Below are 61,137 nucleotides of genomic sequence, written 5' to 3'. Positions count from 1 at the left end.
TTGTTAAAGTATTTTATGATTATTTTTTTCATTTAGATTTTAACGAATTTATGCTCTAAGAATTTTATGGATTTATAAGATTTAAAAGATTCTATAAATTTTTAGACAACCATTCAAAACTAAAATATCAATAAAATTTAGAAAAATCACATGGTTAGGATAAAATATAATTAATAAAAAAATTTAATATTATAATTAAATGGTTTTAAATCTATATACTCTCCTACTAGTTTTTTTATATATTAACATTCTCTTAGTTTGAAAGTTTAAATTGATATAAATGTTTCTCTTAATTTGAAAGTTTAAATTGATATAAATGTTTGGAGAGTTCAAGCGAAATTATTTAATAGACACATTAAAAAACACAATCTAATGATACTTCTTAAATTTTTTTTTATTATGAAATAATTCAAACCTATATCTATTATTAAAGTAATATTTATACGTATTATAATTATTATTTACTATGAAGTGTAATTATATTATTATTAACAATATTAATAATATATGTTTGAATTGAGTATTATTCTAACAAAAACATAAGTTTATAATCTATATTAATCTTATAAATATAATTAATATTTTTTAAAGAATATTCACTAAATAATTAAACTTTTTATTTAAATTTTTGGAATGTTTTGTAAGTGAATAATAAGATAAAATATAATGTGATGTAAATTATAATAAAATCCTATGTAAAATTCATAATACTTTTTTTTAAAGAAAAAGTATTAAAAAGCTGGTATATCTAATTCATGAACTTGAGATGTCCATAATTTTAAATTTGAAAAATAGGTAAATTTATGTGTATATCAGTTTAATTTAATAACTTTTAAAATATTGAAGTATTTAATATATTTCATATTTTATAATTAATATGTAAATGAGATTAATAGAATAGAACAAATATAATGAACTAATCCAACAGTTAAAAAAATATTAAAATAATGTATAACTAACTACATAAAAATAAAAAATATATAGCAAGGATCAAAATGGTATGAGAGTTAATTGTTAGAATGAAAATGGTAAACTCAAAGAATTTATTAAAATTTCAAAGTTAATATCTCACATTTATTATATTATTAACATTTTCTTACCCGTTTTCATTCAAATATATTAATTTATTTGTCAAAATATTACTAGTTATTTATTTGAACACAATTAAAGTACTTTGTGGCAAAATAAATGTTTGCACTATGTGTATATATTGATTAGATTCAAAATAATGTAATTTAAATAATTATATATTAAAGTTTTAAAGTCAATATATCATATTATTATAATACAAATACTTTATTAAAATATATTCACTTTATTTTTTAAATATATATATATATATATATATATATATATATATATATATGTATGTATATATATATATATATGTATGTATATATATATATATATATATATATATATGTATGTATGGATGTATGTAAGGTATACGTTTATATATTATTTTATACTCCTATGAGCAATTAAATGAGAAGTTACAAATTGACAAACGGTTCAAACTAAGGTGCATTTTTGTCTTCTTCCATAAGAAAATCTTTGGTTCCAGAGAGATGAACCAGAGTTATGCCATGAAGAGTTAAAAGACATACATTGTGACCAAACTCATGAGGCATCAAACCCATTGAACATCAAGGAGGAAGGAAAAGTTGTTAATGGAGATGAAGAAAGTGATCTAAATACTAAAAGGCCTCATCCTGTAATAAATTGTGTTATGTTGGATTGTGAAAATGAAATTAGGCACGAGTTAAGATGGCTCAAAGCAAAGTACCAGATCCAGTTAAGGGAGCTTAGAGATCAACAACTAGGGGTTAAACCAAAATTTACTTGCATGTCTCCTGATACGAAAAAATTAAATTATGGGAAATATGGAATTAGCTCAATCCAGATTGAAGATACAAAAGCATAAACCACAATTAAGATCTATAATTTTTGGGAAGCATTTTCCTCTTGTAACATAACACAATTTGATCTCAACCGCTTCGTCGTTGGTCCTCTTCGCTTCACCTTTCCCCTATGGTTGTTGGTGCTTTCGATCTCTTCGTCGCCGTTCGCGAGGTTCGTGACGGAGCGCGCCTTTGAAGTTCTTGAAGATTCCTTCGGAGTCCGCCAGCTCCATGGCGGCATGCTCGGGCGGCGCGTATGCGAGTCGTGGCCATGAAAGGCAGCATGTTGGTCGCTGATCTCTGCCAGACGGATGCTCGGATGGTGTTGTCGCTTTGGAGCTAACGCCGGATGGGCGGATGGATGGAAGAGGTTTGTGATCTTTGAGAAGAGTTTTGTGATACGGCGGCACGATGGGAAGAGTGGAAAAAGGAGGGCGAGAAGCTGGCCGTGAAGAAGAGTGGAAGATGGAGGGAGAGAAGCTAGGCGTGAAGATGCAAGGAAAGAGATGGAGGAAGAGGCAGGGTCAGCGTCAGAAAAGAAGAAAAGAAAAAATTACCTGGCACACCACCGTTAGCCACCTCACCTTCTTTTTAATGCTGTTAGTTTTGGAGGACCAAAAATTAAGATTTTCGAGGACTAAAATGTACCTTACTTTGAAAGAGGAACTTAAAAACAAATTCGTTTGATAGTTTGGGACTAAAAATATATTTAACCCTATAATATATATATATATATATATATATATATATATATATATATATATATATATATATATATATATATAAGGGGTTTGTTAACGCGCGTAGACTTGTTTTTTCACTTGGTACATTTTAGCAATGTGTACTGGGTTTTAGTAGACAAAAAGACCCTTATATATCATGAATTCTAACTTTTAAGGTTAAGGGTATTTTAATAGTTTTCATTCTCAAAACTAAAAAAAAAAAAAACCCTAAACCCTTACTCATCTCCGTCATTCCTCTCAACCCTTTCTCTCTCATCTTTAACCTTTTTTCTCTCTGTCATCCCTACTGTAGCCCCAATTGAAAAAATCATAAACACTTGCCATTAAACAATTTGCCTTTGTAAAGAGTTGAGTCATTGACATATTCACCTTCAGGCAAAGGTTCATTCAAGATCTCTTCAATTTTTACCATCTTCACTAACCTCTCTAATTTCATCATCTGCATATGTTGAATCATCATCTCTAAAAAAACTCTCTAGGCCAATTACCAATTCCTTCGGATGTCATTATGCTTGTGAAAATTAGATAAAATTATATACGACAAAAATTATAAAATGAAAACTCATTATAAAATCATTTTTTGTAAGAAATTGTTTAGCAACGAGTGTTTCTGATTTTTTCTAGGCCAATTACCAATTCCTTTGATGTCATTATGTTTGTGAAAATTAGATAAAATTAGATAAGACAAAAATTATAAAATGAAAACTCATTATAATATCATTTTTTGTAAGATTGTTTAATAGTCAATGTTTATGATTTTTTTCAGTTGGGTTACCATAGGATGATAGAAAAAATGTTGGAGTGAGAGAGATGAAACAGAAAGGGTTGAGAGGAACGAGGGAGGTGAGTAAGGGTTTGGGTTTTTTTTTTGTTTTGAGAATGAAAATTATTAAAATATCCTTAACCTTAAACTTAGAATCCATTATTTATAAGGATATTTTTGTCTACTAAAATTCGATACACATTGCTAAAATGTACCAAGTAAAAAACAGGCGTACGCGCGTTACCAAATCCCTGTATATAAAAGATATACATTTATATATTATTTTATACTCCTATGAGCAATTAAATGAGAAGTTAATATATTTTTTTAATATATTTTGAATTTTAAAAGTCTTAATGATTATTTTAATTTTCTTAACTAAAATGTTAAATAGATTAACATACCCTTTACTTGTTAAGTCACATGATAGTACTGTGAAAGGACATTATTTGAAAAAGCTTCACTCATAAATTTATTAAAAATAAAAATTTTATGAAGAATTCATTAAATATTAAAAATATTTTAACATTCATGGTAAGTCTACTTTATTTATGCACAAAATTTTCGCCATAAAAGGTACATGTAATTTTAAGAAAATTGTATACCTTTAAACATTTATAACGTCTAAAAAGTTTTTTTAAAAAAAGGTGTTAAAGTGTATTAAAAAGAGTGTGATGTGAGATTTGAAAAATGAATATTATGTGGTGAGTTTGAAAGAAAAAAGGTGATAATAGTGTGAAAGAACTTTCACCGAAATTAAAAGAGCACGGTTTCCACGAGCACAAAACGGAACTCATTAGATTCATTGAAGATTTGATTTACGATGAAAGAGATTTTGTTAAGTTGTACAGAAGGTTACGCGTACTTTTCCAAAACCAAAATAATAAAACTCTATTATCACGCCAGGTGTCCTAGATTTCATACTTCAAATTTTGTTTTTTTTTATACTTTAAGAAACTTTTTAGTTTTTTTATTATATTATCTATAATTTATATTCTAGGAGGAATTTTACATATTTCTTTTCCAATTTTATTTTTTATATGATTTATTTTTAAATATAATTATTTTTTAATTGACTTTTTTTTAATTTCACTAATAGTTAAACTAAAATAACTATTTATAAAATTCTTAAAAAATTAAAAACCACCTAAAATAAAATTATAAAAATTATTTAAATTTACTTTCATAATTATAATAATAATAATTTTATTATCATAAAAAAATAAACTCACAAAAATGTATTTGTAGCATTCCATCTTAATAACATAATATCATTAAAATAAGACATTTCATAATAATAATATCCAAAGTCAAATTAACAAAGTATAAAGTAAATTAATACCGTTTTTCTAAATATAAAATTATAATAATATAGCATTTAACAACTCAAACTGTTGATTCTTTATCCTTCATATGTGTCTCTAAACTTGTATTTGCACTTACTCACATCATAATCGTGATCATTGCAAAAAAAAGAAAAAATAAAATGCAACAATCGACAAAATACAACAACCAAGAAGTACAAGTGCAAGGGTAACCAAAAAGAAAAAAACAAAATACAACAACCAACAAAACACACACACACATACATATATTCGCAACATACTACTCATTTAATTACTAAATTAGATAATGCATTGAAAACGAATAACTTGTGGTGGTTTTCACGGTTTTACAAAGTCATTGTCAATGGTTTCACCCTACCACACAAAAGGTTAATCTCTTTCGTATCTTAGACTAAGGTAAAACTTCTAAACTAGTTACATCATTAGGCTAACAATTAATATCATAAAAACTGGAAAAATAACCAAACACAAATTTCACATATATTTTCAATAGTCTCAATAAATAAATCAATTGATCATGCTTGATACATTCACACACATGACGTACATTCTACAATTTCAATTGAGTTTATAAACATTCAAAAACACATATTAGAAATCATACAAAAAAATGTTTCTTTTAGAAATAACTAGTTATCATCCCTAAAAGCAAAAAAAAAACTTCCTCAATTATATTGCACAACAACTTAAGTACACATTTTACAAATTATTTAGGACTTTAGAAATAAAACTACAACTTCCGGTGAGATAATGATTCATTGTCAAATTGGTGTCCAATGGTAAAAGGGTGTCGCCCAATGCTAGAAAATGACACCTATTAGTAGAGTTACAAAAGTTTGATGTTATGGGTTTCTGAAACCCAATGCCTAGTGGTGGCTAATGACACGCAATGATAACGTTAAAAACAACTCCAAAACATTATTTTCATACCCAAAATCTTACATGCAATGTCTCAAACTCATTCATTTCAAACTCCACAAACCAAATATGCATTTATAGAACTCAAACATGAAATCAAGACTCATAAATCCAAACAATCACAACACACCATGCTAACTTTTGGAGATGAGACAACTCCTTGTTGGGGGTTGTGTGCTCATAGGAATCCTGTTGGCCTGTTGAATAATCTCTTTTCTTACACTCAAGACTAGGGGATTTTGTATCGGTGGGAGCCTTGCTAACAATATTTTCACTTACACTAAAAATTTTGAGTTTTGTGCATATAGAAATATTTTCAATCCATTTGTATTATTTTGTGGTATTAGGTCCAATGTCGATTAGGTCAATGTTTTAGAATAATGTCTTTTTCTAATCTTATACTTTGTTAAGCTAAATCTAAGGGGTTGTGTTATCATGTTAGTAACCTTTGACTACTGACATGACGGATGAGAGACATTTAGAGGGTACGAGGTTTTTTTATAATAAAGGAGGGAAGGAATTTAGTTAGAAGGCGATGACAATAAAAGGACCCTTGAAAATAAGGAAAGGAAAAAAAAGGACAAAATGTTGGTTCTTGATAGAGACTATCATCTCTTTGGGCCAAAACAACTTTGGCATTGGTTAACTCAAACATTTCCTGATGCCCAAATTTTTATTTTTCCAATTCATGGTATCATAGAGAGAATTGGGTGATGTTATAAAGCGTTCATGCTCTCTATTATCGTGTGTCGTCGATCCTCGCCCTCTCGCTCTTAATCCTCTCTTTTGGTTCGTATTTATCATCCTTAAAACTAACCACAAATTCTCATTTACATTCACATTCACATTCAGATCCACGATCATTAGTTTTCAAAGAAGAAATGTGAGGCGATAGATAATCAAAACTTAATGTGTTGAAATCCAAGCTCTCCTTCTCATGATTTGAATGCCTCAACAACAACATGCTAGAATCTCTTAATGTCCCTAAATTATCCAAAAACAAATTTTCGTTACTTAATGTTTTGAAACATATGTTCTAGACAATGAGATTTGTGCCTTTTAAGGGTAGCCAATAACTTAATGGTTGAGAAAATAGGTCAACAAAAAAACTTCAGATATTAAAATTATAACCACATGATTTAGTAATAATGAAAGTGTGCAGTTCTATAAAGAATATGATGTTGTATTTGTTAAGGGTTTGTTGGTATTTCCATGTGGAAGGGGTACCACACTTGAGTTTTTTAAAAGGTTATACCATTCGCTAGGTTATGTTTTTTGTTGGGAATTTCAAATAGGTCTCTTGCTTTTTTTTTCATCTTAATTGGATGCTACAATTAAAGTCTTGCCGTTAAATTGATGGAACACCATTTTTTTTTTCATCTTAATTGGATGCTACAATTAGAGCCTTGTTCTTAAATTGATGGAACACCATTTGACTGAGGTATATGTGGCATGGTGATGTTAGTCTTTTAAATGACGTGGAGTTTATTATTTATTCTAGGTGATTCTTATGTGTATTTATTTTTTTAATTTAAAGAATTTGGCAAAAAGTGAATTAGACTAAATAATTTCTTCGAATTATGGATTAGGTAAAAAAACTCGAGTTTAGGGTTTATAAACTCATAATTCTTTTGAAAGTCAAAGTTCTTTATTTTAATTAGGATTCATTGGCAAAAAGTTAGGAATCAATAAGAGAAACATGTAAAAGTTTTTCTTCAATCACAAAACAAAGAAGAAACACCAAAAATCCCTCATTGCAAAAATAAGATTCATGAGCAAAAATCCAAATTGAAAACAAAAACCCTAAATCAAAATATCACAAAAAACCCAAATGCAGGAACCTTAACTCTAAATTGCAAAACCAAATCTGTAGAGAAAAATCAAGAACACAATAAACGAAACCCTAAAATTCCTAAGACAAAACCCTAGTGTGAAACGCGAAACGAAAACCGCATCCCTTTCCACTACCGTCGTGGTTTGCTTTGAAAGAGGAAGCTTTCCTGATCTCCACCACCACAAGGACACCAACGAAATTAGTTCCTCACACCATTGAAATGCCAAAAACAAAACCTTCCCCACAAAAGAATAACTAGAAACAGAAAAGAGAAAAGGATTTTTCTCTCCCTGCGATGCAAACATCAGCTAGCTTGATAATAAAACTCTATTACCACGCCAGGTGTCCTAGATTTCATACTTCAAATTATTATTTTTTATATTTTAAGAAAATTTTTAATATTTTTATTATATTATCTATAATTTATAATCTAGGAGGATATTTTACATATTTTTTTCCAATTTTATTTTTTATATGATTTATTTTTATAGGAGGATATTTTTCCACTTCAGACTCCTCTCTAAGGCCCTGTAAAACCAAGATACAATACTCCCCAAACTCCTCTCTAAAGCCTTGTAAAACTAAAATACAATACTCCCCAAAAAGTAACCCTAAGCTCTCTCTAATTCAGAAAAAAGAATGCACTCTCTCCCCTCCCTAAGCTCTAACCTTTAAGGAGACAAGAACACTTGTTTGATAATGGAGAGACATTTAAGACAGGGTATTGGTGTTAATAGGATTTTTTTTTTTATAATGAAGACTGAGAGGAATCCAAGAGGTTGGAAGGCAATAATAAAAGGACCCTCAGAAGCAAGGAAAAAACGAAATGATTTATTATCTCTTTTACTAGAACAATTTTCACTTAACTTATTGTGAAGTTATAAGAATCTTGTCAATTCCCTTTATAGTCTTTTCATTTATCCTCAAGACTTTAAAGACTATGTCATGGCAAGGTGCATCAATAGTCTCATGGCATATGCTAGGTGAGCTAACTCACAATGGACTTGTAATTATTACGTTGTTATACTCTTAAGTAGAAATACATATCTTTGACTATCAACAGTCATTCTTAGCCTAACTGAGCTCTTGATCCAATAATTGGTATAAGAACTTAAATTATTAATTCAATTCCTAATCACCCGAAAAATATTATTATAAGTTACATTCATAACTATATAGATTAGTAAATAAAATTACAAGTATTACATTTACATACTATTTTTAATTAAATAATCTAATTAACAAGGTAATTAATAGAAGATGATTAAGAATTATAGACCCTAATTTTGACGTAATGATAACTTTAAAAGAAGACGGATTTTCAACCTAAACAAGTAAGATACTAATACTAAGTTTTTAACTAAAGAGTTTACTTCAACTCTTTGCTAATTAATTATATTAAAAAAAAAGTTTGAAATTTATAACTTTTATACGAAAAAAAAAGTGTTTGAAACTCAAAATTTTGTTAATAAAAGAAACATACAAAATCATTGATATAGAACACAGAAAGCCTGGTGTAGTGAAAGGAACAAATCACAGGGTCAAACTCCTTTGAATAAGCTTCGTAGGACTCACAAGGGTTAGTTTGAAAAACTAGAGCAATGTATAAATACCATTTGTTGTAGAATTAAAAAAAAAACAATTAAAATAGTAGAAAATAATTTTCTACAAAATCGGTGCTTCTAAAACGTCATTTTCCCTTTTGAAGAAAGCCCTTTCCCAGAAAACCACTACTGAATTTGTTCCTTTCTATTAGTATCTTGAGGACTTTGTTATTATAAAGTGTGAACAGGGAGACATACCATACATTCATCTTTAGCCGTTTTGAAGAAAGGTGTGTTTCTCCAAAACTAATTAATGAATGAAAAATTGCAGTTGTTAGAGGGTCTTCAAAACTAAAAAGAAGAAAAGAAAAACTGAGAATTAATGTTAGTTGAGAAGTTATAAATCTCTCCATGTAGTATCTCTCATCCTTTACCTTTTACTTCTAAACATATATATATTTATTGTTTCATTAATGATTGATCGTAACTTGCTTCTTCAATTGATATTTACCGTGTTAGAACACTATTTTTACTTGCATATATATCATTCACATTATGTCTATGTTACCTACGACTTCCAGTTTTTTTTTTAAGGTAACAACGACTTTTTCTAAAACGCGTTCACCTACACGTAATCAATGGGTTAAACATAGAACAAAGCTAATGTTAATTAGTATTTCAATGTCGATGGAGCTAGGTTAATTACAACTGCCAACATGTTTTTTTTTATTGTACATGTCAATAAAAAATCTAATGAAGATGATGAAAAAAGTGATGACCTAATTGTAAACAGTATATACTAAAAGATTTTGAAAAGAGAGGCCTTTGAAAAGCACCATAGACAGGTTGAAGAGAAAAGAAGGAATGAATTGATGAGGGTGAGTCAAGAATGAACCGACAAATTTGAAAAAGGTGACACGTAACTTTGATGGAGTTCGTTTTTACACTGCCAAAATGATAGAATCTAGAAAGTTTGGTGATGCAATGTCTCGTCAAAATGTCTAATGCTATTATTAGTGCAATGGATAAATTTATGGAAACGTTATTATCTTGAAATGATTATCTTCAAAAGAGTAATTAATTAGTAAAATAAAATTATTATGAAATTATAGTCTGTGTGAAATCTAGACAGAGATGTTGAAGCTGAAAAATAGTATTGCAACCGTGGTGCTAAGAATACTATTAGGGATGGGGGAGCACAACCACCTTCCTCTTTAGTTCTTCAAACAGTTTCACATTCTTCAATCCAAGCATAGATTTGGGCTCCTTTTATTTGGGCTCCTTTTATTTGGGCTCCTTTTAGAAGCTTGAAAAGGGATTTTTCCTTTTGCACTAGACATAGCAGGAAGCGAGAGAGTGGAACAATCACGATAATGTGATCCATTACTTAATATACCAAATATTATGTAAATATAAGGTATTAAAGAATATCATGACAATCAAACTTTCAAGATTTAATCATTGTTAATATATGAATATTATTAAAAAATATATTTCATAATATTATTAAGAAATTGTCTCAAACATCAATTTGTTTACTTGTTCCTTGCAAAATGGGACCTTTAAATAACTTTAAGGTTGAACTATTATTACAATAAATAAGAGTAGACCCTTTTTTTTTTCAAATAGACTACCTTTAGAAGCTTTCTCAGTCAAATGGTTGACAAACATATGTTGATACAACTACAAACTTTACTTATATTGTTGATAGAGTAATAATTGGTTACTTTTAAAACTAAGAAACAATTTTTGATCCCATCTTGAAAATATAACCATATGTATTTTTCCTATCATCTTGGTCACTAGTAAGTGACTATATATCCTATGGTCAATTAAATCCAACTTTTCTCCTTTTTATTTTGTATAATATTTCATACTCACTTGTACCTTGCAAATATTTAAGAATTATTTTTGCTGGCTTAGAGATGCAACTCATTTAGGTGTTCCATGAATCTATAAATTGGACTCACATCATATATTATATTTGACCTTATAGTGAGATATATGAAGCTTCCCACATTTTGCTTGTACATAGTGTAGTCAACATTTTTTCCATGATCTTATTTTACTAACTTCAAAGTTCTATTTGTTGACGTGCAAATTGAAATATGGATTGCAGTTCCACATTTGAAACCTAGTTAGAATCTCTCACATATACTACTTTTTAAGAATAAAAATACTTTTATCTGATAGGATAACTTCTACACTAAGGAAATAATACATTATTTCAAGATTAAACATGTCAAATTCAGTCATCATTAACCTTTTAAACTTATCAAAATAGTATAATCATTTTTAGTAAATAATAAGTTGTCAACATAAAAAAAAATCAGCAAAAAATGTATACTTATAAGGACAATTTTTCGAAAACCTTCTTTGAGAAAATAAAATTTTGTACATGTATACCTAGTTTGTACGAATTGCTCAAATCTATATAAAGTCATTTTTTGTTTATTTACATACTTTATGATCTTACGTGATTTTGACATAACAAGGAGATTTTTAACAAATTCCTATTCATTCAAATCTTTATGTAAAAATGTTAATTTGAGATGTAACTAAAAAGTTGGTCAATAATTTTATGCAAGCAATGTAAATACTTATCGAATTGTTCATGCCTATCAATTAGAGCTAATACCTCTTTGTAATCGATATTGAACTCTTGATTGTATGCTTTTCCTACCAAGTGTGCTTTTCATTTGACAACTTTTTCATTGTCCTTTAATTTATCTTGTGTGCCTACATTACTTCAACTATCTCTTGTTCCCTAGAAGATTAATCAACCCCTAAGTGTTGTTTCCTTCAATTGCAACAATTTCACTATCTGTCGTTTTCCTTCATTTTGATTTTTTAACCACCTCTTCTAAAACAACATGATCTGAATGTACAAAAAATAAAAAACTACATGATTGGATCTACAAATTAATCAATCTCGAGCACTTCATAGTCCTTCATCCATGTAGGTTTCTTCCTTATATATGTGTTGGATGTTGGTTTTGTTGCAATTTTCGATGCATTTTAAAGTGATGCAACTTTAGGTTTTTTTGAACATTTGCTTCCTTATGAGGTGGCTGCAAATTATTCTCAACTTGGAACTCTAAATCCTTTCCATCAAAGTTTGTTGTAATAATATGTTGAATTCTACTCATATCTCAATCCCAAAAATTTCTTCATAAAAATTTACATCACAATTGACAATAATATTCTTTGAGCTAAGATTATATAATTTAAAGGCTTTAGCTTAATCACTAACACTAAGTAAGAGCTAATTTTATCCTTTGTCGTCCAATATTTTTCAATTATAGTAAGGAACATGGACATCAGTAGTATCCTTCCACTTCATACCTCTTCTAGTGTCATATTCTATACAATAAAAAATTTAACTCCTATTAAAATTTTGAATGCTCTAGTTGAATTCTCATGGCTAAAACTTATTTGAAACTTTACCCTTATTCCAATATACTTCTCACCATGTTAAAGATGGTTAAATTCTTTCATCCAAATATGCACTTTGTTATGGTATATAGGTTGTCGTCAATTAACTTATAATACTTTGCATTTTACAAAAAAATTATGAATTCAAGCAAGTTATATTATGGTATATTGGGCGACAACACTTGTATTGGTTGCCTTGCTTATTTATCAACTATTGTTTTATAGCTTTTAAAAGTTGATAAATCTCTAGAATTGCTTCAAGAAGTAAATCCAAGTTTTTCTACTTAAGTCAATAATGAAGGTGAGATGATATTGTTTACCTGGAATTCATTGTCTTGCAAATATCAAAGTGCATAATCTCCCATAGTTTTCTTAATCTTTTATATTTTTCTTTTAGAAATGGTTTTGGGTGTTTCTTGCTAAGAACACATTTCGTACACATATATTTAGGACTAGAGAAATATGAAAGGCCAACTGCCATATATTTCTTTTGAATTGTTTGTAAAACTCAAAGACTAAGATGACCATAATGAGAGTGTCTCAATTGCACTTGATTGATTGAACTTGTTTCATAACATGATTAAATGGAGTGATTAAGGTAAAGAAGAAACATTTAGTTTGTTGTCCTAGCCACTTGAGTGATCAATCTCAACTTTCATTTAGAATTTGGCATAGGCCATTTTTAATTATGAAGAGTGTTTGACATGAAAAACTATATAATTATAACTAAAAATAATTTTCTTATATTTATAGATTTAAACACGATTAAGCAATGTTTGTATTGAATTAGTTGGTGATAATATTTAAATGTTTTAGAAGTTTATTTAGTAATATTGAGTAGCTGATAACATGGTGAGTTTGTCATTATTTTGAAATTAAAGCGGAGTGAAAATGCATAAAAGTACAATGTGAAAAAAATTAAGCATCGTTCTAGCAGGTAATATATCTAATAGTTTTATGTATAATACTATCACTAATTTTGTTTAGTTAAATTTTTTTTATATCATACTTGACTTGCGAAAGTTTTTTCTTCTATTCAAGTCACTTGAAGACCTCTTATGTCTAGTTGGATCAAAGTCAATATAGATGAAGTTGTTAGAGGTTGTCCTGATGTTGCTACTTGTAGTGGGATTTTAAAATGCAATAGATGAGAGTATATTGATAACTTTTCTCCTTTCTTGAGAATTATATTTATGTTGAAATAATGTGTGTTATTCATGCTATTGAATATGCTTGGAATGATAGTTTTAGAAAGCTTTGACTTGAATGTGATTTTACTTTGGTTTATCAAACTTTTTCTTCACCTGTCGTAGTTCCTTGAATTCTTGTAGGATCTTCGTTGTGATAATAAGAACATTTCTTTGGGTTATTTTGCATTGAATAATTAATTTTGTTGCGAATACAATTAGTAGTTGATCTTTCTAATTGTTTATGCCACATTTGGGGATCAGGGATGAAATTTTGTCTTGTATAAGTAGACAAATAATCTTCATTTCAAATAGGATGAAATAAAACTTCATAAACTTTGTAAATGTTGAGTAGTGAAGGTTGTAGATTTGTGTCAACAAATTCCATTAGTTATAAATGGCAACGAAAACAAACAACTATGATATGAGGATAGTGTAGGTGAAGAGCTTGAAACTCACCACGATCACACCACCAATCATTTAATTTAACTATGTATGATATTGGTTGTCAAGTAAGTTAGCAAATAGATATCTCCTAGCATCACAAACTCACAATTCTCACTATTATACATTTTGACATGACATATGGTTGATAGTTTTCATTCTTTTTTAGTAAGGCACTAATGTCTTTATGCTACTAACGACTATCTCATATCATACGGTCTATCATGAATCCTTGTTAAACAAACCTTGATTTTATTTTTTAAATATTATCTTAATAAGATCATAAATATGTAAGACAACAAAGATGAAGACAAGATGATTCAGCTCCTCCCACAACTACTAAACATGAACCGCAAAAAACACAAAAAAAAAAACATGTCCTTTGATAGATTAATTTTTCACCCTTATGTAACAATGTTCATATTTAATTTTAATTCTTAAATTTTTTTTATATATTTAAAAATATAAATTGATTTGTTTCCACTATCCTACAATTAATCAAATAAAAACAAAATATATGAATACATAAAACTAAAGAATTTAACTTCCATGTTAATCCTAAAAAAAGTTTTTTTTATCCTAACAAAGGTTAAATATGTAAGTAAATTTGTGTTTAACTAATACGACTTCAATACTATTAGAAAAGTAATGTGAGACAGTTGATATCAACACTACTACGACTTCAATACTATTTAGAAAATTTTCCTTTTTTCTCTCTAGTACCAATATGTTTAGTGCATATTTAGCCTTCGGTCGATATCTGCATTAAATATTTGAAATTTCATACAATTAACAACCAATAACAACATTTAACTTTCTCGAAAAAATAAAACTATGTATACCAACTTCCCCTGGTTCATATGACACTACAATATACCAACATACAATCCTATAACTTAATAAACAAATAAATAAATAAATAAAAATACAGTGCAATGTTGTATAGCCAGGGAAAAATAATCTGAACCATGATAAACTCAAGGGAGATGTTAAGTGAAATAAAATTGAAAAAGATCACTCCCCAATAAAAAAAAAAGATCAAAAAGTATGTCACATCTTTCCCAGCCAAAAGATTGACATTTTTTCATATATATCAGTCTGATGAGCAAGAAATATTATACAGATATCATTCATTTCTGTTACAATCATAAATAACTACATGAGAATCCTACCATGAGCTTTCAAGTCAGATCATATATCCTACTTTCCAGTTATATGAGATTTGATGTGTCATATTCGTGGGATGATATTTCAGTCTTTGTTAGTGTTAAATTTTGTAGAAACGCATGATAAGTTCTTTTTAGATTTTCATAGTATGTGCGCTCTGATTTTATCCTCTCACATTGATTTTTCTCATATATATATATATATATATATATATATATATATATATATATATATATATATATATATATTTGAGATACCCGTGAAATTATTGATGTTGATTTAGGTGCCATACTAGTCGAGATTTGATAGTTGGTAATGTGGGCTTGGAAATAGGAGAAAGGGCCCAAGACACGGAGAGTGTATAGTAAGAGAAACAAGGGTGAGAAGAGAAGGTTTAGTTGGGAAAACTGCATATGTTTTGCAAAAGAAATATGAGAGGGAAATTATGCATAAATTATTTGTCTATAGCTCGCAATAATATTCTCATGAATTTGATCTTAGTTCAATCCCACTCCTGATTTTGTCAATTCAGATGACCATTAAAACATGTAATTCTGGCTCCACCGAAAGTCATTCTCTGGCCACCATCTGTTGCTATTGTCCAGTAAGACCATCAGGAAAGTTTCTTAGTCCAATAACAGTTCATCCATCGCAGTACGTAATGCTTCATAGAATTTGAGTTCATTCTTATTAGCTCGTAAGTTTCAATATTGTCAAAGTTTTATGAAGTCATATTTCTAGTTAATTGGAGACTAAATTACCCCCGTTAAGGCCGCAATTAAGGCATCTACAAAGAAACAACAACAACAAAGGCGGGCTAACAGGAATTTTCTCCCTTTTAAAATTTTTATTTCAAAATATCAATTGTCTTAGCATTGAAGAAAGAAGTTCATAGGATATACTCACTCGAGTTATTAAATCAAAGGAAATCAACTGGTTCAGTCGGAAATGGGTTTGATGATCAATCCTAGGGTACAGTTAAGTTGGTTTTAATTTTAACAACCCGTGTCCTTGCAGTTTTTTGAAAGAACAATAAATCTAACTGCCATTGTAATTAGTATTTAGTATCGCAGTTCCAATTAGCTTAGGTTCATTGTATCTTTCGGAGATTGAAATAGTTTAATTGCCCTTTTTGGGAACTGTACTCTATTAATCATCTTTCGGCATGTATAATGCAACTAAGTGCGTATTTAGCGCTCAACTCAAGAATATTACCTCAAAATCAGGCTTCCATTATTTTATATTTAACTCTTCTATTTTCTTTTTTTCATTGTCCCTAAACAAGAAGAACGACCAAACAAAGCCCAAATAGAGACAAGATTTGAAGGGAAAACGTACATATTATTCTAATCCTTGCAAATAGAATCGTACAAGCAAGTATCAACCTACGAAAATTAGTATGAAGAAGAAAATACAAACGCACTGCTTTGATAAAGGACGGGAGCCTAATAAACTGGTAGTCACGATGTGCATTGAATAAATAACTTTCTGGTCAAGAATTCCAAACATCTCGCAGTACCTGCAACGACATGGGCTGTTACAATTAAAACCAACAAACAAGGCTTTGTAAAGCAGAGACTAGCAATGTTTGAGGATAATAAGCTTAACAAAGATTGGAAGGGTCAATAATAGGAGCCATTCAGAACCAAAGAATCTCAAACTCTTCAAAATACCTCCCAAATCAAATGTTTGCATATCGGTCTTAAAAGGAATAGCTACACTGTAACAAACATCGGTAAATATGGGAAATAACTCGGTCCTTCTGAATGCAGAGCATTTCTCCAAATAATACGTACATCTCAGATTTATGCAGAAACAGGAACAAGTTGAAGAAATATGCTTCAACTTAACGCCTCAAGCTGAACGGTCAGGCCTTTAACCGCATGAATAGTAGCCTTATTTCATATTTTTCTTTTTGGTGTCCTATACGCGTAATTACCATTTTTAAAATTGAAGATCCCAAGCAACGTCAACACAAAAAACAATAAAATTTATGAAAAATCAAACCATGTGAATTCTAGAAAAGCAATTTTGTTATCCTTGTTACTTTAAAATCTTTAGCTGAGAATGATTCTAATTAGCTAGTCTAAGAAAACTGTTAAATTTAACGACAGTTTTCTTCCATTAAGTTTGTATTTTATTCGATTGGATAAGACTTCAAAGCAAAAACTAGCTAATATGGCTAATAGAAAAATATTCCTCAAAATTATTAAGCACAGAAATATAAACAGTTACCGGATGGCGTCTTTTATACAAGGAGATCATCTTCAAGATAATTATACTCAAAAGTGAATTCAGTCTTAATTCTTTGACACCTGAATAACCACATCAAAATACAGACATGTTAGAACAAACACAAGCGTAAAGTCAAACAATGTACAACATTGTTCAAGCATTAAAAGTTTGGCAGCAAATATCAATAATTATGTTTGCACAGCATACCATCCATGTTGCATGTCATCATTTGCAATATGGAAATCAAAGTACACATAAGTTCCCTGTTCATATTCATCAGTAGCAACTTTGGGCTCTTCATGCCGCTGAAACCAAGTGTTATACTTTCTGTGGTATCTCCAAGACTGCTTCTTTAACTCCTTTGCAGCCAAATATTGTTGGTATGTATTCTGTAGAAAAGATACATATAAGCCCACATGGCAGAAAGACCCAATACTTTAATCCCATAAAGTTAAGATACCTGTTGGTAATAAAATGCAAAGAATAGAGTATCAGTGCCAAATGGTTCCAGACCCACTCTCTCCCAAAAGGCAGGATTATTAACAATAGGTGACTGTACTTGAGGATAACTTGGAGGTGTAATTGTCGGATGCTTCTGCATTACCAAACAAAATTCATCAACGAGCATATAAAGAATATCCAATGATGATTGTAACAAGCAATGCATACAGGTGTATAACTCCTGGGCCGTTCAGAGTCTTTGGGTAGGGGAATTTTGAAGTGGGCTGCCTCAAGCATTTGCAAATTATACAACTGATCACGCACTCCACCAGAACTAACACTGGATGCACTAAAACTATCACCAATTGCTCCATGTTCAGCACCATTTCTTCTACCAATGACACCAAGGTTGCCAGTAGGTTGATTGGATTGTAATGGTTGGCCCGGAGACAAATCAATATCTCTGGAAGTGTGAGCAGATTCTTGAAGAGAGGCAGACACTCCTACCTGCAGCATAATCAACAAATAGTCAACCCAGATCATCATCAAATAATAAAATTATTATGCATACACACACACACACACACACACACATATATATATAATACATCAATTAAAATGCATATTTAGCCATCTGCAAATCAGGGAAGTCCTACCATTTCTATTCAGCTCATATCTCATCAGCTTAACTCATAAAAGTACTACAATAGAGCTGGTCAACTGGTTTTCAAATCAGATGGATGCTATCAAAGTAATAAATTTGTTTACATGATCTAACACCTAAATGGGAGAAAAAGAATAAAGAAGTTCCATACATGCATGTGCTCTGTTCCTTCAAAATTCAAAATGCATTTACAAATTTTATATTTTACTTCTGCCTTGGAAGGAAATTAATCAGAACTACAAGTGCAATTTAATGTAGTCATTTCATCAAATTACCTAATCGAAACACTAGGAAGACCAGACCCCAGGTTTCCCCAGCTTATGATCCCAGATTTACTGAAGCAGTATATGATGCATTACAAGCATGGCAAGATTGTAGATGCTTATATATTGGAGTAAGATATATCTTGAATACAAAACATATTAAGAATTACGAGGCATACAGGAGAATCTGCAGCATATGCTGACTTTGAATCATCTTCATTTATGAGATTCTTGCCAATCACAGTGCTAGCAGTAGATTCAGTTGTTGGCTCATCAGGAAAGTTCTGATGTTGCTGCTGTTCTTCACTCTTAGAATTGCCACCGTCTGCATAATACAAATAATATAATAATCTCATAATAACACCAACACTGGTATTAGGTATTCTAAATTAGAATAATTATATTTTTATAATAGATGGGCTTGTATATTGAACTAGATATTGATTCAGTCATTTCAGACTATTTTATATTTGATCCACAGTCCAACTACACAGATATGTTATTCTGAATTTACTTGCTAAACTAACACGTCTCATATTTATTTATTGGAAGCAGGGGCTGACAAAATAGTCTCCTACAATAATATTCATTATGAAGGGAAATATAGCCACATTTTACCACTGTTAAGAAATGAGAATTTAACTCTTACTTAACCTAAAAAAAATGGTTTATAAGATGAAGTTTGTACCATTTATATACTACAATATGACCTTATTTTTAGTCAATATAAGATCTTCCAACACATCACATGCACGGGAAATTAGTCATCTTAAGCATGGAAATAGATATTTGATGGTAGTTTGATAGGAACCTAATGGCGAAAGATATAATAATCTCAACAAATCTCACTAAGATAGAGGTTTTTATATGCTTTGATACCATGATAAGAAAGTAGAATTTAAGTCTAAGTCAACTTTACTATAAAGTTTGTATTCACTTATATACTATAACTTGATTTTATCTCTAATGAGATCTCCAACAATCACCTTTATCATACAAATATTTAGCAGTCATTACTCTTTTAAATCTTCACTGTATCACATGATGGGAAATTCAGAAATCAATAAAATGCGTTCAATATTTATCAGAAAATAACCATAGCTGAATAACATGGTTTGAGAACTATGGGAACCCCGGTATATAATCATATTATTCCAATCACTCATTGGGCCCAGAAAGGAAAGGAGGAGAACGTATTCCAATTTAAAAGGAGAAAATTTATTCGGGAAAACACAATAACATGTGACTTTTTGCTAACAAAACATGCCTGAATCTTTAGAAACACCTGGCATCAGTGACTGTTGACTAGAGGGGGAATGGACAGAATTGGGTGGCTGCTGTAGTGATGCAGAAGAAATACCACTGAGACTAGTGGACTGGACCCCAAGTCCAATACCAGATTGAGAAGAAACAGATGAGCCATGAGAGTTAAACTGCATACATTACACTACGTCATATAAAATACATTTTTCTGATGTAAGAAACTATGTCATACAAGGAGTTATAGGTTATATATTATCATTTAACAGAAAAATAAGTTTTAGTCACATTAAATTATTCATAAATAAAAAAGTACATATGGAAGGAAAATTGACAATGAAAACATAAAGCTTCAAGAAAAACACCATTAACAACACTTTAAAATGAGAACTAACAGTATGCCATATTTACTTACTGATACTTATAACACATATTAAGAAAACAGAAAAAAAAAAAAAAGAACTTTGTATTGAATATCCGAGTTTACAAGTGATGAGCTTCTGTTGACAGCAAATGCATATAGACTACAGAGGCTCATTTAAATGATGAAATCAATTATAACAGCTGACTAACAAGCATCCAGTGACAGCTGTAACTGTAACAAATAAACTGTCAGTGACAACTGACAAACAGAAAACAACAGATCAGACAATAGAACTAATCAGACTACAACTGATCAAACAAGTAATTCACTCACTGCACAATCCTCCTCATGGGCATTATAAGCGATTGATTACTATTTGCAACTTAATCACGAACCAATCTGAAAATTTTCGATTCTACTCGATACTACAAGATGAAGTATCTGGTGATTTTGGATGGTCCATGAATTCATATTCTACCCGAAGTAAAAAACATTCATTCCTTTAATTTCTACTCTTACCAAAGGAAGCACAGAAGGCTTTACTTTTCCTTTACATAAACAGGATTCATATTTAAGTAATACACTCACAATCAGACAAATTATCAGGCAGTAAACAATGACCAACAAAAAGAAACACGAATTTTTTTTCCCTTTCCCCTGTACAACTTTCTCCATCACTTTGTACTGAAACAGATTTAAAAATAAGTGTCCAATTTAGCTTGGAATATTAAGAGGACCAATGCTTATGTAGTAAAGAACCACATTAAAAATCAAGAAAAAAGTAACACTAGAAGAACATGCATGTTTAGGCTGGATAGCTCAATTTTTGTGGACCGTAATGAATCTTCTAAGAAAAAAAAAAAACAAGCAAAGAAAAGACAAATTTGATAAACAAGTACCTGTTGCAAAAGGGGGTTTTGCTGCTGGGCAGAAAACTGCTTATGGTTTCCCCCAACAAGAGAAGGCATATTAAGAAGGGTACTGTGCCCTTGTTGCACTTGCTGATACTTCTGCAAAAACTTTTCCCTTTGATCAGGAGCTATTTCAGTTCTTCCACGAACCTGGCCCTGAAGAAGTATCGATTAAACAAGATCTATTCAATGATAATAATTTTGCATACGCAATAACAGAACCAGGATGATACTTTCATTCAACCTAGCAATAACAACAGCGAGTGAAACATTTGTAGTGGTCTGACCATTACTTGAATCCATCCATGTAGCTATCTAACAGTGGCCCATGTAATAATTTTTCATGTAAATGGATTCACACACATACACATAGCAAAAACACACATATTATATTAGTAGAAGATCATCAGAGGTATTAAATCGTATTAAAGGTCTTAAATGAAATGCAATTATCAAATAAAATAAAATAAATTATGATGACTAGGTATCACAGAACTTTATAAATAAATTGGATTCTAGATGTCAACACACGATAGATTTTAGTTTTGATTTTAATCCAAAAGCTGATATCCTCCCATACTATTTGTGGGATCAAACTAATCAACCGCCATTAGTATAACAATCTAGTTGCAAGTAATGTTTTAATATACATAAATGAATTCCATACCTTGAAACCACATAAAAAATCTCCATGCTTGCAACCAATACAGATGTCTTCAGATTAATTACAATTAAAAACACCAACAGAAAATGCAGTTTTTTTGGAGGGTCTTACTAACCAATAATAGTTCACACTTCAGATCCCACAAAAAATTAACATAGAGGAAAACTACATAGCAAAGCAAAGGAAAATTTAGGACAGAAAAACTTACTGCATCACTCTGATTCTGAAAGGGACTTCCTGGTCTCCATTGCATGCCAGGAACCACAGAAGGGGAAAAAACTCTCCCAGATACAGCTGCAGCAGCATCGTTAACAGCACCAGAGTCAACTGAAACAGTTCCATCATTAGCCTTTGCAGCCTGAGGCAAGATCAATCTATTACTTAGCGGGGATACAAGAGGCTGCACCATCGCACTACTTCCAAGTCTATCATCAGCTGCCAACATATTCCTTTTAGCTATTTCAGAGGCTGAAGGGACTGATCCAAGGGCCCCATTGCTAGGGACCATGTTTGCAGAACCAAGAGGGATGCTGGCTGTTGCTTGATTTGATAGAGAGTTTCTTCCCCTCAAAAGTGTTGCGTCAGAAAGTGATGGAGATGGTCTCCGGCTAGGGAAGCTATTAATGTCTTCTTCCTTTGTAGAGGTAGACTGATTTACAGAAGATGAATTGGTAACATTACTACTCTCCAAGACATTCCGCACAGAATTTGAACTAGGTATGGCTGCAACAGCAGGTGGACTAGACAGGGTATGACTAGAAACATTCACAGAAATCGGAGAAGTGTGGTTGCCAGTAGGAGTTGAAGCAGTAGAACCAATTCCACCACTTTTAGGAGGTGGAGTTTTGGCAACATTGTCAGAATTGCTATCCTGGGATGCTGTGTCGTCAGCTTGCTCCTGGACAGATGTATCCTGATGATTAGAAATAATAGTTTCCTGGATTTGGAATTAACAATAATGTCTATCTATTTAAATGACATCGTATGAGAATGCAGCATTTCTACCTGTTAACTAGCCAAGTAAAATAGTGATTAGTCAGAGATCATGATCCCATTACCTACAATTATTTGTAATAAAGTACTACTAGACGCTTCATCAAAAAATTGCTTAATCTTGGCTATCAAGTTTCAAATGTAAGATTTATATCTAAAATTTGGGTTAAAATAATTACTTTTTGAGTGTTTTCTTCATGTTGAAAGTGTATAAATCCTTTACATTGTGTCCTGAAAGTTGATTATTATTATTATTATTTTGCAACACCATCTTGCAATGCAGCACTGATTCCAATAAGCCTAGGAATTTAATCTTTTTACAAACTGATTGTAGCAAAAAAATTGATTGCTCATATCAGTATTTATCATCACTGCAAACCATCAAATAACAATTGGAGGAGGGGTGTAAAAAACAGCCTCATTTATACAAAAATATCTAACAGGAGCATCCAAGCAGAGAAAAATAAACTAAATAAAAGCAAGAGCCCTGCAGAATATTCTGAAACAACGACATTTCAATTTTCAATAGACTCCTAAGAAATATTTTCATATCATACAAAAAATACATACAGATGTTTGTGATGCAGATGCTGATGCTGATTGTGATGTTGATACTGCTGAAGAATTTTTCACGCCAAGACTAGGTGCCACCTGAAAATATACAAACATTAGGATTCCTGAAAGAATAATTCTAATTATTCTAATATTTTAACATGAGGAAAATTTTAGCATAGAAAATGAATTTCAAAGATGGGAAGCCTAGAACCAATATGCACAACATAAATAACAATAATAAAATGGAATAGAATAATGGCAATTACTGCCCCAGGAACCTAATACTGTTAGGGTTTGGGGAAGGTATGATGTGTGGACTTACTTCCATGTGTAGAACCCACAACATTCATCAAGGCATCAGAAAATGGACAATCTAATACATATAATTCAGAGGGTAAATGCTAACACGCCAAAATTCATTGATATATACCAATCCCATAAAACAAATCTACAACATACACATCCAATTGTATTTGAATGGTATGTTTGCAACCAAGGCAAGAATGATTAAGCAGATACCTTAGAAAGACCAGTGGGAATTGTAACAAGATCTTCTAGGGTCTCCACCTTGTCTAAAGGTAATGAACTGTACAGTTCATCAACATCATTAAACTCATCAAAATCCTCCTGCAGAAGAAAATGAATATTAGAAAGAAAAACACGGAAACCTAGAAATACATAAATTTTGTGCAAAATCAAGCATTAGGAAACGTTTGGGTGGTGAGTTAGAGAATTTTTTATTTTAATAAAAATTATAAAATGTTTATACAGAATTTATATAATAAAAGTATATGGAATTGACGGAAGGTTATGTGACAATCTCTCATTTTGTTAATCTAATCTCTTTTTTTATTTTTTAAACAAGAGGGAATGCTTACGTAAATAATAAAAAAACCACCCCTCTTCCTCCAAACACACCCTTACACTTGTTTGAAACCGAAGATTTTGAAAGGTAAAACCTGGGTGAGAGAGAAATACACTTCCTTAGAAATTGTCCTTGTTCAGAACTGCAGTGATGGAAAGAGAGGCATGCCTCTAATTTCGTCTCTCCATTTTGAGACAAAAATGCAAGAGTTTCTAATAACCAAAAATATGATTACTTGTTTTATTTAATTGTATTTTAAAAAGGTCATTAAACATAATTCTATTTCCTTTCTTCCTCCATTTTATCCAATCAAAAAAGTGAGAGAACTAAGCTTTTCTTCTCTTCATTTTCTTCCCTTATTTCCTATTCCTAGTCCAAAGAGCATAAAAACCTACTCATTATCTCTTCTCATCTACTTCTTCCTATTGCTTCTTAAAACCACACAAATGGGCTTCCCAAGAAGACAATATTGGGAACAGGAAATTTTAGGAAATACGAGCTTCATAAGGTTTGTTTTTCCAAGTATCAGATATTTGGCATATCCACGTTAAATGTGTCTTAGGAAACAGTAGCACCTTACTTGCTCTCTTGTAAATTGATTTAGCATCACTTGTCTTTGTACCACCCTTGAATATAAACTTATGAAGCACTTACACTTCAATATGCTTCATGTATCCATGTCCAATATGTATCCAACACTGATACAATAGCATAATTCACATATATATCAATGAATGAAGCACTAATCTTTTACTTGTTTCACATGTCGCACCCCAATATTTTTGCACTAAGACATGTTGGTGAAGTATCCACGCTTTGAAAGTATTTATAACCAATAAAACTACGAGAAAGATAGAAGTATACGTATATAGAAACATATAAACAGTGTTTCTTCATAAACCAAAGAAGAAACTGTACTCCATGAATTATTTGTAAAAAACACTGAAATTGATAGGTACTCCTATATGTAAATAATAGAAAGTAATTTATGAAGACAGTGATTTATAATTTATTATTTCGGCAATGTTTAAGAAATGTGACTTCTGTTTGGATTTGGACAATAGTAGATATACATTTATTATTTTTTACAAATTTCTACAGATTTTTAAACATGTATCTTGCATGTACCATATCCTATTATTTTTAGAACCGTGTCATTGTATCAGATATGCATAGTATCCAATATACATATCACATTCGTGCATTATATTTTTACAAATAAATAGACCATCATGTTGGGTTACACTTAAGCATGAAGCATGTTAAAAATTCCTCGAGCTCAGAAGGTATAACTGTGTTGTAAGCATATGTGCATAAACATTATCGTAGTCAGTGATGATTGGAAGGAACAAGTCTTGAAACAAATTCTGGCAAAGGAGTTGAGATAAAAACTCCTAAGAGACTAAAGAATTTCCTGGAATTGAGGTGTCTCACTCTGATAAAGTATTTACATATCTCAACAGAAAATGTGTCACAAATTTGCTCAAGAGACAGGTAAGACAGCTCATAAACCTACAAATAACTCCACACAGTCAAACCTCAATCGTGTAATGCAGATGATAGTGTTTGGTGGCTAAGGAGATATTGTAGCGTCTTGTTATTAATCTACATAACTCACAATGTCAGAGAGTGTACTCATTGAAAGTTTGGTAAGTCAATTGGTCCATTGTTTGACACATTCACTTACAAGCCACACAGAATTATACAGTACCTTAAAAGAACCATACGAAGAGGAATTTATATATACAAGGAAAGGGAGTGCAATTCTTAAAGCTTACATTGATGCTGACTATGCAGGGATAGTGACTAAAAGGAGGTCCAGTACTGAACATTGCACTATTTTTGTAGGAAATTTAGTAATTTGAAGGAGTAAAAAATAGAAGGTTTCTTTCCAAGTACCCTTGATGATTGGTATATCCTAAGGTTCAAAGTATAAAAAGTAGTAGTATCTAAATTTCTCTCTTCTAAAGTGATTTAGCATTAACTATCTATAATACTCTTGAATAGACAATTGTGCTGGGTGGAAAAATACACTCTAGCACAATCCTAAGAAAAGTCTCATCCACATTATACACAGGCCTTGAAGAAAGATCAACATTCACACAAGAGTTAAATTTGTAAAGCTGAACAATATCTACAAGACAAACCTGATTACGCTCAACATAGTCATCCAAGAAATCTTTAACATCATTAACCTGCTCAGGACTTAATTCATCATTATCTAGTAGCCTCAAAATGAATTCACATTTTTTTATATGAGCCTTGTGCCGAGTAATTGATGTCTCTAGGTGTGTCTGAAAACAAAAGAAACATGTCAACGGCCATGGGAAAGGCAAACCATCATTTCCACACAAAAATATATCAAATAATTCATACCAATCTGGGTGGCCTGCTCTTTCCCTTCTTAACAGAAAGCCCTTCAAGCTCTGCTTCAAAGTTATCAATCTGTGATTCTAACTCCCCAACCTACTCAATATATAAAATAATAAGAAAATTTGAAAATGATGAGACAGACAAATATGTAAGTCAAATTAATATGAACTCATTTTAATAATATTATATACTATCAAAGAGATATTCCAATGAACATCACGCGGAAAGCAGACACTAGACTAATATAAACACAATTCTAAAAGAAGAAAATCAGAAGAACCTATAATAATTTATAGATATTGCCAATAGTGAAAAGGTCTTAACAGTCAACCAGCATTATATGCATTATCATTGCCAATAAACAGACACTAGACAGAAAGAAAATGATGCTAACAATTTGCCTGAGTAAGCACTTTGGACATGAGCTACAAAAAATATGTATTAGCCATATTGAACACATAAAAAACTTAAAAGCTATTAAAAGGAATTGATTTCATACCACATTGTTTAACCAGTCCCTTGTCTCTGATTTAGCTTTCTCTTTCGGATCCTATGAGATAACAAATTACTCAGCCCAAATTGACATAAGCACAATAATAGAACTCCAAGAAAAAAACCCCAAAAGGAGACAAAATTACAACAAATAAAAAGGTCATATTTCCCAGGACAAAGACTCACAGTCTTAGGCTGCTGACCTAAGCCTTCTTTAGAAAATGCTTTGGTCTTTGTTTCCTTCTCACATATCTTAAATCTTTCCATTTCTCGTTCAATTAGCTTGCGTGCATCCACCAAAGCTTGCTCATATGAGGCACTAACCTATGTCAAGATGTCAAAATAGAAAGCATTGTCAAACTCAAAGCCGTGTGGCTAAATTTCAACATTCAATATTTAAAATGTTATACACCTGGTATCCTCGTCAAACATGTCAAACCAAGGAGCACTACCATCTAACCAGGAACATTCAACATTCAATATTTAAAATGTCAACACAATCCACACAGCCCATATTCAAACTAAAACGACGATTCATGATTTCTGAATCATGGCCATAGATTCTAGCCTCCCTGGAAACTCATTTATTAACAAATGCACATTTCGTTGAACTCATTTCAAGAAAACAATCATTTATCCCGAGAGAGCTTTTGAAAAATGAGCTTTATTAATTAGCTATTCCAAAAACGCTACAACCCAAGGCTAACAGCAAAATGTACAGTGACACTTTACCAACCAGAATTCCAAGTACTGAAAATATATGTTTGAATTAGTGAATTCGAAAAACAGCTTAGAATCTAAATCTTAATCTGAGAGCTTCTTCTCGTGATTTTCCCTAAATGTAAATCAAAAGCATACATAAATTAATATTATCGTCTCGTGTGCCTATATATATATCTAACAAATGAGTCAAATATACACCCACAGTTCACCGTGCTGGATAAATCAATTAATTTAAATAAATAAAAAAAAAATACCTTCTTGTCCTTGATCTCACTGGACTGAATCCACGTCTTGATTTGGTCTCTATACCTCTGTAGCTTCTTAATCTCCTTCTTGAGGTCTGCTTCAAATTTCTCCTTCTGGTTAGCATTGTCCGTGTCGTAAACCTATTCCCAAAGGAAACCCGTCATTTTGTTCAGAAACAGTGTAATTGGAAAAAGGAATAGCAAAAAGAGTGAGAGACGCGAATGAAGCACCTTGTTCCAGATGCTATCAAAGACTTCAACACCTTCCTGAACCTTCTTGAGAACACGATCTATCTCTCCCTGGAGCTTTCGACTCGCACCCATTGATCACGCTTCTCACTCCACCCAATGCCAGAGTGGTGGTCCAATTGCTCTTTGATTCGGGTTTTAGGGTTTTTTCTTCACTCGCTTGCTTTCCTGCTTGCCTGCTCAGAGGACGCGGAGATTCTACCACGGCATCACTCTCTTTGTCGTTTCATATATAACCTCAATTTTATGTTTCGAATTAAAGGAGGTTAATATTATTTTTTTTCAAACAAAGTTTAGTATAATTAAATAAATATTAATCACTAATTTTTTTCATTGATGATCTAGTATTTTTACTATAAAATCTATTAATATTTTACATTTTTACTCCTTTAATTTATTTTTTATTTTTATTGTATCCCGTTAACTTTATAAAAGTTTATTTTGATGCTTTAAACTTGTAAATTGGTTTATCTTGGTGTTTTTCGTAATAGAATTATCAAGTATGGTAGTTGATCGAATGGAAAATATTGATAAGGCATAAAATACTCTTTAGAATTCTATGTGATAGCGTGAATGAAACAACATGGTTTATATTCGAACTCAAGATAAAGAAAAAAAGAAAGTTATTATTAAAAACTTATATTTGCTTGGAACTCTGTGAAAGGGATGGGAGGAGATAAGTGTCACTTCCAATTTTGAATTCAGCAAATTAGAGTTTTTTATATTAAGAGTTATGATATGCCAAGTACGAGAAAAGAACATTTCTACAAATACATTTTTGTCGTTTCCTTTACGAGGTCTTCAAGATAAGTATGTTCAGGGTTCTTTATTTTCTATGTTTCTTGTTTAAAAGTGAACTATTTTTTTTTCTCAAATTTAGTTGTATGATTAAAGTTTAAACCTAATTATACCATCAAGTTATCACAAGGCCTTGCCAAAACCAGAATTTAGAGTATTTTGGAAGGTGTGTAAGCAATAGCTTACACTTATGCTTTATTCACTTGGGAGAGATCTCGAAAGTGAATGAATGGATTTGAGAAGATTTGAGGGTAAATTAATTGTTGTTTATTTAGGTGAATTTGGAGGTAAATGAGAGTAGATTTAGAATTAAAGTTTATGAAAATTAGTGTAGGATTTAATTGATGTGACAAATAAAAAAAATTTATTAAATTGGTAGAAATTAAAGATTATCAAAATGCCCCTAGTTATTAATGTAATATAAAATGATAATTGTTAATGTTTTATTTAATTGTAAAAAAATTTATAAAGAGAAAAAAATTAACATTAATTATTAAAATTAAGTTTTAAAATGTAAAAAATTATAATTTAGTAAAATGAAATTATTTTTAAATTTAATATTTTTTGTAATATAATTTACTACCAAGTATTTGATAATTGTTAACATTATACATAATTGTAAAAATTATTATTATTATTATTATTATTATTATTGACATGTGGGACCCACTTTGATGAGAAAAGAGAGAAAAATGAGGAGAGCTTTTGCATAGTTTATGTTTAAGAGAAAGAGAACCTATTTCTTTCATTTTTCAAGGAAATAGAATGTGCAGATGAACGTGTTTCTTTCACTTTTCAAAGGGAAAACACTTCTTTTAGTAGTGCTTCCATTACAGCAAATGTGCAGGCTTTTAGCGGTGCTTCCATTACAATCCGCACCACCTCCATAAACTCCTTCACATTGAGATAAGTGTCCACCACCTTAACAAAGTGTTCTCCCTATTCAAAGTTGCATCAGATGCACCATAAATCCACCACAAACTACCCGCTGAATGAACTCTCGTTGCCATTAACAACATCTCTCACCACTGCACAAGGTCATCATCAAGCTTTCAAAGCCCATGTAACTCAATCCAAACTTGTGGAATGGGTTAACCCGCTACTGGAACCGAATACGGTCTTCTTAAAATTAAATACGTAACTCTGAAACTGAAGAGGATGTAGTCGAATACACTCTCTCTAGAATTGAATACAAGTGCTTTGTTCTTTGTTGGAATCGAATACACTGCCTGCAGAATTGAATACATTTGCTTTGTATTATGTGACATGGCATGGAACTGAATAAACTTTCCTGGGATTGATTACAGTTGCACTCGAGGTCTGTGCATGAGAAGTAAATACTTCAATGTCAAGTAAATATCTTAATATAGCAGGGTAGTTTCATTATTTCATCGTGAATCAGCGCGAATCCGAGCATTTTGCGAAGATACAAAAACTTCACCCATTCCTCAAGTCCACGCTCTCACTCGCTCTTAAATCAATGCAAACGAACGTCCTAATCTTCGCATATCAGCGTGAATAGGAGCATCCACCCAAACGAACACATGCTTAGTGATGTGTAAAAATAACATCCAACACTAATAATTCATAAAAAGAACAAGAAAATGGTGATTGACAATGGAAGGCCTAATTAAAACTAAACAATTCCTTGGAACTTGTTCAACATAACTTCGGGTGTGTTTTGTTTTAAAGAATTAGTTTGAGGGAGAGTGAGTAGATGAATTTGATAGTAAATTGATTGTTGTTTTTTAGGAGATTTGGAGGTGACTAAAGGTGGATTTAGAAGTAAAGTTTGTAAAAATTGGTGTCGGATTTGACCGATGTGACAAATTAAAAAAATGGTTTAATTAGTAAAAATTAAAGATTATCGAAATACTCCTAGTTATAAAAGTAATATAAAATGATAAAAATTAATGTTATATTTAATAATAAAATGTTTATAAAGAGTAAAAAAATAAAAATTAATTTTTAAAATGTCAAAAAATTGTAATTTAATAAATTAAAATAATTATTTTTAATCACGAGAGAGGATATTGTCTATACGGAACAATTACACGACAGTGATGAAATAGAAAATTTTATGGTAACAAAGTATAACCAGAACAAAATCCATGCTATTTCGCAAAGTAAACCATCAAATTTTAATTCTACTTTGTTGACGTTATATTTTTTACATCATTTTTTAATTATTATAATAATTAAAATACTAATAATGTAATAATATTACTACTCTATTTACAGTAACAACAATGTAATAATAATTTGCTGTCAACATAATAATTTCTTAAGTTTATGATCGAGAAGCATGTGGACCAAAAAAACCAGGTCCAAGTGCTAATGAGGAAAAAGCTACACATAGCAACTCACCTCCTAGTCCCTCTACAATATGCAATTTCCATTCCCTAGCGACTCTTGTTCTTTGGTTCATTCATACATAGCATTCATCCTTTCTATGCTTCACCGCATCACTCATTCCTTTTCTCCATGTCTTCTTCTCCTACCACGTTTCACTCTCAACCTCATCCACATTGCTTCCTCTCATTCCCTCCACAACCACACAAACTGACTCGCTTCCGAATAGAGTCTTTACCTTCTCTAACATTCATACAACCCTGTAACTTTTCACCCTTCTCCTCTCGCTTCCAACGCAATTGCTTCGTTTCCACTATTATATAATTAAAATTATTTACTTATTTATTGTAATTCCCCATTCAAGGTTGATTGGTATCCATGGGGCAAAGAAGCCTTTGTTGAAGCGTGTAGGCACGACATGCCTATCTTCTTATATAGTAATTCTCTCCCTTTGTCTATTATGTTTTTCCTTTTGCCAATTTTGTTTGCGTAATTGACTGTGAAGCTTTGACTATGGTGTTCTTAGCGACAATTATGTTCGAAGTTGGCTACAACACTTGGCACTGGTATATATGTGCACGCGCGTTTTTTGTGATTGTTATAATTGCAAAAAAATCTACACTTTCTCGAGCACAATTTGTATGTTGATGCATCAAATCTTACTTAGAGAGTAAAGCACTTGCGTGCTAATATTGACTCCATCACTCCCACTGCAGTATGGACTCTCGGGCTACTTGATGAACCATGGGAGACTCTATGCATCACGATGACCTTGCTAGGGCGTTGCACCATGGCCTTGTATGTCTTCTATGTGTTGGAACTGAATCCATGAGGAGGGAACCGAATACAACATTTCTTGTATAACTTCTATCCATTGGAACCGAATCCAACACCATCATAACTGAATACACCTATTACTTCTATTACGCACATGAGTGGAACCAAATATAACCAATGTTGGAGCCGAATATATGTGTGTTCACCTCCTTGAAGCCCTCTTCTTCATAATTGGAGATGGAATTATAGAATAATCATAGGGCAAATGAGACTTTATACCTTTCATCCCTTCAAATTTCACCACATTCGCGGGTGATGGAAAAGTTCTTCATCCCGCAATTCCTTATAAATCAGTCGTCGCATTTCCTTTAAAATGAACACAAATTTCACCTCAATTTGTCGCTCTAAAAAATGTTTGAATAGTGAATTATGTTTAGGTAAACACAACCTTCATGTCATCCTCCTCCAACACGGAACTTGTAACGATGACATCATCCCATGCTAACGAGGGCGCTCCAAAACAATAGAGAAATCCATTCCATGAATACTAATAGAAGGGTCATACCTGATTGATGCACACAAATGTTGTAAACATGGATTGCTTGTATAAAAATAGAAATGGAAATCATGGAAAAGAAGATAAAAATATAAAATAGGAAAAGTATAGCAAACAAAATTATGCCCCCTATAATATAAATTCTACATAATAACAAATAAAACTAAATTCTAAAATACCCATGAAATAGTTCATTGTTCACTAAATCAAGTTAAACATTTTCAAAATTGGTAATCTTTATGCTCTCACATGGCTACAAGAAATTTTCTGCAAAGCCAAAGTAACTCTCAAAATATTGAATCTTCTCATGCATGCAGCGAATCGTCGAGGGCTAATTTGGTGCGCTCCCATTTTTTTTCTTGTTTTCTCTTATTTTCACTCTATAGAAGCCTTCCTTCCTCTTTTCCCTTGTAACTCAGACCAATATTTTAGAAATAAAACGTTTCCTTCATTTCTTCGTTTGTTTCTTTTCTTTGCGTTTGTTTTACTCTATTATTGTCATGGATCGTGATGTCAACATCTTCTTCAGTGTTGGTAATGGGCTATGTGAATGCCTGTTGAATTCAAGAAAGGCTTCTAAGATGTCAAAACACTTTACTAAAGTGTTTTGCTAGGCATCTTTGATCTTTCCCTCACTTCCGCTTCTTCTTTTTATTTTATTTTATCTTGTTTTTTCTTTGTTTTGATCTTCTTTCATAATGACTGGAGATTCAAAAGATTTTAAAGATTTCACTAATGAAGTTTTTGTTCATAGTTTTCTATATCTATATCCTAGTGAGAATCCTGCAATTTCCTTAATTTTACCCAGTCTTATGTAAGCAATTACCACTCGTGGAGTAGATTTATGATGATTGCTCTAAGTTCCTAAAACAAGCTAGAATTGTTCTCACCAGTTATATCAATATTATAGTCATATAATAATGTGTGAGGTATGTATATGCACTTGTTGTGTTCATATATATATATATATATATATATATATATATATATATATATATATATGAGATAAATGTACAAGTTCTAAGAAATGATGCAAATTATCTTAAATTAATTCATTTTAAAAGATAACTATACAGTCTCAAAAATAAAAATTTTAAGTTAATAGAAAACTTGACGTGATACTCAACCATAAAAAAATTATTTTCTATTTTATCTCAAATATATTATATCTTCATTTCAGATTTTGATTTTTTTCCTTTTAATTGTTATTTTGTAATCAATTCTCAATTTCAATAAGTTTTAAGTTGTTCTTCCTTTTATTTCTCATTAAATTATAATATCTGTAATCTCAGACATAGATTCAATCTAAATTTAATACTATTATGAGATTTACAACCATTAAAAAATTGTATTAAAAATGAGTGAAAGAGAAAACGATCCACATATACTATGCAATTAATTTTAAAACAAAGCAATACATTTAGGTATACTTGAATTGTACACCATAATAAATTAAGACTTAATTTATTTATTAATCACTACTAATAATATTGATAAGTATTTCAAAATTATGTCCAAATTGATTTAATACTATTAAAATTTACAATCTCTGACCGTTTTTATATTTTATAACTAAAAGTTGCCGCTATAATAGGTTTTAAATTTAAAAATTATTTTGACAAAGAGTAATAAATTTATTTTATTAAATGATTTATTTTTTATTGAAATTTTAAAAAAAATCATTAAATCACAATCATTAATATGAATTGTTTCGACCGAATCTGTGAGAACCCTGTTAAAACACACAAGCTTGTCGCAGACCGGGCGGACGATCACGAACGGTAAAGGCTGGCGGACAAGCAATGAAGCTGCTATGGACCGGGCGGACGCTCGCTCTCCAGCTGAAGCGGATCGAGCGGCTCTATCTCCAGGGGCTCTGGGCGCTGCTGAAAACCGGACGGACGCAGAACAAGTGGCTTTGGCGCTTGGTGGCACTTGGAGCTGACGAGAGCTGGACGGACGCTGCTGAATCCCACGACCTGAAGAAGGCCGGACCAAAACTGGACGGACGACCACCTCTCTGCCGAGGGTTGGACGCGTTGTGCGTGTGGCGGACGGTATGGCGACAGACTGACGCTACTCCGCGCTTCGGATTGGAGGCTGGACGGGTCTCTCCTTCTGTGCTCCCGGTGGTGGTCCTCCTGCTCCAGGACGGGTGGTCGGGTACTTGTCAAAGGCACTCCGACGCTCAAGTCAGTAATATGACAGAGTAGTTTGTGATGCATGTATGTATTGCATAGTAAGGAAAGTTGGTCCAGAACTCATACCTGGAACCTTTATTTATACTGATTGTAATGGGTTTTTACCTTTAGTGGGCCGGATAACGACCCTTTTACATTTAGTGGGCCTGATAACGGTCTAGTTGCGCCTTAGTGGATCATTAGCATTTAACCGTGTAGTTAACCAAGCGCGGGTCGGTTGGAAAGGATGGTCGGCCAGGGATGTCAACCTGGGTGGGCGGCCAGCTGGCTCTGCTGTACTGGACGCTCAGTTTTGATTGCCATCTTGGGCGGACGTTTGGTTCATGAATGGCTGGACGCTCGATCCTGATTGCCATCTTGGGCGGACGTTCGGTCCATTCATGAACCGAACGTTCTTGGAGGGTCACTCGGTTTATGACTGGGGAGTACCGGTCGCTACATGTTAGCCGCTCGCTCGGTCCATGTCAGGAGGACCTGTCGGTACATGAATTAAAAAATTAAAGAATATAATTTAATTATTATTAATAGTGAAATGGAAACGTATTAAAATAAAAAGAAATAGCTGGATTCGACTCATCAGTTGACTATTGATGCACTGATATCATCATCGAGTTAATAAGTAGTTTGATTTTTATAACATTAATTAAAACACAACTAATACTGTCTTGTCACACACACACACACACACATATATATATATATATATATATTAATAAATTATCATTGTAGTTCTTTACCTTTGTTTAGATTCAACTTGATTTCTTATGCCAAATAAAATTTAATTTAGTTGTTTATATTTTAAATGGGTTGAAAATACTCTTGACTAGTTGAGCATTACAAAAGTATAAACATAAAAAGAGACAAACTCGTATACTTCAAAAATTAAAAAAAAAATTAATGAGAAAGGTAGTGGAAGTAATATTATATTGAGAAAAAGGAATTTTTATATTATGAAATGAAATTATTGTATAAAGAAAAGGAAATATAAAAAGGGGTGGAGCAGGACGTAGGCATGTGGATGTTTGTTGTAATTTTCTTTCTTTTTCAGGTTTTACGTCACGGATTCAAATATCAAACAACCATTTTGTTTTCATTTGCCTAAATATTTCCCAACCCACACAAATGAGTTCTGGCACCATGCACAAGTTCACAAATGGCATGCTTCTCTACCTGATGTTCTACTTTTTTTGAAAAAGTTTCTGGAATCTACATTTAGATAAACAATTTGGAATATATATTTGTTTCCAGTGATAAAACTGTGCTAATATAAGCTTCAGAAAATGCTTTCTTTTTGCTGATTTGTATAGGAAGTTTGTTTTTTTCAAATTGTTTTTATAACTTAAAAACTAACTCATGATATTTCTATTTGTTACTTCTGATTTTTTTATAGAAAGGGTCATCCGTTACTATATGTTATAAATAATTCATGTTAACGTATTCTACCCAAACGTAGAAAATGATGATTTTTATGTTATAATTAGTTAAAAATATAAAATGATATTGTATTTATTTAATTTAAATTATACCCTTCTATGCCTAACTCAATTATAGTTACTCCTTGTAAAATTAGTATCCCTTTTCAACTACAAACCAAGGATGAGAACAGAAACAGCCCACCTCATTTCCTTCTGTGGTAAAAGAAACACAACCACAAATTCTCAAATCAAAACGTGATCTCAGTCAGAACACCTCGTATCCCCAACATGCACTTGGCATCACTACTACCTCCTACTTCAGGATCTGGAAAATTATAGAACTAGGGAAATTATTAAATATTACAAGTAGTTTCAGAAAAAAAAAAAACAAACTTTCCATTGATGAATATAATGACATTCCTTTTTACAACAATAGGAAATGATTCCTCCTCACACAGAAAAGGGTAACAACTAATTCCACAACTTCTATCTCGCCTAATCCTAGCAAGGCATGGATCCAAAAAGACATGCCCAATGCATACACTCTCACACTAGACTTTTTCTGCAATGATATCTTCATTCTCACAAATATTGCACCAAAACAAACCTATACACTGTACAAGGGAGATGATGAGTTTGGCTTGCAAACTGACCACATCATCTCCCAGCAGTGGCTAAGGTTTTCTCTCTGGAGACCTCAGAAATGAGAGTCAATGAATGAAGAGATTCTGAACTAAGAACAGGAGTGGAGGCAGTAGCCATGTCTTCATCTGCATGTTCAGGTTGTAAGGGATTTGGTGAGAAGGTGAACGAAAGATCTTTGTTGGCAGCAAGAGCAAGGAGCTCTTTCTCCTCTAACCCTTTGGTTGGGCCCAAGCTGCATCTATCTGAGGAGTGTTTGGCCAATGCATCTTTAAACTTCTTGATCTGCAATTAGATCAAATTCAACGGTGTTACTAAATCATAAATCATTTAACAATGAACAAATAGTTGAATGCCAAAACAGAACAGAAAACATAGCTGTGCCACGCAATTTTAAACACGCATTATATGAATTAACCAAATTAGGCATAATAATATGAAATAAAATTGACATAGCATGTATACTAACCGTGGCATTGGTGCAGCTAAAGCTACATAATCGACCTTCAGCACCTCTATAGAAGCGGAAGAAGGGAAGAACATGGACATTGAGGCTATAACACATGGACTTCTGCTCCTCATAGTTTACCTGAAGGAATTGAACATCAGGATTCATCTCTGCCAGTTGACATATCTGTCATACCATAACCCAAGGAACATCAGAAACAACAACACAAATTAATAGAGTATGAAATAAAACAATGTCATGGGAGTTGATCTTTGAATTGGATCAAGGGGACGAAGAATACCTTAGGGTGAAGGGCTCTACAGCCACCACAACCAGGAGAGAAGAAATCAACCACCACCAACTTGTCCCCTGCGCTTAACAGTGATTCTACAAGATCTTGGGCGGAAGTCACCTCTTTCATGTTGGGCTGAAGCCCCTTTTCCCACCATTTCTGAACTTTACCTATTCTATGGGTCATCTGCAAAATTCCACAAGAAAGGTTCAGAAAACCAATGAGACAAAAATAAAATCTTGCCGAAATAAAAATATATACATAAATAGTTTGAATAGTTCGCAGGAAAATTAACAAGATTTAAAACAGAATGAAAAAGGTTCTTAAGTCCTCAGAAAAAATTGCAAGAGTCATGCAAAATCCCACAAGTTCCAGAAGCCCCCAAGAGAGAAACACAAAATTCTTCCCAAAATAAAATAAAATACAAGCAATTTCGAAACTTTTCAAGAAAATTCACAAAACTTCCTTTTAAAACCCAAAATTTTAAAAATAAACATAACTCTAATGGTCTTCTACAAAATCCCCACAAGAAAATTCTAGAAAACCTGTCTAAAGAACACAAAATCTTCCCACTAGAAACTAAAATACAAGAAGCTAGGAAACAAACATCTCACGCAAATTAACGAAACTCCCGGCAACAAAAAGGATCTAATTACTCGAAAGAAAAAAAGTTAAAATTAAGGGTATAGTTAAACCCACAAGGGGTAGTCAAATAACAAACCTGAGTTGCAGTCGAAGCTCTCAACCGCGAACTGACCCTGTTGGGTATTGCTCTATTTAAGTGAAAGAGAAGCTTTTTACCCTGAAACTCTGAAGAAGAGGACCAAGATCTGAGAATCTGAGACTTTAACTTGAGAGAAGGGAACCTTCCAACGTCAGAAACGAAGCTACAAGAATTGGGAACCATGGATACTCTTCGATGGTGGCGTTGACTACTACCATGCCACGAAGAAACCAGGCTCGCCTTGGTCAAAACTTCAGCCATTAAATTTTCCTTCGCTTCAGAAACCACAACAAACGAACAAACCAGAAAAACCTGCGTTTCTATTTGAGAGAGAAGTAGAAGAAGAAAGAGAAAAACCCTGAAAAAGAAAAGGGTGCCAGAACAGAACTTTATCCACAAGTGATGGCAAATCGACGTGTAAAGTTGCGGGCTTGGAGTGTGAGTAGATAACGTTGAATTGTTGTTTAGTGGACGGCTGCGATGGAGAGACGCGGAGATCAACGGCAGCAGAGTGATCATGGCAGACACGCGGCGAACTGTTGTGGTTGGGTGATTAATCGCCATTGGATAAGGGACTTTCAGGGTATGAGATGGGCCCCCCACGTGCGGTGGATCGTGACGACAGGTGTTTGTGTTGCGTTTTCGTTAGATTTGATGAGTGGTTTTGGATAAAGGGATTTGGCGTTTTTTTCCCTCTTTAACATATATTTATTTTAAAATGATATATATATATATATATATATATATATATATATATATATATATATATATATATTACATTTTTTATTTTAGTTCAAAATTTTCTAGAAAACGAATTCTAATTTCTATTTTTATGTAATAGTGACCAAATTATTAGTTAGAATTTTGTTTGTTAGGAACAAAATTCTGAATTGATTTTTTATTTTTATTTTGAATTTAATTAAAATAAAAGGAGAAAAAAAATAAAAAATAATAAGTTTTTGTAATGAGAAGATACGTATTTATATGTTTGAAATTTTTCTGAAGTTGTTTTTGTAGTTTGGTATAGGTTTCGATTTATTTAAATTTTTAATTTTTCTAACTTTGATTTATTAAATATTAGGATTTGAGAATAAAAATAAGTATAGGAAAATTGTATAAGTATAAATCCATCTAATTAGATAATGATATCACACAAATGATCAACCGGTTGAAAAATGTTTAACTATAGATCCATTTATGTATTGTCTCCAGACTTGGAAATATATTGAATTGTTCGTCCAAATAATAGATATACTTTAATCAACACCTCATGAACAATGGAAAGATATGAAACCTTGGTGTTATGTCAATTCAAAGGGCGGTATAAGATTTAGACCACCAATATTGCAATTTTTTTTGTTTAATTCTATTTTATTTATATATAAATTATGTTATGTGTAATTGGTTGAATTGAATAAACAAATTTTGTATTCAATTATCTATTTTCAATTTCATTATTTCATTTTGAGTCCATTTATGCACTCATATCTCTGCTGCAGCAATGCTGATACATATATCACATTCTCTACTACAAAATAGATATCATTTATGCAATAATGCTCATTGTTTCATCTACATTTTGTACCTTATATGAGTATTGAAAAATGACATTGATATCCATTGCTATATAATGTGAAATCAGTATACATGTTGTGATACATGTCAAAATTGCTCTGATATACTGTATTGATATTGTTACATCGAGCTAATCTTCATTTTGATATTATTCATTTATTGCTTACACACTTTCATAGTGTTTTAACTCTTTTTGATAGAGGAGCATAATATTCTTTAATGATCTGTAAGTGATTTTGATGTTTTTAGCACAAATGTATTCAATTTTACTTGTTTGTTCTATCATATTTTGCTAATGCCAAAAGGGGAAGAGTAAATGAAAAACATTTTTTTGCCATCATCTCAAAAGGAAGAGATTGTTGACAGGGGAAGCTTTGTCTCTTTATATCTTTGTTTTTTATGATGAATGATTAAAAGATTAATAATGGTTTATTGCACAATAAATGACATAATAAATGTTTTATCTTTATCATGGATGTGCTAGATATTTAATTCCATTAATGTTGAATGAATCAAGCTTAAAACAGATTGATAATCTCATTTCTGATATAAATAATCAATTAAGCTAGTCATATAATCGGTTAGATTTTGTCACATCACTTAGAAAGCTAACAGGGACAAACTGCTCTGTTATAATCGATTATATAAATTACATAACCAATTAAAACAGAGAGCAAACCATAATCTATTATATAAGTGAGATAATATATTAAGGATGACAAATGAATGACTAATATTACTGAGTGTGGAAATAATCGATTACATAAGTTTGATAATCGATTAAAACAGAAAGCATAGTATAATCCATTACGTAAATAACATAATATGTTAAGACTGTTAAATGAATCAATAATAGGCTTAAGTGTTTAAATAATCGATTACACACATAGGATAATATGTTAAAACAAAGACGAAAGCATCTATTAAACCACAGAGATCCTACATCCACTTGTTAACCTCAATCGAGAATTAACGCTGCACTAGCAAAAACCAACAAACTATTACAATCAAAAAAAAAAAAATTAACAAGTTGAAGGTTAAAACACCTCTCATGTTACCCTAAGAGATGAAAGTCACTTCTCCTATAACCCACAAGGGATGAACACCTCCTCTGAATGCTTCACGAAGGATGACCACCTCCTTTGAATTTTCACAAAGGATGACCACCTCCTTTGAATTTTCACAAAGGATGAAAGGCTTTACATTCAGTGTCGCAACAGGGATCGCGACGGGACAACGAACCGAAAATCAAAACGGGTTTAAGAAAAAGGTTTTGGAAGTCGCCACCGTAATTTATTATGGAAAAACTATGAAAAACCAAAAAATAAGACATGGTCTGCGAAAACTAGATTTTAAGTTCGGGAATAAGGTGTTAGCACCCTATCGCGCCTGCCCAAAGGCAGTACCTTTAATTAAATGTATAAAGTTGACGTGGTTTTGCAAAATGTTAATTTTCCCTAAACAAAATAATAATATAAAGAAAACTATTAAGAAACAAAAAAATATATTTTTTGTTTTATGAACCCGACAATGATTGACCTTGCTCCTACGTATATGATGGACAATCAGGGATCACGTAGTTCTTTATCTAGAAATAAGTTTGTGAGTTTGTTTAAAAATTATTATAGATTGATTTAGTTTTTTGAAAAGCGAATCTGACAAAAAAATAATACCTTTAGTAAAAACTTCAGAGTACAATAAAAAGAGAAAAAAAAGGTGTAGAGGTGACATACCTTTTTAGCTTTCAGTACTGTTCTATTTCTTCTTTGGTGATTGCCGTTAACAAAACCCTTATGGGTGAGAACCTATTTTTCTCTATACTCTCTTTCTCTTTTTTTATTATTTTTGCCTCTTTCTTCTTCTCTCTTTTTTTCATCTGTTTCTCAAAACATTAATTATCATTATTGTCAGAAAATTTGTCCATTTTTAAAAATCATATTTTCCTCTTTAAAAGCAACTGACGCAACAAATTATATTAATATACTATTTTAATTATTGTTTATAATTATTAGCATAATATTGATTCAAATTATTACCATATTAAACTAACATTTCAAAACTATTGTGTCTGGTATTATAGTTATTATTTTATCCTTTTCACCCACCATTAATTATTATTCTCTTACTTTTTATTTTTATTTATTTACTTATCCGAACGAATTGGGTGTTGACAACTGCCCCTCTTTATTTAGATTTTGCTAGATAACATGAACCTTAGAGTTTTGGTATTAACATAGTAAAACCTAATATAAAAATAAGTCTTCATGAAGATCTTTCTACAATAAGAACACTTGAGACTTGACTTTGAGACATCATCAAAAATTCTGCTCTTTAGATTTATGTTAACAACTCTCATGTTTTGAAGTTTAATTAAATAATATTAAACGAGATAAGAGTCTGAAAATACCAAAGCCCAAAGAGTTGGATAAATAGAAACACAAATGCTAGAAACAAGATTCCCAAATCATCCATCAACATAGAAAAACTTACGGAAAAACATAGGAAAACAAGTATAATAAAAACTTCGAGACGCAATGCTAAACGACCTACAAGTCAAAGCGTCGAAAGAGAGTTATGCTAAACGTGTAAGCTATCTGTACCCAAGGGTATTCATTTAAACTCTTAAGAAGTAAAGGTGTCAAGACAATGTCTCTGACCAAACCCTAAGACTGACAAAAATTAAAAACTAACAAAGAAAGAAACATACTAAAGGCTCAAGCTCTAAAATGCAATATTCTAAAAAGCGTTTACATCAGCCTCGACAATACCATAAGCTAAAATCTTTACTTTGTCCAATGATGAAGTTCCAACTCAACAGTTGGTATCTTAGAAAAAACTTTATTGATAAACACTACCTTAACGATAGAAAATTGAAAAAACACTTTATTGTTCTGAATAAGCATTAAATTTCATTAAATGCTTAACATTCAAAAATAACAAAATTAATAAGAGATAAGACATATCTGTTGCATGCACAATCTACTATATTCTATGCAAATAGCTTACTACACACATCATTACTTTATTTGAAATATATCAAAGTCGACGTTAGAGACAAAAGAGACATTCATGAAATGTTCTCTTCATAAGAAGTGTCTCAAAGAAAGTACAATCTAATTCAAGCAAAGTACTGAAAAAGCATGTCTGCTCTGACAAGTTGACTTTAACCAATGGTTGCTTCACACAAAAGAAAGAGAAGACATAAGATTCAAGACCAAGAGCTCAGTTTAATGAATATCTTTTAAAAGAGCCTTTAAATAGAATATCACTCAAATGAAGAATCAAGAGGATAACACAAGAGGAAAACTTAAAACGAAAATATTCATCCTAGAAAAAGCGTTTTAGAAGAGAAGCACACAAAAACTTAAGCAAAAAAAATATTTGAGCAGAGAAAAAGAATAGTCAAGCAACACTATCTAGATTCACAATCAAATAATCAACATACAACCATATCATTCATAAACTCATCTTCTAACAACAACTGACGAGATACATTTCATCACACAACTCATCATAACTCAATCATGCTCGATCGTGACCCAACAACCAATCGTAACATAAATCATATAAATTCATTTCCCAACAACAATTGGCAAGACACATCACATTAATCGTTCAGTTGTCGACCATAACATCCTCAATCAAGTATACTTAAACACGTGATTTCACATGCGCATATCTCATCTGAGCCAACATTATGCATCCATAAGTTAATAATCCAACATTTTATTACTAACCACCATCTATACATAACCAACACATACATTTCATACCCTATGAAATTCCATCATATATTTTTCAACCATCAAATTCATCAAACAACCAATGGTGGTCGATTATTAATTGTGATAATTGATTATCATGTAATGATAATTGATTATCCTTTCATGGTAATCAATTATTACTCACAAATAATCGATTATCATTTCTAGGAATCCATTATTCCAATAATTTTTAGTAAAAACAGTGTTCAATATCAAACAACCTCAAATCCAATTACTTTCAAAATCACTTTTCAAATAATCACGTGTTAACTTAAGGTTACTATAATTATTCATACAAATATTCTCAAAGATTCCTTTTCATCAAACCATTGAACTAAGTCAAAGATTTCTTACATTTATCACACTCAAAACTCAAATTGAAAACACCCAGCACCTTTTCCAACATTATTCACAATATCATCACTTAGAATCATCAACCTACCCATGTTCATAATCCAACATATTCATGGTTCAACATACTTAATATCCAATATACATAGTCCAAACAACCACTAAGGTCAATCACCTTGCCAACCTCCTTCACCAACTCTTCTCATATTCCTAAATGAATATCTTCAATTAAGCATAATCACAATTATATCATGGATACACCATGTTCATATCATCACAATATAGAAAACAAATAGAACGGTTAGTTCTCTCTACTAACCTCATATAATTACTCCTCTTGCTCAAGGTTAACATCCAATCATATAGATATCACAAATGTAATAGAGGAAGTTAGCCCCTACTTACATCTAACCATACATACAAAATTTGCATTATGTAGATCAATCATCACATATACAAAATCATCAATCCATTTATATAATGATTTCAACTCATCATTTCCATACCATCAATACTAAAATTTTCACATACTAAGTATCATCAATCTAAGTATTACGTCTTATCACAAACACAAAAATAATTAGAAATAGTAGCCCCCTTTACTCATTTCATTCATACTCATCAAGTATTCCTAATCAATCATCCATTCACTAATTCTTTAACTACTCATTTTTTTTGAAGTAGACTTATATGTTCTCACATTCATCACCATAATGGTATGGTTGAATGAAAACATAGACATATTGCCGATTTAGGTGTTACATTTTTTCGTCATGCTTAGCCGCACCCGACTTGTTTATAAGTGCATATTAAATTACCTATTACCCTTTATTCAGGTACCTGTTTGAAGTATTCACTTACTATCTGTGGATACCTGCGAACACAAGTATTTTTATCATCCCTACTCGTGAATGTACCTCTCTTGTTAATCCAAACACACAAAAATTCATTTCTTACTTTACTAGATCTTGCAAATCCTTTAACACTTTGGTTAATCTTAACCTTTAGTTTAGGAACTCAGCACATCTAAGTGCAATGTTAACAAGTCCATAATCTTAAGGTACTAGTAACACATCTGGATTCTAGATTTGAGTGCTAGTTTCCATGTGACTAGAGAACTACAAAATTCAAGCAACTAAGTCTTTTTGGTGGTTCAAATCAAATTTTCATCAAAAATGGTATAAGTTTAAATATTTATTGTGTTAGTTCCTCTTCATTTGTATCATATATTGTTTCACATAGACTTAAAAATTAGTAGTATGTTCCTTATATTAGTAAAAATGTACTTATTATTAGTCAATTTGTCAAACATATCCTTTCGTTGAATTTCATTCTCAGGTGTATTGTTAGTGCTTATGGACTTTAATCTTTTAACAATATCAAGCTTAAAGATCCCTTCTTCATGTCCATATCTTGACCATCCTTTGGTAGTTCAACCACTATTCACTTATTGTTCAATGTTGTTAGAGTTGTTAAACATATAAATTTTAATAAAAGATTTTATTTTGTTTCTTTTGTAGATTCTCTAACATCCCCATCTAGAATTGTAAGCTTGTGGCATACTATATTACGCAATTCAAACATGAAGCTTGTATTCGGTTACTTCAAAATCCATCTAATAAAACTAATTCTCGATTATGTTCTTTAATTTTGATCTTGTTGTGTAGGCTAGTCATGTAGGCCATCTTTTCATGACTTTGATTTTGTCTATTCTCTTTTAAAACTTATGTTCATTAATCTATGAAGATCTTCTCATATTATCATATGATAGTTATAAATATTATTATCTTTTATTGCTGCTTTTTTTCAAGTTTACTTGGACTTTTTCTATCAAATATAAAACTAAGCTATTGCTTGTTTTTCAAACCTTTAAATTTGTGGTTGAGTTGCATCTTAATAAAAAATATTCCGTTTTATTGGAATGGAGAATAATAATCATTCACTAATTCTTTAACTACTTATGTTATTTGTAGTAGACTTATATGTCTTCACTCATCATCAAAATGGTGTGGTTGAATGAAAACATAGACATATTGTTGATTTAAGTGTTACATTGTTGCATCATGCTTTCCTTTCTTTATAATTTTGGGATTTTGTTGTTTCAACTACAATCTATCTCATTAATAGGGTGCTTACAACTTCACTTCAATTTATTATTCCTTATGCTACTTTTTTCCATAAGGATCCTGACTTTTCTTTCATTAAAACTTTTTGTGGTATTTGTTTCCCTTTATTGACAACTTATCATTTAAATTAATTATTGCTATGAGAAATGTCTGTTAGAGTACTCTTTCTCACACAAAGGTTATAACTACTTGCAAAATATACATATCAAAATATATTTGTTTAATAAAAATCGATTTCCTTATGCGGACCTCTTTCCTCATGCTCCTATCAATGTCTTGAATCTTAATTCTTGTATTTTTCACATTCTTGTGGGCTGATGCGTTGACCAAGTCCCATATCTCGCATTGTATTTCTCATAGGCAAACTCAATGTGAAAAACTTTTCTTCTGAAGATTCTGCCTATTGAGTATGAAAGAAGGACAACCTCCATCTGTTGTAGAATAACTATAAATATTATGCTTGCAACTATTTTTTAGTAAACAAAAATCAAACCATTCAGTTCGATAATTTCAATTCTCTGTTTCTTAGACATTACAAAAAGACAATGCGATACATGTATGTATCTCTCCGTATAGGAATGTTGGCATTTGGCATTTGGCAATGGCAAGCTGCAAAACGAAAAGTTTTATAGACCTGATACATACCCACGTTGTCAGAGCCATGCTGTATCATTGTCAACCATAATTGTCCAACTGGATCCGAGTTCCCTATACTGTTGCTCCCAGGCTAAAAATCAACCGAGAAATAATATATGTAATAAACCCTTCATATAGCCAACGTTGGTCTGCATTCACAACCCCTATTGCCAACAATGTGAAGTGATTCACATAGCATCCATAAGCCCAAGGAGAATATACGTGCTAGCATTCATATCACTGTCATTGCTGAATGTTGTAGTCTCAGTGGTTAGTGCAGGGTCCTCTCCCCATGAGTGAATTAAGAATGCATCATTAGTCATCTGTTATACATCAATACATGCACTCAATCAAGTCTTAGCAGCAGCGGGATTCCGACCAAACTGTATAATCATTGGCTTTCCTTTTAATACATATCCATTCACCCGATTCTGCGGAACAGTAATATGAAATATGAACCATTACTAACACAAACAAGAAGATAACTTGATTGAAAACTTCGTATGGGACAGTTACTGAAATTTAACAATATTATTAGCATGTCAAACTCTAAATATTACAGTAAAATCAACAAAAAAAGCTGCAAGAATTTTGTAACAAAAAGACAAAACTGCAATACAAAAGGAAATAAAATATTAAAACAAAATCGTCTTGATAAAAATAATTAAAAACAACACAACCAATCTCCTGTGAAAAACATACCAGAGCAAGATGAGCCAATTCAACAGAGGGGAATGTCAGAAATGCTTGACCCCTCATTCGTCCTTCCTGAAATTGAAAGTTAGGTATCAATTTCAGTCTCAGATATGCTACTACAAGACTTTCATGGATATATAATACAGGTTAGTTGAGTCAGCCTTCAATCATGTAACCCTGAACCGGCATGTTAATCAACTGGACCTTATAAAGATACTGTTTATTTTGGATCTATTTTTGCATAGACTCAACAGAAAAAAGTTGGTTACGGAATGTTAATGTCCTACCTGCATTAGTTTGACTTGAAGACCAGACTTAGCAGCCTCAACACTTTCAAATAAGGACCCTGTAGCAATAAAGGGAAAATAAAAAGTAATCGGTGGAGGTAACATCCATTCAATATTACAAAAATTTCAAAATATTTCATTTTGTTATTTTTATTATATCATGTTTCGTTTTTGGAATGTAAAACATTGAAATTGCATGTGATAAGTATAAAACAAGACCTGTATCCACTAGAAGTCTTGATAGCTTACCAAATATATAATAGAAATCATCAACAATCACATCTTTTGCCAAATTCTTAACATACAACACAGGAGCAGGATTTCCAGCTGTATAGTTCTGCACAGTACAACATATCAGTTAAAAAAGTCCCATAAAGATGTACGTGTGCACCATGGAAGGTCTAATAGATTATTTCTTGATCAACCTTTCAGAAGTCATAATACTGTAGTAGAAATAAGGAGAGAACCAGATAAACATGCCTCAAGGGTCAGGAGGAAATCAAGAAGAATATTCACATTCAGGGCGTGCAGATGGACAAGTAGCAGATAGAGAATGTACCAGAGAAGAATTCAACAAGGAGAGCAGTATAGAAAGTAGTGGTTGTTGAGAAAGGAGAACAAAAAAGTGAGGTTAGTTTTGGAGTGGAGGGAAGCAGGGTCCTCAAAGTTCCTACACTGTTGTTGTTTCTTTTTTTTTTTTTTTCACGAGTTACATAATCTCGGGAATGATATCATTTCTAGATGCCTAAAAATTGCATACTATTAAATCATACATAAAAATACTTGCTTTTATACGGGAAGAGGAACTGTTGGACAAAGGCATTTGGAGACTAGTAGGATCAACGTTTCCTTGATTTAATCACTTCATCGTCCAAAACTCAGTATCAGTACCCAATGAGGATGAAAATATTATGATTAACCATGGGCTGTGGTGAGACTTCAGATTATGTACGAAAACAATATTTGCTCCTCACTTAAGATGAAACCAATACAAGTTTATTGCACACAAACTTGCTAAAGGAGCATCTAAAAGATCAAGACTGGGAAACACAAGCTACTCCTAAATTTATTCGTGAAAACTGCAAGGTGACAAAATTGGTCCTTAACAGAGATAGGATAATTTTCAAAGGTAAACAATAATAAATCTTCGTTCACCTGCTCAACCAAGCAAGTGCAAAGTGATTTTAAATTCATCAACGTAACCTTCGGCTTCAGGTAATCAACTAATTAAATATAATCTGATAACATATTTTAGAACATGATTAGTTTAGAGAAAATTGTCTGTTTGTAGTTCCTGTTTTCACATACAATTACAAAATTGTCACCTTTTTTCTAATTGTTTGTTTCTGATTTTCTAATATTTGTGCAGGAAGTGGTGGAAACAGTGAAACAAAATGAAAGAAAGATGGTTTTTTTATTTAGAGAAAAAAAATAGCCCTAACACTTCAAAATAATTTTACACTGTCATCCTAATCACAAGATGCCCATCCTAATCACAAGCTTCCATGTACGGTAAGTTTGTTGACTTTAATAATAATTATTACCTTAAAAGTAATACCAACGGTGGTTTGTAATTAGATGACGTTGTTTTATGCTGTCACTGTATGGTCATTAAATTCTTTTACAATTGATGACGAAATTATTCCAATCCAAACAAGAAGTACATTTAATGAGATATAACTACATCTAGCCTTCTATTAAGACCAATTCATGCTCTGAAAATTTTAGAAGATGATATCACTTGTTAAAACTAAAAAAAAAAAGTTCAACTTCTGTTCAACAAAAGAAATTCCTCAAGACAAGTATATTTGTTTTGTTTCAAGATCTTTGAAGCAGATTGTTCCTATTTATATCCTCCAACTAGTCTTCAATCACATAATACAGTAACAAAAAAATTGTTCTTAAATCAACCAACAGAGCAAAAATTGGGAAATAACTTTGACTACACGGTGAATGTATGATTTCCAAAGTGGTGAAAAGCTTGCTTCTCAATGTTGCACATGTAGTACAAGAATGAAACTGTAAACGCAGATATTTTTATTAGTACCTTAAACATTGGAAGGGATAAGATTTCCTCAGGAGGCAACTTTCCTTTCTCTAATTCATCTGGAGTCAAAAATTTGCTAGGATCTGGAACATCTTTTTCTGGCTCTTGCAACTCTTGTGTTGTCTCATCATCTCTATGTTTATTTAGTGTTGCTTTGGGGACAATGTTTATCTGTAAATCATAATGAAAAACTAAAATAAAATGACAAAATCATTGTTAATAATTCTCCAAAAATCAATCTCAAAGAAATAAATACCTTTAACACATGGTTCTTTTTTATCACAGGGATTTCTTTTGGGACCAAGGTGGCTGGTTTTACTCCAACAGACTCATGAGCCACACCTTTATCAATAGCAGGGCCAACAATGGCCTCACGCCTGGCACGCTTTTGTCCAGACTTTTTTGTGCTTGCGTCACACTCCTATAAGCTTGTTATTAGTTTAAAAATAAATTGACTAAAGAGATAGGAAAAAGATATCACATAAGGGCTTCATATTTTATTGTTTGATTGTCAATTAAAATCATTTATATTTGAAAAAGAACATTTTCAAACTTAACGCCAACAGGAAACTACAGCATAAGCACATTGCAAAGTGGTAAAAAAGGAAATTTCTATCAAAATTTTACCTTAAAAAAATACATTAGACTAGAGGCGGAATGAAATAAAAAAAGGAACATAAATGTTTTATACCAATTCTGATATATTTAGGCAACCTGTATATGCAATTATAAAGGATATTCGCAATACTGAAAGCAGTTAAGGTGTTACCTCATCGGATGATTCCATCTCTGATTCACCACTGGACAGATATGCAGACTGAGGATTAATAGTTACAGTAGGAGGAGGTGGTGCTGGTACCTCTGGAGGTAATGGAGGTGTGGGCAGTGCCATACGAAATGGAGCAGGGATGTTCATTTTGTTCATCAAGTGTAGAACCTGCATTAGAGTGGTACAATCAATATGATTACTATTTGTCATCAGTTCCGTACAACAAGCTGTCAGAAAAAGAAACCAATCAATCTTAGCGGTCTCAACTAATGCTGGAACAACCTGTGTGTAAAAGCGCGGAACAGCAATTAGAGCATTCACAATATTTGTTAATATATTTCCATCAGGTGGAGGGTAAGCATACCTGGGAAACAAGTTGAGTTAGACTATATACAAACTTATCATACAAAATACCATACCACCCCCATCCTTGATTAATATTATGATACATAACAGTGTTAGCAAACATATTTAACAATCCATAATGCATTTTTTTATTTATTTATTTAGCAGCATAGCATTAAAAATTAACTTTATTTAGTGAGAGTTGCTCATAAAATAACATTTGGTAAAGCTACTCATGGTTATTTTTTTAAGTTTTCACTCCAAATGGTCAATTCCAAAAGTTATGAAAATGGAAAGGCAAGATAATCACAGAATCTAAATATTTGATACCATAAACGAAAGAAAAGAAGAATTATACACATAGTAAAGTATTGCAGTTTACAATGACATTTTGCTTTTCCTTGTAAGTTACTATTGAATCAAATGCAATAAAAAAAATACTCAAACACAACAATGTTAAGGTAGAGCAGACAAATTCAGAGGAAAGGGGAGAACATATAAACTGCTTATTCTTAAAAATGTTCTATATTCAAGAAAGCTTGTAAGAAGAACGTTTTCAAGTAAAAAGGGTTACAATGAGATTACCCTAATAAATCTGAGTTGGACAAAATTCTCAAAATAATTCTTTCAAAATGATTCTCACAATAACCATAGTTTTCTATCATTTTTTTCTCGTGAATCAATTCATTTCATTTTGTTAAATTATTAATCATATTTGTGAGCAATTTGGCACCTGGCATCCCTTTTTGCAATAGCAACAAATACTAACAAGAACTTTAAATAAGAAGCATACTCAAGATGAGGAGGAAAAGGATAATTGACACCAAGTCTATCAGCAATTGGCTCAGGAAGAGGGAGGCCTCTTGATTTTGTATCTCCATCAACAGGTTTGCCTACATTTGCATTCTTCAGCATTGATGTTTTAGAGTCCTTACCCAACTGATCATCGCCACTATTTTCACCATTACCAGTTAGCTTACTCGCTCTCTCTGCTGACAAGACTTTGCCAAGAAATCTCAACCTGATCAACCCAGAGTAAACAAAGATGCAATCATTTAAAACAAATATTAAGTTTTCTTTAAAATGTTTCAAAATCAGGAACCAATTCATAAAGATATCAAAAAACATTTCTACAATGTAAAACCAAACAAGAAAATTATATGCCAAGGCTGTCTCTTCAAATATGAAAAAAAAAATGCAAACGATTCAATTAATACTACCCATGTAGTTGACGTTGTGCTTGAGATGCCACCATCTCATTTTTGAAATCCGCAAAAGCACAATTTTTCATCCTGCATTATATCAAATTAAGATTAAAGCGTCATTTGGCAATGTTGATAAGCAAAAAATTGGATAAAAAATAATAAAATGGTCAAATATCATTCAAATCTTCCATGTCATTAAATAAAGAACATTTATGGATGACTTGGAAGCACAACCAAGGACAAAAACGAGATTCAAGTAGCATAGTAAGTTTACTGTAGGAGCCCAGTATAAGATAAGATGACAACTATCTTATTGATCGAAAATGTAAGAATTATAATCCCAAGAGCAAATCCTCTTCAGAGAAGAAATGGTCCTTCTCTTCCAAGACAGAGTATACACTCTTGACTCCCAAATTGAAAGTACATACTTAGGGGGACGTTTTTGCTCTCCTCCCTATGTATATGTATAGAAACGCTTAGAACTTTTCTTAGAAAGGGTATATAACAAATTTGAAGAGCAATATGTATAACATTGATATTAGGATGTCCTAATCTAAGATGCCAAATATAAACACTGCAAGTAGTACAAATATTGGACTCTAGCATTATTACTTATTAGAACAAACAGAAACATGTCTAGGCGTAAAAGGGAAACTTGAAAACTGAAACAGACCATCAGAACCAAGACGTCCATGAAGAAGGTCACTAGATTCCTGAGATTTTGCAAACCAATGGTGAGAAAAGAATTCAAAATAAATATTATTATCTTGTGCAAACTTACTTACACTAAACAGATTCTTGGTAATTGAAGAAACATGCAAAAGATTGTTAAGAGTTAAATGTAATTTTATACTTTCCCTCTAGTTAAGTATAAGTAAAAGGAAACATATGAACAAGGGAATCCTTTAAACATTGTAAGAAAATTGCAAAGTTGACATGGCAGCACAATACTCATAACAAGAGTTAACCAGGGTCATATTCAAACACTCAAGACTTTCAAATTGCAACAAAAGAAAAACAGTGGGAAAATCGAAACCTTTGGCAGTTAGATACCTGGAACTAGAGCAAGGGCGCGCCGAGAAAGCACCGAAATTTGCGAAGATTAGAGAAAGGGTGTCATGAGGAATGGCTTCTGGAAGGTGCTTAATCAAAAGGGTCACCGGTTCTGCCGATTCCGCGTCCAAAGGCTTTGATTCTGTGCCCTCCAACACAAACTGATGCACACGGCCATGAGGGGAAGAATCGTAAGCCATGAAATGCAGTGTGCTACTTCCTCTTCTGTATCAGAACTCAATTCAAATTTTAGATAATTTCATCATTTAATTCAAAAAGGAGAGGGCTCGGAGAAATGGTGCTTTGACACGCCGTTTCTATTTTACATTCAATTAACTGGCATCTGTTGGCGTAGGCTTTGGCAGGGCAAGGGTGATAATAAGGGTAATAACGGAAGAATAAAATTAAAAGGGTAATAAGGAAAAGGAGATTGAACTGAAAACAGCAAACGGAAAGGGAGATTTTCGATTTGGCTTTTTGATAGAATGTGAATTTTATTTTTTCGAAAGGATGATTTAGGGTTCTTGGAAGAAGGTGCGATTTAAGGGTTCCTGGGTTTTCGAAAGAAATTTGTGTCGTGCATTGGCTAGGACTGTTTTTTGGCAATGGTTATTGAGTCTAAGATTTAAAAAATGTACAAGTTTTATATTTGTATAAAAGGGTTACTTAAAGTAATATTGATAAGAGATAACCATTTATAGGAGATTTTATTATGTAAATATTTAAGTAATTATATAATTGAGAAAACCACTTACTAGATATTGTGTGATGTTAGTATTCTAATTGTTGGTGATTTTAATAATAGTTAAGGACAGATTTTTTTTGACAAAGGTTGTACATTATTTGAGATTATTAAAAAAAAAAAAGTTAAGTGCTACAATTTTTATATTCATACACTGACTGAAATAACCACATAATTGACGAGAGATTTATTGGACACTTTGTTATGATAACATTCTAATCGTTAGTGATTTTAGTAATAGTGTTTTAAAACGACAGAGTCTTAATTTTGAAAATAAAGCACAGATATATCAAATTTGGATGCTCTTCTGCACATGGGAACGTTGTAACGTCCATTTGGATGCTCTTCTGCAGGCTGCAACACTGACAATTCATTGAGAGGACGTACATCTTCCCCACACCTGTTAACAATAAAAATAGATTAAACTATAAAAGAAAGAAAGATGAGAATTTTAACGTTAGTTAGAAATGTTTAAGTTCATAGATAGGATACTACCTGCCATATATTGCAATATCCATGCCTGCAGCAACAGCTGTATCAGAAAATCGCTGTTGAAAATGTATATATCAAGTTGAGTTCACGAAAAGTTATAGAGATCAAAGATCCAAACAAAATGTCATTATAGTAATAGTACCGTACAAACCCAATATCAGCATACATCTACTCGGAAACATAGTATCAGGTTGGTTAGGACATAACAACAGGAGCAACTGTGATAAAATTCGAGTATTGGTTAAAAGCATGCTTTGATTAAGGTGATTAATCATCTGGATCAAGTCCATCCAGGTAAAAGTAATAACTACATTTATAAATAACATAAAAAATGGGGTAAGTTAATTATGTTTCATTTACAACATTTATTATTATTTCACGAATTTGACTGATTTGAACGTCAAAGTGCCTTATACATACATAACTCATCTCGGTCTTTGAAGAGATGTGGATCTAGTACATCCCGACTTGAAGGTGCAAAGTTGGAGCTTGGAATAGGCTTGAAGAATTGTTTGTGAAGATCTTTTTAAGGTATATTCGGCCTTGTAAGAACATTTTGGCGTCTACTGGGAGACTGACATATCTTCTGTGAAGAAAGACTATATGGTGACTACAAGAAATAAGATGACTTAAGCTAAGGAGATCAACCAAGTTTCACTAGAGATGACCATGTTGTTGGAAATGAAGGTGGAGGTTGCTAATTATAGAAATAGAACAACTGAAGATATGGACATATTGAGGCAGGAGAATGCCAAGTTGAAAAGGAGAGTTAAAGGATGTGAGAAGGGAAAGGAAAAGGAGAACTCAGAGAACAATGCTAATGTGTAGAAAACAACATCTCATCCTTGGACTGTACTAGAGGCTGAAGAAGAAAGCGGAAACAACAACACTCATAAGACTGGAGATACGACAAATACCTCATTCATAGTAAAATGAAGTTGTAGGCATCATAGTAAAGAATTGTAAATCGCAAGTTGAATTATAATCATGGTCATGATTCTTCTCAGTTTTACACAAGCTGAATTAACTAGCAAAACTGATGGAGTTTTTTGCAATGTTAAATGTGCATTCAAATATTCCTAAACAACGATTCCCTCCATTATATTCAGAATGTATTCAGAATTATAAATCACACTGCAGTAAAATATCCTCTGATCCTATTTATGCATGTTTTGCTAGTTGTGCCTCAATGAAGTCCATTACAAAACTGGTATGCACTTTCTCAAAATATTTACTAATTTCCATGGTTTTATATTTTTATTTAGGTTTTATTTTATTAATTATTTTTCATGACTTTGATAATTTACATTCTTTACTTATAATTTTAACCATTGACTTTAATTTCTTATCAGGTGCTCGCGACCTTGCAAATAACATGATCAATACATGCATGCAAGAGTGTACAAAAAACTTATAATTTGAAAGAAGATCTTTTGAGTGAAAATTTGATAGAAGAAATTGTATTCCTACATAATTTGGAGAAATAGATGTTGATCCATAAATTATATTGATATATTTTCATACTTTTGGTCTAACTACTTTCCTTCATCTTTTATCATTTTTATCGTTAGTATTAATAAAATTAATACAATAAAATAATTTTTTTAACAACATTATCATCAAATTCCATTAAGGAAGAACATTACAAAATATTCTTAAAAAATTGTGATATTTAAGTTTTATGAGCAAGGTATTAAAATTCTTTCATATTTTTCAAAACAAGATGTTTCCATATTTGTGATTATCTGTGTAATATCTTTATACCTTTTCCATGATTTCAATAACACTTTCTTATGTCATTTAGAGGATGATAATGTAATACTATAAATGACATGATTGTGCAATATGGATTTATTATCCAATCAAATACCATTTATTAGTTACCATATAAAATTCATATTATAATGTTGTCCATTTAACTAAGGAGATCAAGATGATCCTTTTTTATAAAGAATAAAGACTAACTAGGAGGAAAATAAAATTGAGATACACATTTAATAATTCTTATTAAATATAATTTATTGACTACTTATTTTTAAGAGTAAAACCGTATAATAATTTTTCTCTATAAATTCTTGTTTAGCTGTCATGAAACAATACAAAAGATCTTACCTTCTATTCAACTTTTGGATCCTTTAAGAAAACTTAGAGAAGAGATATGGGGAAAGTTGAGATAAAAGCTACTAGAGTTATAATCATGGTCATGATTCTTCTCGGTTTTACACAAGCTGAATTAACTAGCAAAACTGATGGAGTTTTATGCAATGTTAAATGTGCATTCAAATGTATTCCTGAACAACGATTCCCTCCAATATATTCAAAATGTATACAAAATTGTAAATCACACTGCAGTAAAATATCCTCTGATCCTATTTATGCATGTTTTGCTAGTTGTGCCTCAATGAAGTCCATTGCCTACAAAACTGGTATGCACTTTTTCAAAATATTTACTAATTTCCATGGTTTTATATTTTCATTTATGTTTTATTTTATTAATTATTTTTCATGACTTTGATAATTTACATTCCTTACTTATAATTTTAACCATTGACTTTAATTTCTTATCAGGTGCTCGCGGCCTTGTAAATAACATGATCAATACATGCATGCAAGAGTGTACAAAAAACTTATAATTTGGAAGAAGATCTTTTGAGTGAAAATTTGATAGAAGAATATGTATTCCTACATAATTTGGAGAAATAGATGTTGATCCATAAATTATATTGATATATTTTCATACTTTTTGCCTAACTACTTTCCTTCATCTTTTATCCTTTTTATCGTTGCAACTGGAGTATTAATAAAATTAATACAATAAAATAATTTTTTTAACAACATTATCATCAAATTCCATTAAGGAAGAACATTACAAAATATTCTTAAAAAATTGTGATATTTAAGTTTTGTGAGCAAGGTATTAAGATTCTTTCATATTTTTCAAACAAGATGTTTCCATATTTGTGATTATCTGTGTAACATCTTTATACCTTTTCCACGATTTCAATAACATTTTCTTATGTCATTTAGAGGATGATAATGTAACACTATAAATGACATGATTATGCAATATGGATTGATTATCCAATCAAATACCATTTATTAGTTACCATATAAAATTCATATTATAATGTTGTCCATTTAACAAAGGAGATCAAGATGATCCTTTTTTATGAGGAATAAAGACTAACTAGGAGGAAAATAAAATTGAGATACACATTTAATAATTCTTATTAAATATAATTTATTGACTATTTATTTTTAAGAGTAAAAGGGTAAAATATTTTTTCTCTATAAATTCTTGTTTAGCTTTCATGAAACAATACAAAAGATCTTACCTTCTATTCAACTTTTGGATCCTTTTTGAAGACTTATAGAAGAGATACGAGAAAAGTTGAGATAAAAGCTACTGGAGTTATAATCATGGTCATGATTCTTCTCAATTTTACACAAGCTGAATTAACTAGCAAAACTGATGGAGTTTTATGCAATGTTAAATGTGCATTCAAATGTATTCTTGAACAACGATTCCCTCCATTATATTCAAAATGTATTCAGAATTGTAAATCACACTGCAGTAAAATTTCCTCTGATCCTATTTATGCATGTTTTGCTAGTTGTGCCTCAATGAAGTCCATTGCCTACAAAACTGGTATGCACTTTCTCAAAATATTTACAAATTTCCTTGGTTTTGTATTTTTATTTAGGTTTTATTTTATTAATTATTTTTCATGACCTTGATAATTTACATTCCTTACATATAATTTTAACAATTGACTTTAATTTCTTATCAGGTGCTTGCGACCTTGTAAATAACATGATCAATACATGCATGCAAGAGTGTACAAAAAACTTATAATTTGGAAGAAGATCTTGAGTGAAAATTTGATAGAAGAAGTTGTATTCCTACATAATTTGGAGAGATAGATGTTGATCGATAAATTATATTGATCTATTTTCATACTTTTGGCCTAACTACTTTCGTTCATCTTTTATCCTTTTTATTGTTGCAATTGGAGTATTAATAAAATTAATATAATAAAATATTTTTTTAACAACATTATCATCAAATTTCATTAAGGAAGAACATTACAAAATATTCTTAAAAATTGTGATATTTAAGTTTTGTGAGCAAGATATTAAAATTCTGTCATATTTTACAAAACAAGATGTTTTCATATTTGTGAATCAAAGTGTACCGTATTAAATTTTTTTCATAATTTAAATAACATTTTCTTACATCATTTAAAGGATGATAAGGTAAAACTATAAATGACATGGTTGTGCATTATGGATTGAGATACACCTTTAATAATTCTTATTAAATATATTTTATTTAGTAATTAATTTGAAGAGTAAAAAGATAAAATAATTTTTCTCTATAAATTGTGTTTAGCTTTTTTGAAACAATACAAAAGATCTTACCTTCTATTCAACTTTTGGATCCTTAAAGAAAGCTTAGAGAAGAGATATGGAAAAACTTTAGATAAAAATTACTGGAGTTATAGTCATTGTCATGATTCTTTTGAGGTTTACAAGAGCTGAATTAACTAGCAAAATTGGTGGAGTTTTATGCAAAGTTAGATGTGCATTTAAATGTGTTCCTCGTTACCATTCCCTCCATTATATTCAAAATCTATTCAAGATAGTGAATCAAATTGTAGTAAATTATCCGCGATTCCTATTTATAAATGTTTTGATTGTTGTGGCTCAATGAAGTTCATTGCCTACAACACTAGTATGCACTCTCTAAAAATATTTACATATTTCCATGGTTTATATCTTTTTTTAGGTTTCATTTTATTAATTATTTTTTCATGACTTTGATAATTCATATTCCTTACTTATAATTTTAACCATTGACTTTACTTTCTTATCAAGTGCTCACGGCCTTGCGAATAACGTGATGAATACATGCATGCAAGAATGTACAAAAAATTTATAATTTTGAAGAAGATCTTTTGAGTGGAAATTTGATATAAGAAATTATATTCTTACAAAATTTGGAGAAGTAGATGTTGACCAATACACAATATTGATATATATTTATACTTTTGGTGTAACTACTTTTTTTCATATTTTATCTTCCTACTATAAATGACATGATTGTGCAATATGGATTGATTATCCAACGAGATACTTATTATTCGTTACCATGTATATAATTCATATTATTCTATTGTCAATTTAACAAAGAAGATCAAGATGATCCTTTTTTATAAAGATTAACCAGGAGGAAAATAGATGATTTTCATGCTGCTCAATCAAAATAGAGAACATCTCAAACAATTCAAGAAGGTATTTGTGGAGTCCAATATCATTGCACCTTGTCTACCTGCTATTGACAAGGGCACTAAAGATATAGAAGGTTGAATCATTCAAGGATGTACGCTCTGCTTCTACACGACCTTCTTGGAAAATCCTAGGAAGACACGGTCTGCTGATCCAACGTACAATGAATCAAATGCTTATCTATTTTGGCAACAATCCATTTTTGCCCATACATATGAGTATGAACTCAACCATGCATCTTCAAGAAACCTTTCCGAGAGGAATTTAGTGAAGGCATCATCTCACCTGGCCAATGCATAGTTGAACCTTTTAGGATTCATCACTTTGATAATTCCAATGCTACCTTCCTGGTAGTCTCTAATGCAAATGGTCAACGTAATTTGTTAAAGCTGCCAACAGAGACAACCTTGCCTCAATTGCTTTTCTTTTGAGACTGTGTCGTTTGAGGAAGCTCTAAGCCAAGTCGTAATGCTTATATCTAAAGTGATGACTGACTTACATGATGCAACTGCTCAAGACATTTTTCATGTCCCTTCAAAGTTTCCAATCATTATTAAAGAACCTTCTAAAGAAGCACAACCTTTGCAAGATACAACTGAAACACCATCCAATCCTCCACCAACCACTACCTCTCCACCTCAACAAACACTTATCCTAATTATAGAAGACCATGCCTTACCATCCAATGACTTGGACCAACACAACCTTCAACTTCTCAAACTGGCCCATTCAATCACTTGGACCAACACAACCTTCTGAGAATCATTTTTCATCTTTATGGAATAAGGGGAAGAAAGTAGAACATTAAATAGAGAAAATACTAAACGGAGAAAGTTGTAGGCTAAACACAAAATTGATTAAGGGGAAGAAAGACTAATGAGGAGAAAAAGAGAAAAATTAAAGGGGAGAACGAGAAATATGATGAGAAAGATTATGCTAAACATTGATAAAAATTGTATGCTAAACATTGGAGAAA

The 61,137-nt window shown here is 31.6% G+C and overlaps 3 protein-coding genes across 4 annotated transcripts; all 3 read right to left on the bottom strand.

Moving 5' to 3' along the window:
• Positions 1-16,602: 16,602 nt before the first annotated feature.
• LOC124845969 (transcription regulator NOT2/NOT3/NOT5 family protein) lies at positions 16,603-28,791 on the bottom strand. Of its 2 annotated transcripts, none has more exons than XM_047323160.2 (17): positions 28,562-28,791; positions 28,340-28,471; positions 27,549-27,686; positions 27,370-27,420; positions 26,874-26,963; positions 26,645-26,791; positions 24,152-24,259; positions 23,648-23,728; positions 22,293-22,982; positions 21,409-21,576; positions 20,171-20,318; positions 19,065-19,210; positions 18,187-18,465; positions 17,978-18,112; positions 17,725-17,906; positions 17,518-17,597; positions 16,603-16,801 (listed from the first exon to the last, which is right to left on the bottom strand). In XM_047323160.2, exons 1-16 carry the CDS (start codon positions 28,652-28,654, stop codon positions 17,531-17,533), a joined length of 2,655 nt encoding a protein of 884 aa, XP_047179116.2. In that variant the 5' UTR covers positions 28,655-28,791; the 3' UTR covers positions 16,603-16,801; positions 17,518-17,530. The 2 variants fall into 2 exon arrangements, with proteins under 2 accessions (XP_047179116.2, XP_047179115.2); XM_047323159.2 differs by having other exon boundaries at positions 20,153-20,318; positions 28,562-28,790.
• Positions 28,792-37,048: 8,257 nt separating this feature from the next.
• Positions 37,049-39,348, bottom strand: LOC124845974 (thioredoxin-like 1-1, chloroplastic). The gene is made up of 4 exons (XM_047323164.2): positions 38,782-39,348; positions 38,070-38,246; positions 37,790-37,954; positions 37,049-37,605 (listed from the first exon to the last, which is right to left on the bottom strand). The coding sequence occupies exons 1-4, from the start codon at positions 39,346-39,348 to the stop codon at positions 37,336-37,338; spliced, it is 1,179 nt and encodes a 392-aa protein (XP_047179120.1). The 3' UTR covers positions 37,049-37,335.
• A 7,684-nt stretch (positions 39,349-47,032) lies between these two features.
• LOC124845970 (RNA-binding (RRM/RBD/RNP motifs) family protein) lies at positions 47,033-54,253 on the bottom strand. The gene is made up of 11 exons (XM_047323161.2): positions 53,639-54,253; positions 52,601-52,672; positions 52,174-52,401; positions 51,318-51,399; positions 51,036-51,203; positions 50,523-50,687; positions 50,267-50,437; positions 48,469-48,556; positions 48,220-48,278; positions 47,939-48,004; positions 47,033-47,667 (listed from the first exon to the last, which is right to left on the bottom strand). Exons 1-11 carry the CDS (start codon positions 53,836-53,838, stop codon positions 47,587-47,589), a joined length of 1,380 nt encoding a protein of 459 aa, XP_047179117.1. The 5' UTR covers positions 53,839-54,253; the 3' UTR covers positions 47,033-47,586.
• Between the last annotated feature and the right edge of the window lie 6,884 nt (positions 54,254-61,137).

This window comes from Vigna umbellata, chromosome 5 (assembly GCF_029865625.1).
Source record: "Vigna umbellata cultivar VRB3 chromosome 5, Vumbellata_1.0, whole genome shotgun sequence".
In the NCBI taxonomy this organism is placed as follows: domain Eukaryota; kingdom Viridiplantae; phylum Streptophyta; class Magnoliopsida; order Fabales; family Fabaceae; genus Vigna; species Vigna umbellata.
The sequence above is the reverse complement of the archived record's forward strand: the minus strand, read 5'-3'. Positions and strand labels throughout refer to the sequence as shown.

Excerpts from the sequence above, each read along its gene's own strand:
- LOC124845970 (XM_047323161.2), bottom strand. The coding sequence starts at position 53,838 with ATGGCTTACGATTCTTCCCCTCATGGCCGTGTGCATCAGTTTGTGTTG. Across the intron at positions 51,400-52,173 it reads CCTTTTCCTCCTCATCTTGA|GTATGCTTACCCTCCACCTG; the intron begins GTATGCTTCTTA and ends CTTGTTTCCCAG. Across the intron at positions 51,204-51,317 it reads TTCCGCGCTTTTACACACAG|GTTCTACACTTGATGAACAA; the intron begins GTTGTTCCAGCA and ends ACTCTAATGCAG.
- LOC124845969 (XM_047323159.2), bottom strand. The coding sequence starts at position 28,654 with ATGGGTGCGAGTCGAAAGCTCCAGGGAGAGATAGATCGTGTTCTCAAG. Across the intron at positions 28,472-28,561 it reads TTGATAGCATCTGGAACAAG|GTTTACGACACGGACAATGC; the intron begins GTGCTTCATTCG and ends CTTTGGGAATAG. Across the intron at positions 17,907-17,977 it reads TTGCATTTTATTACCAACAG|AATACATACCAACAATATTT; the intron begins GTATCTTAACTT and ends TCTTTTCTACAG.
- LOC124845974 (XM_047323164.2), bottom strand. The coding sequence starts at position 39,348 with ATGGCGATTAATCACCCAACCACAACAGTTCGCCGCGTGTCTGCCATG. Across the intron at positions 38,247-38,781 it reads GAGCTTCGACTGCAACTCAG|ATGACCCATAGAATAGGTAA; the intron begins GTTTGTTATTTG and ends GGAATTTTGCAG. Across the intron at positions 37,606-37,789 it reads TTAGCTGCACCAATGCCACG|ATCAAGAAGTTTAAAGATGC; the intron begins GTTAGTATACAT and ends ATCTAATTGCAG.